Genomic DNA, 72,089 nt, shown 5'->3' on the forward strand with positions numbered 1-72,089 from the left:
AGAGTTGAAAGCGAAGAGTGTGGACAAGGTTTTTAAGAAATGAAAAAGGGATTCTAAAGACACACCTAATCACACTATTCTACCAAAAATGTTCGAGATAAACTGCTAAGAAACACACTTTCCTGCCCGTTTTATGATACAAAATTTTAGCATAATGTAAAAGAAGACCCGCTCTTTCAGACAATATGAAAATGTCAAGTTCGGCTAGGTTGACCCATTTCACTTATTTTCAGTCCTCACGCAAAATCAGTGTGTGCGACTTTAGTGTATTGTTCGTTTTGAGGTGCACGGTCACATTTAATCTTTTCACGTGTTAGCTTACACGCAAAAGGCTTTCTTTTAGATTTTTCTTTTATCTCACCTTATAGTTGTTTCAGAAAGAGCAAAGAAGTGCAAAGTGGATACAAACAGATTTATAATTTCATGTAAGAACTCGTCCGTCACCTATTCCTTGGGGTGTTTGGTTTGTTTGTATTTGTTTTTGTTACGGGTGACTTAAGACAACACTACTTCAGTTTGTATGGAATGCCTATCATCGGACGAATCTACATGAAAATAGAAAATAATCTAGAAAATAGTTGTCGTAGAAATTGAAGAAAAATTTGGTAATGAAATACTTCGATTGTTTATGCTTGTATTCTTTGTTTTATTAGTATACACGAAATCGTATACTATAACAGTCATCAGATTTATCATTTCGTCCATTCAAGAAAGATAAATATCTTATGTTTTTAATAACATACACACATTCTTTTTAATTTCCTGCCATGGTGATAAAAGACATCATGTTATACCTAGTTAAATGCAAGCTTTCTTAGTTTTACTCATGATTGTGAAAGTGTCTACTCAGAAAAGTTATCTTGCAGAAAGGTATTTTTCATTAAAATGAGGGCCTCATATGAACACTTGAAATCATACGGAATTTCGGCTATTCAAATATTGCTCCTCGTCACACAGCAACACATGACCTCTTGTCTGTTTATTACCAGCTTTCTTTATCTTCTAGATTCCACTGAGAAAGCACCTCTCCAATGTCCGTGATACTGGGTTCATCCTCTTCCATTCTTATTCCAACTTGGTCACCTTGCATCACCCGCAACTGAAATAAATCATTATTGCGTTAGTTAAAGAGTTAGGTGGAAACTAGCTTGCGATGTTGTAACACATAATTTTCAAAGGTTCAAACGGAATGAATGGTGTTGTGTTATTAATTATGTTATACGCATATGTAGAAGAACTATTAGTACTAAAAGCAGCAAGGCCGGATGTTGACAGTTAGAAGAGAGAGATATATTTGCAAGTTTTTATGTGTTATTCCGAAGTGGTGACTGTAAATGACTGATGGTATTTCAGTTCCTAGAAGTTCTTTCAACGTTATCAGAACGCATTTGTGATGTACGATAACTTCCACTTCCTCTGCTAAGTAATTCGTAAAGGCTCTTCAACTTATTAACGGCATACGCAGAGGAACCAGATTTGTTTCAAAGTTTATTACATAAGCCAGAAGTCACACAATTAGAAATAAGACTTAATCTGGTTGAAGTGAGGCGTATATACAATATGTAATTTTAGGTTCATTCATAGGGATGGCATTAGTAATAAAGGCACGAAAAATCGATTGAAGACAAAGATACTAAAACAGTTATGACAACGATAGCTGCTGCTGTGATTGTGAATACAATGAACAAATGGAATTTATCAAAAGAAACTTTTTGTATAATTATATAAAACATATTGCTTCAAGAAACGTTCTATAAGTTCGTTTTGGAACCAAAAAAATTTGACCTTTGTTGAGAAGCAGGTTTGCAGTCTGTCATTAAAGCAGGGAATATGAAATCAATAATCATTAGCTTCGAGGGATCATTTCTTCTTTTTTCAGTTCGAAGCAAAAATTTGTTATCTGATGCTTTACGGAGAAAAAATGTAATGATACAATACATAATAGAATGGAAAACATAACAAAATTACATTAAAGGCACATAAACATCACTAACTGAATGTATATCAGATGATTCAAAATTTGACAATTATTTCTGCAAATACACTGTGATTGATTTTGATCACTTTTTTTCTGTCTCACCTATATTGTATATTAGCAAATAATGGTCCTAACGTTTGATTCATGCAGGCATTTGACATTTCTCTATTGGTGTTATGATTATAATCACGATCATTTTAATATGTCTATTATTCATTTAGGGTTTTTAAGAGAGTGCGTTAAGAAGAAGTATCGTCCAATCCTCAATACATGTATTGCACAACGATAGCTGATAGGCTTGCGTGTTGTCTAGGAAAGAGGTACATACAATGACATAGATAAGGCCTAGGTGATGATTTGTATTCAGGATTGTATTTTTCCTTCTGAAATTTGAATAAAAGTTAGGTGAAAGTGACACAACCAGATAATTTCTCCTACAAGTACATCCATATTCCCAAACTCCAGTTAAGGTAATATTTGTTTTGTATAGCTTTTGTTAAAGCAATATACAGTTAAAGTGTTTGCCTAGTTTAAAGCCCTCATTTTCTACTTGTGTGTTTTTGTATATAGATTATTGTCTTACATTGTGCCGGAACAATATTGACTGACGCTAAATTCATTTAGTCAAAACATCCACGATTAATGGGCTTGTTTTTACGAAAATGACCGTTACTTAGTTTCGAAATTGATAATCAATATCAATCAGACTTTATATGATTGCATTATAATACTGCATTCTTTTTTTTCTTTTTTTTTTGTTCAACATGCTCAATACGTAAGAATTTTTGGCTAAATTGAGTGTTGAAATTGTATAGAAAGCCATGTAAGGAATGCACCGAATGTAATCTCTACAAGGCCCTTGCGTTGACAATCACTTGAAGTGCTCGGTCTGGGTCTGGGCTGGTCCTGTTTGGTGGCTTGTGAAGTTTAATGGTGAGTTCTTCCAGCCACTCTCGGAAAGATTTAACCCTTTAGAGAGGAACGAAGAACAACAGGAACCTTTGTCAACCTGAATCTATAGTGGAAAGGGGATTATAACAGTCGGTGAACAGCTTTCATCTGCATATCAAACTGCCATCCTCAAATTCTGAACATGCTCCCTCTCTAAACATAATTTCCTTTCACAGAAAAGAATATTTAGACATTAATCTATTGAAAATGCCAATTTCGTTGGAATAAAATATAAAAAAAGGAACTGTTATTCCTAAAAGTATCATATTTTCCCATTATATTATTAGTTATTCTAGTTCTGAAGTATGGAGAGACTGTAATAGATTATAATTACATTTTGATTACTGTACATTATAGTGATTATCACTGATTCAAGCGTAGCTCTCAGGGTATGTTGGCTTTAACGAATGATTTTCACTTTAATATACATAAAGATAAGGAATACCTCTACGGCGTTATACAGTATATGCGACAACACTATAAAGTAGGCGGCTTGTATACCATTAGATGGGGCTGCACACTATTAAACCCATTTCTGATTATAACTGGTCTGACCTATCCATCGGTCCAGTAGGTACTTAGTTTTTCCAATTTTCACTGTACACTAATTTCTGATACTGGGTGACCTATATCCATTGGTCCAGTAGGTACTTATATAAGTTTCCCATTTTTCACTGGTAAATTCCTGAAAAGTTACTTGTCCGACAGTGATTTTTACTGGTCAGGGACTATCAGACCAGTGCCAGTGTGCAACTTTGCATTAGAACACCAAGCAAAATATTTCTCTGATCAAAATTCTTAAGCATCACTAAGAGACATGAGTTGTGTACACTGCAGTCACAAACGCTGTTCTTATCATTTCAATGTCAGGTATTTCCTTTAAAGCCAAAACATAGTTCTGGTACGCCTGCAAAAGTTGTCAAATTTCACTTGCAAATGTGCACGTATGCCTAGGAAATGTGTGGAATAACGCTGTAATAACAAGATATTCGATGGTTAACGACGAAAATGCGAAATAATAACCAAAAAGGTTCGCCGGAGTCGCAGTCTCAGAACTCACCCGATCGGGGTCAGGCTAAATTCGGACTCGGGCATGTCGGGGACAACTCGGCCTCGCTTTAACGGCGGGACGAGTTGTCTCCCCTGGATTGCACAGCGTTATACTATGGGAGCGGCCTGTAGCGCTTCGCATTCTGGCTGGTCACAGTTAGAGTCCGAGTTGATACCAAAGACGCTTAACTAAAAAGACAGGGAAGTGCGCGCTACTCCTGTATAAAACAAATGGACAGCACGCGGTCCTCAAACGTATTAGGCCAATATAGAGACGCCCTGTCTTTGACGTTGTTATGCTGTTTATTAAGCGTCTTTGATTGTCTTTTCAGTATGGCGATCACGAACTGCGTGTAAATTGTCTGAAATAGGGCCAAGTTTTGCCTGAGATCGAGTTAGTCTGGATCATTCTGGAATAAAAGTCGGTTTAGACCTACCGACTTTTATTTTTTATCTCGAAATACTCCAAATCAACTCCTCATCCCTGCAATTAAATCGCGTCAAGCAGGTAAGTTTCTCGGTAGACTCTCTCGATATATTGCAACCAATGAAATGGTGCCAGACGGGTTCTCAAACCCTTACCAAAACTATGTTTTCACTTTAAAAAAAAAAAGAAAAAACCGCTGGATCCCTGCCCGTATCAATGTGTGCAGTATAACCTTACGTCATTACGCACTCTTGATTAGCCTTTTATCTTATTATAATGTATTGAACGGGTTATCATTGTTTATAAGACATCCTTGTCATTCATGAAATATTTCTTCATATTTTTATATGTTCTACCTCGCACATCAATATCCATCCTGAAAGTCGAAGTCGAAATATTCAGAAGCATACAAATTATGGATATATAAAATGCGTAGTTTACATAGTAAAAATATGAAATAATTAAATCACTTATCACAACTTATCAAAAAAAATATAAAAATAGGCAATCGCAAATTATTATGTGCATACGAAACTCCTACCCATCAATTTTCCCGTAGCTCTGGGCAGTCTCCCATATCCTCACTTGAGAGTTCAATTTTTTAGCCATCTTTGTCGAAGAGAGGGGGAAGAGAACTATTCAAGACAGAAGAATAAGATTCAGCACATTAAACTTTAATAGTTACATAATTTTCCATTATATTGCGGATACGCTTTACCGAACATTGTGAAGGCAATGAAGAAAAAAAAATATTTGGTTAACAGCTTATACGCTTGGCACCAACAATGTTTGTAGGGCCTATACATCTACTTGTATGCGCATGTACAATGATAATACAGGAACCAATAAATCAAATCAAGTCAAATCAAAACATTAATCCCATAATGTTGTGAAGCATTTGTGTCAGTTTGTTTTGCTTCAATTTTGGTGAAAAACAAAAAACAAATAGGGCATAAAGTGTAAAAATCATTCTAACTTTTGGCCAACATAATGACTATGATAGTTTACACGTATCATATCATAGCATTTGGCAACGGGTGGAATTGATATGCCTTGGATGCTGCTGAAGGGCTAGGGTTCGCTTAGCTCTCTAGCACTCATCACACCAACAGCAGACAGGGCAGCACACACGTGTTACTTGGAAGGAGTCCCCTGGCTAACTAACTTGTAACAGTATTCTTCACATAATTTGGCACGTGTTTTACATGTAAATCTGGATTGTAACATAAATATTATGCAAAATCAACATGACAAAACATGCAAATAAAGAAACAAATATTAAAACTAAATATTCACTATATGTAAATGATGTGTAGCCTTGGGTGATTTGGGCATGTTTTCAGTGTTACAGGGACCAATGGGTGATAATTGAAAGAGCGGGAAAATGAGTATATGAATATAAGAACGACCCAAGTCCATGGAGGATCATTTCGAGTAAACTAAAAAAAACTTCATATCTTTTTTATTTGTCCAATAATATTCTATTTATCTGTGATGGGAAGGCAACATTGTATATACAAATTAGAACATGTATTATTATGACAATTAACATTTACATTAATTGTGGAGAGGCCATTTTGTGTGGTGGACTTGGGTCGTTCTTTGATTCATATGGACTTGGGTCGTTCTTTGATTCATATACATGATATTCTGCTATAGAGATGGGAGGAGGATGAGAGAGGGCGCTATTATATGAATGTAAGAATGACCCAAGTCCTTCATTCTTACATTAATATAAGATTTAACTCGTTCATTTCAGGCACTTCCGGGGGTAATTAGGATTTATCATTTACACACAAGATGATTCCATGCATAAGCTACAATTTCCCATGAAAAACTGAATTTGGCCAAAAATTGGACTTGGGTCGTTCTTACATTCATATACTCAAATGTCAGGTGATGTGTGGAATGTCTGTGATAGGAAGGGCGTATGGATGCATGTGGATGTGAATATGTATGTGGTGTGGGTTGATGTATTGGTGTGTAGAGGGGTGGTATATGTTATGACAGAAAGGGGGAATACATTGGTAATAAATGGTTCAAAATAAATGCCTACAAATCAGTCTTCCTCTTACAAATAAAATGTCCTCATTTTCTTATACCATGAATTCGGGCCATCGAGTGTTTTCACACACAAATGCATGCACTCAGAGCAACACCCACAAACATGACAACAGAAACTGGAGGCATGAGCGAGAGAATATATATGAGGACCCAAATGAATTTAAACAAAGTGTGACTGTGGGCTTCACTTACTGTATTTCGCAAAAGGAGACTTGCGCCGAAAATTTCCCCGACTCGTCGTAGTTCATCTTGTCGTATATCAGAAATCACCAACTGACGGGTAATTGCGATGAAAAGGCAGACAAACTGATGCCAACTAGATCTAAGCGTGAGGTTTCACTAATCAACATTTTGAAATACGATCCCTCTAATCTTTATGCCAAACGTGTCAAACTCGAACAATGTATTCTAATCTTTGCGATACAAGCATGTACTTTTTAATGGAATATATTATTGTTTGGGGAAATGATCATTATCATCCTCAATGTTTGTTTGTTTTAAGCAGTTAGTGTCATAAATTCAAAATGCATGTGATATGATATAGGTCATGTGTAATATAATGTGCAATATAACCTTCCAAACCACCCCCCCCCCCCTTTTTCAGACAATCGCTGGTCTTCCCTATAGCATAACAATGTAAGCATGTGCGAAATTACGTTCATTGTAGTAAATGCGTGTTTGTTAGTTTTTTTCTCCTACAAATACCGAAGACGTTTCAGAACAGCTTGTTGCCTTGTGATGCGTCTGTGTAAGCAAATGTGCTTGCCTGTTTTTATGATTATGATACGGAGTATGTACAATAAACACATGTAATTAAAAACTTCTCTGGCAAGGAGAGAGGTTATGTTCTACCTCATTGATGTGATATGCACTGATTGACTGCTTTATTACACCATGACTACATTATTCTCCAAAATATTTTCCTCGTGTTCCTTGCTGGCCACTGGGAGTCACGGGGTGCTGGGATTATTCATTCATTCAGCTCTAACTTATGTGCGTCCATGTATTATGCTGTGATATAATACATGCATTTATTCATTTCTATATTCATGTATGTATGTATGTATGTATGTATGTATCTATTTATCTATCTATAATTTGTGTACATGTATATTATGTACCAACACGTTGAGAATTCATATATGGCTCCAATATAAACAAGACTTGAGAAATAAACTAGTAATGCATTATTTTGCCAATAGGGAATGAATTTGTTACACAAACTGAACTATTGTTCAATTTTTGTTTTGGTACCGTTATTTCCCGTCGAGACTCCTGAAAGGGTTGAGGCCACAGAAAATTTGAGTGCAATTAACTCATTCTCTATTGGCAAGATAATGCATTACTAGTTTATTTCTTGATTCTTCGTTATATATATATATATACAGGTATAGATAAATAAATGATATGCCACTTGCATTGTTGTTCCCTCGATTTCCGTCCTAAATTCAGAAATTGATTAATTAATTGCAGTAAGCCCTGTACAGTTTCCTACAAATGGCTAATAATTTTAAGTAATTTTTGATGTCACGACCGCATCAACAAAAATAACCATCTATACAATAATGTGGAAATATACTTTGTAAAATAACGAAATACACGACTAGAACGTCCTCTTTCCCCTTTATTCCTCCCCCCTTCTCTCTCTCTCTCTCCTTCTTCATATCTATATTTTCACATTGTACGTCCACAGATAAGCTAAGTATTCACACTACTAAATCGTCGGGCATCAGATGGTTCAATACCAAATGAAGAAAAAAGTATATTATAAAGTATAAGTCAAATGACATAAGTATACACACAAACACAGAAACAAGACGACTCTGCCGTCTATCAAGTGGTGTCTAACAGTGTATATAAAGCAACCGTGCGCAACTCTGTAAGTGTGTATTGAGTATGTGTCAATTACTAGTGTCTGTTTTTATGGAATTTCGTTATCGGGATTCGCCTGGATGATAAAATACTTGGTGACGAGGACACGCTGCATGCAAAGAAACACACGTTTAGAATCATGAGTAAGTATAAAGAGCTGTTATTTTATTCAAAACATGCGCTCGGTACAACTAACAAAGTGAAGCTACAATATTTACGCAGATGATAAGTGATGGCTTTAGGAAATATAAAACACAAGCAAGTATTAATTGTTACAGTCCTTGATTAGCTAATATGTAAACTACGTATATGAAACCTATCATGAAATAGCCAGCCGAAATATTTCTCTTTTGCTCAGTTGTACTGGTATACTATTAAACGTAATCACCACCTTCTTTAGGCCTATAGTAACTGTACTCTTAACACCATTCTTTTACAACAACGAATTTTCATTTAGGACAAATGAGAATTTAAGAACTTTGTACATTTAATTCTTGCTTTTCTTGTTTTCAGTCTTTCAAACTAAAGTTACGCATAAAAAGGAAACAAGATCACATATTACGACAGCATTGAACGTCACGAACTGGGTTAAATATTTAGTTATGTGTGATTACAAAGTGTGAACAAAAAAAAAAGAAAGAAAGAAGGACCAGGTCCCGGTACAGGATGGAAGAGCGAAAACTGAAGTTGAGTAAACCCTAGAAATGCTGACAAAGGCAACGAGATTCACCATTTTAAGAAAACCTATTGCTGCAAACGACAAACTGCCAAAATATCGAGTAGGCCTATTAAAGGGGCATTCCGGACGATTTTCATAATTTCACATCATGTAGTACATAAATCAACAGCTCCATGTATAGATTCGTGGAATTTGTTGTGGTCCTTGAGCAAAGAAACCAAAAAATTGAAAATCTTAAACAAATTACACTGAACAGTGTTGATGACATCAGAGCCTCATATATTTCAGAAATGTAGCAGTGCAATTCCATTACAATACCACTTGCTCAACAAGTTCACATGTGAAGAATCTATATGCATGCCTTCTTCTTTTGTTCTGCTTCCGTGAGCCCCAACTCATGCATTCTTATGGTGAGGCTGCCATGTCATCATCCTTGTTCGTGGCAATTTGTTATACATTTTGAAAACATTCTCATTGCTCATCCCAATCACTATAAATTCTGAAACTATGTACTCGGTTTAGCTGATTTATAGTTGTTCAAATGTAAAAGTCTGAAAATCATCCGGAGGTCCCCTTTAACGAAACGGCTATCATCTATGAATGTATTATAATCAAAGAGGGTTAACTATGTTTAATAAAGAGTGAAAGACAAGATAATGTGCAAAAGGATGAAAGATAAACTAAAATGCATAAAACCCCTACTTTGTGGATATACACAACAACCTTTGCATGTATTTACAGCCTTTTAACAGTGTGGACATCTAGACTTTAAGCTATGGTGCCAAATGCAACCAGTGCTTGACGTGCTCTTATTCCACAATACACACAATGTTGTTTAAGATCTCCATGTCTATGTGCTTCCTAATGCAAAGATATATGGAATGCTAATGCAAAGTTTCTTATGTACAGCAAAAAAAAAAAATGTCATTGTATAGCTTCATATGCTACATTCCTAGCCATGACATCATATTTACAAACATACAGTAAAGGCAACGAGTTTGACGTATAGCAAGCTACCAAGTGGGGAGAGCCTATCCGGATATTGCAAGTTTTTCCTCCTTGCCTTCTTTTCCACTACACCCCCCTCCACAAAAAAAAAAATAAAAATAGAACCAACATTTGATGGAGCCACTATAAATTGTCTCGACGCGATTATATTTTCTTTACAGAAAATCATGACATTAACTAAAATGCACCAAACAACAACAACCAAGAACCTTTGCATGTATTTACAGCCTTTTAACAGCGTGGACATCTAGACTTTAAGCTATGGTGCCACATGCAACCAGTGTCAAAGATGTCTAGCCTAAGTTCTACGCTTTGAAGTACTCTTATTCCATAATACACAAAATGTCGTTTAAGATCTCCATGTTCAAATGCTTTCTACAAAGATATATGGAATATTTATAAAAAAAAAAAAATTATATACAGCCAAAAAAAAAGGCATAGCCTTATATCCTAGCCATGACATCATAATCATTTACAAACATACAGTCATCATGAGTGACCGTTTTAACAACACAAGGATAGTATTATCGGTCAGATTCTACTCAATTGAAACTCAGATACAAAATCAGTCTGTAATAACTCTATGACATTATAGTGTCCTAGAGAAAGTACACTTGAAGATTAACTACACTTGTTTGAGATTTGGAAGGGTTTTGGAAGGGTTCTGGAGGTCCCATTGAGGACTCTAGTTTAGACATGGTCCCCGTCGATATAACAAGATATATTCCATCAATGTAGCAATATCAGGCTAAACTTCTGAAGTTAAATCTAACGAGCATTTTCAGGAAAGGGAGGTAAGTGAAACTCTCCCCTACTATGTCATTCCTCTTTACATTCCAGATTTTGCGATTATTTAATGACCCTCCATTCATAATCTGTTCCATTGACGATTGACGTAAATATGCCCAATCTTGTACATTATCATGAAATAAACTAGAGAGGGCTAATGATATCAAAAAATAAATCTTACAAAGTAATTACCTTGTCATACTTCACTCTTTCAAACCTGAATTTTCTTCGAATAGAGCTAATCTTAACGTTTAAGTTGCCCTGAAATTAGTTAGTACAGATGCGCATCACGGGAAAGGTTTCATGAAAACTCAGCTAAAAGAAGAACGTGATTAAATCTTAAGTTGTTGTTTTTTTTTTACAAACGCAAACACAAAACCTGAGCAGAATGAGTATTTTCTTAGTAGAAAATTGAGCAAAGAAAATGGAATTCCATCAAGTTTCATTTTATGATCGTACAAATTATGAATATAATTTGTAATACACTCATCACTCACCAAGGCCATAAGCATTATCATCAGCTAATGTCTAATATGAAAAAAAATGGAGAAAACAAAATAAAACGGATGCCACATTTGTTTAAACTTGGTCCGAGAAGAAAGAGTCAAATCATAAGAAGCACAATAGTTGTAATTCCATCAAAATCGGAAAATAATTCAAGGTTCTAAACCTCACAAAATATTTGAAAATAGATTAAAAAATCTTCAAAACAGTTCGCATGAATATGCATATGTATTAGCTGATGCTGCCTCCAACTCTGAGTATCTTCAATTGATTATTCTTTTTGAGTTGATTACGCATAAAAAATGATTGGAATTACTTTTCTGATATAAAAGTGTCAAACATACAGTTATATTCACCATGAGTGAATAACATCAGATCGATGTACAAGTGTTTGAGACTGGGGTAAAAATTCATTTGAACAACAACAACGAAATGGAAAATGGAAAATGTAAGGTTTCGCATCCAAAGCTTCACGTGGCAAGTTGCCACGGGATGACATCATCAGCTCGCACATTTACTTATTGAGATTTGGCGTTCAAAAAAAAAAGAAGAAAAATCATTATTTTTAACCCGTTCGATACTTAATTTTTTAATCCCTATTGACTTAATACACAGGCAACCAGGTTCCCGAAGGGAACCGGTTAACTTCTAATCATCTTTATTCGTTTTGATCAAAGCTCCACTGTTGTGTTTATTTCAAAAACAAAACAAACATGCATTCTTTATTATCATTCTAACTCACAAAACTCGCAGGTCTGGAACTCCTCGTCAACGAAGTAATCCTGCTTCAACATCACTGTTTTATCATGCTTCGTGTTTGAAGCTTTAAGCTCCGCATGATCATTCATCAGAAGGCAATTGAAAAAAAAAATACCAAGACATTTTTTTTTAAGTCAGGACGTAACAGGATACATTGTAATGTAAAGAATGTGTAAAGGAGTTTGTGAATCCCAGAAAGCCTAAGTTAATCCCCACCCACACCCCTCTCCCCAAAAAAAGAAAATAAATGAATAAAAGGAGTGTTCCAGAAAAAACAAAAAAAAAGATAGAAATACATGGTACTATAATTATATGTGAAAGACGTGTATGTCTATACACATTATTATAATAATTGAACACGTATTATGCGGTCAATAAATGCAAAGGGGACGAACTGATGTTCCAGAAAATGATAAAGAACTAAAAATGACTATAGGGAGAACTGTTTGAATTGAATCTTTATGTAAGACATTTTTGGCAGTATTGTGAAGTACAGTCACATATGTGAGCCTGAATTAAAAAAAAAAAAAATGAACAAAAAGTTGCCAGACATGAATTTTAGTTTAAGGGCAGATTATGAAAGAGCAGCCTCTAAGCCTCAAAACGATGTATAATCAGGGAGGTAAGAGCGCACCTCCCTGGCCTAACATATTTACAATTTGGAAAAAGAGCAAAAACTCTGGAAAGTGTAAACTGAGAAAAGCGTCTTTGAAGTACAGGGTCTATTCAAGCGCCAAATATTTACCAAGCCATGCTGCAGCGCTGGCTGTGCAATAAATGGGACCAAAAAAAAAAAAAATAATGTAAACCACTGGAGCATCAACAATGAAGAAATTATCAGATCAATCTTAAATTAATCATGCTCTATTAGCACATTTTATTTATGATAAAGGCACACTTCCAAAGCAATAGCATTATCCTTTCAATATTGAGTTGAAAGTGAAAAGTGTCCACAGGATTTTCAAGAAATGACGGGGTCATCCCACTAGACCGACACCCACGAGTTATACAGCCCACGAGTTCGACATTAAAAACAGGTCCATGAGTCATACAGCTCACGAGTCATACAGCCCATGAGTTCGGCACTAGGCAAATAAAGCCCATGAGTTCGACACTAATTAAAAAAAGCCCCCGAGTTCGACAGATACAACGTGCACGGCGCGTAATGTGTCGGTCTCGTGGGCCTTGTTGGCCTAGTATCATGGGCTGTATGACTTGTAAGCTGTATGACTCGTGGGCTGTATGACTTGTGAGCTGTATGACTCTTGGGTGTCGGTCTAGTGACGTGCACCCGAAATGACAAGGTGCCTCTAAGATAAACCTGATCTCATCGCTTTAAAAAAAAGTTGTAGAAAACTATAGAAATCACACTTTCCCATTCACGTTATGATCCGAAATGTGGGCATAATGTAGAAGAAGAATAGCTCTTTCAGAAAATAAGGAAAAACTGAAAAATGACTAGGTCGACGTGTTTCACCTTTTTTGAGTCCTCATGTAAAAAAAAAAATAAAATAAAAATAAGGGGTGCACATTTTTGTTGGTTTTGTGATGCACGATCACATTATGGTCTCATGATATCATGCACACCGACGTTAACAGATAAGTTCACTTGGCAAATCCAAAGGTACACCAAACACACCATAGCCCAAGTAGGATGTTAGCTACCACCGTTTTGCCATGTAGAGAACCGGAATCAGACGTTCTACTGAAGTAGTCTTGACCGGGCTCACCCGTGGTTACAGGGAAATTATTATTAGCATGGGTAACCTGGCGATTTTGCATTTTTGGTGCTCGTGGATGCCAAACAAAGTCCTGGCATGTGTTCAAATCAATCTCTGTGTTGTTAGCATGAGAGCAACAGTAAATGGAACTGTTCTTTAACTGGTTTAAAAACCAACCGTGAACGGAATAGCCATCATAGTATATTTCTGCTTGATGGCGGAGTTTGACTCCATTCTGATGGCAAATAAGATTGGTATTTCTGCCGGCAGCGGCTTGGCAGTATACTACTCTGCCATGCTTGTGTGTGGTGCACTCGGCTCTGCCAATTGGGGGGTACACGTCAACCTCTGTTCTGATTATCGGGGAATAGTTGTATATGCCGTTACGATATGATACTATTGTCACAGTGTACACCCCTCCATCTTCTGAGGAGACAATTGTTATCTCAATTGACACGTGCATTTCACCCTCTGTTTTCATGATACTGATGGTGAAACGGTCAAATTGAGATTTTGACCGCAAACCAGCTGGATCAAGTGATTGGTGCACCGACGTATAAAAAGGTTGATCTGGTACGAGCGCCACTGTAAAGTAAGAAGAGCTGTCATCATTAGGAGTCCAGGGAAAGGCGAGTATGAAGCTGCCTGGTGACCCTTGCTTCAGTTCAATGTTGTTGTCCACTGAAGCAGCAGAAGAGCCCGGAAGCAGAAATATCTGGATAGTCAACAGCAGCAGCATCCAAGACAGCAGATCGTGGCTCAGCTGCAATGTAGTGATTTATTGGAAGAATGACAATTTATTTTTACCACATCGAGATAACAACGTATGAAGTCTTCTTCTTCACATTTCACATTACTTGCATGTCTAAGAAAGTAGTTTAAAGCCATGTTCTTTGATGCTGTGAGATGCTCTTTATAACAAGAGACCCGGGGGTCACGCGCTCACCTGAGTATCGCAATTTCACCTTCCATGCATTCTTGCACACTCTTACCGGAGAACATTGGAAACTTAGGTCTGCATATATGGATCCCCCACCCCCCTCAACTCCAGGGTTGGGGGGGGGGCAGGCAGCCCTGGATCTGCAATGAACAAACTTGGAACTAAAGTCATCAATTTACAAACTCATGGTATTAACTTTGCTTTATCATTTCTGGTTCTAGAGTAGAAGATTTTAAATATTCCTTAATGTGGGGGGGGGGGATGTGGACCCCCTAGGGGCCCCCAAGAGGGACATGGTGCCCATTTGAAGGAATTGAGATTCTATCCCCCTAGGGACGCTACCTACCAAGTTTGGTCAAAATTCATCATGAGGTTTTCAAAAAGAAGATGAAAATGTACAATTCAAGCTCCATTAGGACCCATCCCCATACCCTCTCCTTGATGATTCCGCCAATCCCATGAACAAACTTGAAACTACAGTCATCAATGTTCAATGTACTAACTCATAGTATTATCTTAGCCCTATCACTTCTGGTTCTAGAGAAGATTTTTAAAGATTCCTTAATGTTACGAGGTTTGGCCATGGTGGGCCATGGTGCCCATTTGAACAAATTGAGATCCTATCCCCCTCGGGATGCTACCTACCAAGTTTGGTGAAAATCAGACATGGGGATCTCAAAGTGAAGATGAAAATGTACAATTTAGGCCCCATTAGGAGCCCTCCCCACCCCCCTCTCCTGGGTCCCAAGGGGGGGGGGGGGGGGCACCCCTGATTCCCCCATGAACAAACTTGAAACTGCAGTCATCAATGTACTAACTCATAGTATTAATTAAGCCCTATCACTTCTGGTTCTAGAGAAGAAGATTTTTAAAGATTCCTTAATCTTAGGGGGTTTGGGCCCCCTGGGGTCCCCAGGTGGGCCATGGTGCCCATTTGAACAAATTGAGATACTGTACCCCTAGGGACGCCACCTGCCAAGTTTGGTGAAAATCGGTCATGGGGTTCTCAAGAAGAAGATGAAAATGTAAAACGTTTACGCACGACGGACGACGCACGACGGACGACGCACGACGCTTGACGGACGCCGGACGAAGAGCGATCGCAATAGCTCACTTGAGCCTTCGGCTCAGGTGAGCTAAAAACTATAACTTACAGTAAATATCCAGAGCTTTCCTTTTCTTTTGACCTTAGGTTTTGATTATGATGTTATTGATGCATTCTAGCCTTTGATTCTACCAAGAAAGCATTACCACCTTAAGCAATGATTTTGTATCTAGCACATGAAATCCAGTGGTACTAGTTACCGCAAGAGAAATTTGCTTATTTTGTTTTAATATACAAATTATAAGTTGACTTGCCCTAAAACGTTTTTTTTTATGTTTATGAGTGTTGGTATGTTGTTGTTTTTTGTGTTATTTCTAAAAGCACGTGACTGACAGTTTTGCATAAAATACTCCAGATCTTGTCCTGTTTGTATGATGGCAGCATCTGAAATGACACGCGTTTTCCTGAGTGTAAAGGCGTTGCGACATCATCAATCATGACAATAGGAATATAGCTTCTTATACATAATTAACACTATGATTACTTCTTTACAACTGTTTGTTTACCATCGATTCTAAGTGATATTTATGGCCAGCTGCTTGTCGAGTGTTATCTTCTGTGTGCACTTCTCTTTCAGTAGTAAGGTCACCTCTCTGCGATGATTGCTCAGATAGGTTAATGGCAGGATCTCCATCTCCGGTATTCACAGTCCTGTAAAATGACATTAGGTCATTAAGTTAAGCATCAGAGATGTCGACCTTGCAAACACATTGGAATATTTTGAGGGCTAGAAATACATATATTCGGGAAAAAAAAATTTCCGGTAATAGAAATGTGTAGAAAATGATATCATGTGGGAAAAACTATTTTTTCCTGACACCTGAATTACTTTTGCCTCCCTTCCCCCCCCCCCCAAAAAAAGAGAGCAAAATATACTGCGAAAAGTAAGCATTTCTGAAACATGTAAGAACTTCCAGATGTCCATCATTGCTTCTTTCTTTTCGGGCTATAGAAGTAAGATATTTTGAAGTATATTATACGTTTGACAGTAGATATTCTTGACGGCTTGATAGCCCTATGTATGAGAGCAGTGCATCAGAAATGTGAGTATAAATGCTTACCAAATAAAGCCTGTTACATGATAGAGAGTGTAGGATGTGCTGTCTTTAACAGCACAAGGTAATATGAGAGTGAAATTTTCTTACGAAAAAAAGTCAATATCATAATCAAATTAAATTGCATCATTCACATAAATATGATATCACGACACATACCCTATTGATCAGGTAAACAAGGTATTATACCATAAGCGCAATGTCATTTACAGTTCAAATATTGTTTTACTTAGTAAGACTGCAAACAAATATCATTTGAAGATTTTAAAAATAGTTGACATCCTCAAAGAATATTGACAAATCATTACAAGTTCTCTGACGGTGTAATGCAATCTGACTTACAGTTTTTTGTTTGTTTGGGTTTTTTTCAGACGATGCTGATCATTTTCACTCCTTTGATTTTATGTATGTTATGATTAGAAAGCTACAGACTTCTTTATTTTTTTCAGCGAGAGCACACACCTGCAGTCTCTTGAAGTTTCCTCTTGATTCTTTGGAGCGTATTCAGTGTTGGAGTCAAGACACAGAGACTGTATTAAGAGCAGCAAAAGATTGTTCATTTAGTGCATGAAAACAAAAGATGTACACATTGTCATCCATGAAAATACTCTTACACAATGAATAGGTTGCAAGTGGAACTGTATGATGTTATCATTAGTCACAAGGTATCCGATACTATAGTTTTCCCACACTGACAAATACTAAGAGAAAGTGAAAATCATGAAATGCAGCAAGCCTTCCCTTCCACCTGTATTGAAACGAAAAGAAATCCCTCGTAGTTTTAGTAAAGTGGCATGTACAAGCTGGCTAATTATCCTGATATGAAGAAACGTAGGAAAATGTACGCAAGTTTCACAAAATTAGAAAAAAATTGATTATAATTATGGTAACCAATTAGGACCCCATCTAAGGTCTTTCGTCTGGATCCTCGGGTCTTTGGTAAAAAAGGTTCAAAGCTGAATTCATTTTGCAACGCGTGTCATGTCTGTGTGATACACTTTTGTATTTCATTGTAAGGCAGAGATCAGGTAAAAAAAAAATGTCAAAGCGTTAAGGGGTGTTTTGCTTTTAAATTACATAAATCTGTCCAGAATCGCATGAAAGTCTGACAAGTCATACGGTCTTGCCACAAAACTATAAGAGCTATCATTATACCCTGCAACATACAGGAAAAATTATGCCTTGTTAGGGCATTATTGACATAATTTACCGGTAGATACTTAATCACTTCCTCTCAGTCTACACAAAATGCTGGAATGCTGTGTCGGGACATGAATCAGATCTCAGATAGTTCCCCGTGATTTCACGATTTTTTTTTAAAAACAATTATGTACCTACGTAGCAAAATATAGGTTTGTAAGTGATACCGATCTTTTGTTTTAAACTTATTATTTCTGGACGTCAAAACTTAAATTCATTGGTTTGTACGGGATATTTCGATTCATTTTTTTTTTACACGTGACCAAATCTTGGACATTTCCACATCCTTGTTAAGTTATTCAGAGACATCATAATCATTAAGCAGAGCCATAATCTTTTCGATACGTTTAACATTAACTCGAAGACGAATAGTATGATCTTGGCTGCTATTTGACACCAAGGAGATATTATAATTATAATTATGATTATAATTATATAATACCTCCTTGGCGTCAAGTCGTGGACATGAACGTATTCCCACAGCCATTTAATTTTCAGAAGATAATAGTGTACATACCTCTCTTTCTAAAGGGGAAGGTATCCACTTGTGTACTTGTTCCTGGAATTGAGGTGGTTTGAAAATGATATGAATATCATTTGATTCATTACAAACCAAAACTAATACGATTTTGCCTTACGAGGATTACATGCTATGCATACATCCGTGCTGCATTTTCGTCCTAATTTCCTTTTTTTATCATTTACAATTAGAGTATCAATTTTCATACCAACCGTCCAAGCAGAACTCAAAATATCAACGCCCGCAAATAATATGCCACTCAATGAGAAAGTATATAAATCTTAGGTAAACAAAACAGAACTAGCAAACGACCAAATTAGACAATGTATGATGATATGTCAAAATACTGTCAAACTTCAGGAAACAAACGTACAATTAAAGTTTGAATTAAGGGGAATGTGGAATATATTGTTATTAATACGATTAATGAATTTAACTAAGCTTTTCTTCACTGTTATTTCTGTAAAGAATGGATAGACAATAGGAACTCCAGATAATTCTACTTTTGTATAAATTCTGCAATAGTGCACGGCATTGTACCACAAACCAACATTAAATGACGCGGACATAGTAGGTAGGTCCACTTTGCCCTACACACGCTATTACCAGAATAAAATATTGAGATCGGTATGGTAGTGGCCCATTCTATAAAGTTACCGAATACAGGGGCGGATTCAGGAATTCCGTAAAGGAGGGGGGTGCCAAAAATGTTTTTCTGTCTTTCGTACCACTTCCATGTTTCATTTTTTCTTTCAAAAATTAAAGGGGGGCTTTTATTCGCCCCTTGCATTTTTTTTTATTTCTTTTATTTAATAAAGTGGGCCGCGCGATCGGTTCGCCCCCCCCCCCCCCCCCCCGATCCGCCACTGGAATACAAAAATATTGTTGAAGCAGGAAATTAAAAACAAAAATTGTCCTCCTACATATAGCATGACTTATTGAGATGAACTTTTATAGCTTTAGCATTATGTCAAATACTCATGATATCCATCAATATGAGGTGCCAAAGCATAGCACAAACATTAGAGACGATTTCATAGTTCAAGTAAACCCCGATGTTATATTTTATACATGATATTTTTACTTTACATTAAGGGTATCGACCTCCCAGCTTTGGGTTTGTACAAAGAAGGCATGAATAACATGAAATTATTTCAAGGATCCACAATTAGCACTTCATAAACAAAATAAAAAAGCTGTAAGAAGTCCACCATGCCAAAATATGCAATGCTGTGATATAAATCGTAAAAGGGGGTTCTTTTGGTTTTCAGGCTAAGTAGGTTACAGTACCATACACACCACCACAGTACTAGGAAAAATAGCGAGTACAGGCAATTCTTATGGATTTTTTGGTTACTTTGTAATTAAAAGTCACGTAATAAATTGACGCAATATAACTACTTACCTCATCTGTCCAAGGATCGAGGATATTCCAAGGTAATTCCTGAAAGTGACACCAGAGAAGATGAAAGAAATTAAGTATGGGATGTGTCATAACTTTTATAGGAAAATCAATGTAAAGTATATTGCATCGGATATATCGGACATGCCTAATTCACATTTCAGTATTATCGTAAAGTTGTAAAGTACATGACACCTAATTGACGTTTGTATCACGTCTTGACTTTCGATATTATGCACCTTACAGTGGAGATGTCAAAAATGTTTTGACTCGTTTGTTTATTTGGTTTTTTTTAATGAATTGCTTGGGACATTACACGGTGTGTCTATAATTTAATGTCATGGTGTAAGAACAGTTATTCGTATAAGAATTGAAGATAAATACACAATACAATTTGAAATTGTGGACCATAGTAGTTTTTTTTTTGGCTGTGTTCACCGTAATAGCTGGATTAATTTGTTAGAAAAGAGATAAGTGAGTATATTATGGAATACACTCATGCAAGTTTGTTAGTTGTTTTAGTACTGCTTTAAGACGCAAATGACACCCTTGACAGAACGTTGATATCGCTGGTAAATTACATTCCCAATGTATATGTACGTTCAGTCCTTATGAAACATTCCATTTTTGGGGGTAGGCACAACTTCACTGCCATTGAGTCTATCTCGCAAGCTCACAGTGATGATATGAAGCACATTCCATATCAATTATGTCAATGTGCAAACGCAAAACGTTTATCTGACTGAATATGTTCTGAGTCTAATGGTCACTTGCCTGCTGTAGACAAAGGCTGGACGTCAAATTTCCTTGAAGTTGTCCACCACTCGCTTCCACAGTTTCAGGTTCACCCAGGCATAGATCCATAGTACCGTTGGTTTTGTCACTGGAAAGTGAAGTGAGCGCAGAGAAAACGAAATTACAGAAAGAAAAAAAAAAGCCCGCAAAATACATGTCTCACCAATATAAGATGATAACATGTCCATAATTCCGCAGTGGATAATCATACCAAAAATCACGAAAGCAACCTTACATTTATATAGTATTACGTATAGACATAACCAACAAAACAGCTTGAATTTGGAAGCCCTAAGAAAATACATCAGATTACATGTAATCAAGTCATTATACAGAGTGACTGCAGAGATCACTATATTGTATCAAAACGTGGCTTGATAAGGTGATTTCTGTTTCAAATGCATCAAGCGTGAGTTTTAAGGACTGAATGTTTTCTATAGAAATTAAGGAAACTCCTAGTCATATACTTCTTGGTGTTGTATGACTCGTTTAGTCACTGTACATCTATAAGCTGCTGCGAAAGATTCTTGTCATGAATTGATGTGTACAAAAACAAGAGAATGACATTTCAATATCCCCTGAGTTTTGCTTTCTTACAACCAATTCGTATAAATACATTACGTGTATGTCCTTTGTTTAAGAGCCTTCAAACTTACGTATTTACGTATTAAGATTATTCGTTTATTTCGGTCAACTGTTTCAATGATTATAATTATGATTATACTAAGTTTCAGCGAAAAAGCAGTGGACATAAATCTTATCTGAATTGCTGTTGTTGGTTTTTGTTTGTTTGTTTCATGAAACACACCATTATGGTCATCTCTATACAATAAACTCAACAAAGAAGAAAAATACAAAAACATTACTGTTAACAGTGCAAAGAGACTGCCACTCAAGTTGCGTAATAAACCACTCTTGAATCTGCATCTCTTATGTGTCGACGTGTATGATCGTTGCCCCCAGATTATCATGTGCTTGTAAGTGTAGTATAGCAGTACATTACATTACTGTTTTGAATTGCTTATAGTTGCAGCTTTGGGTATATAATTTTTCCATAGTGATATTTTTAATACAATTTTATTCCAAAACCTACCACGGTAACAAAGTTGAAAATGTCGGATGAAGGCAGCTGCGAAGCCATGAGATCAAGTCTGTAGTATGCAGGAGATAAAACATTTAAAGACACCCGATCCACCAAAGACGAAATATAATTAGGCGTTTTCACATCAGCCCGATAAAAATCCAAGCTCGAAATATTTCCCGCAATCGCGAATTAGAGCGCTATTTCATTTCTTATTCACATCAGCCCGAAGAGGGGGTAGCCCGAATAGTTGAAAATTTTGAAATAGCTAATTCGACAGCTGAATATGTGCAAACAGCATCAGTAATGAGTGTGCCCTCTCAAAAATTCCTCATGATTTGTGTGAAGTTTGCCTCGATCGATCGGGTCACACACGCTAGGCATGATGGGATTCATCGCGCTAATTTCTCGAGTCGTTTTCACATTATCAAATAGCGCGCTACTATCCCGCTATTTCAGAAATTTCCCGAGTTGGAGTCGAGAAATTTTCTCGATCAGAGTGATACAATTAGCGCGCTAATTTGTGTTCACATTATCAAATAGCGTGCTATTTCGCTATCGGGAAAATTTCCCAAGTCAGAAAATAGCGCGCTATTTCGAAACATCGGGCTGATGTGAAAACGCCTAATGAAACAACTACAGTTCACTCCGAATTTAAAAGTTGAAATTCATATCAGAAAAGACAATGTATTGTTTATACCAAATGTGTGTGTTTTAAAAAAGTAATCTTAATTATGGATTTAAGCAGCAAGGCTTTGTATAATTTGATATCTTCAAAATATTTAACCCTTACATGTTTCTTATATTGGGAGAACAAGTTTCATTTTCAAGCTAACTGGGGCAAGTGTATTAGATATAATTTAGATTACATAAAAGAAAACAAATTACGAGAATATAATTTGAAATTGTTGTATAATTCATTGCCAGTGAGAAGTAATCTATTCAAATGGGGTTTAAGTTATAGTGATTTGTGCCCGAACTGCAACGTAAAAGAGGACATCGTTCATGCCTTCATTGAATGCAAACTTAACGAAATGTTGTTGCTTTTTCTATACGTATGGAGTTTGTTACAAGATGTATACCATGCAACAGTAACAAATATCAACGTTTCACATTTGTTGAAAATAAAGTGCAAGAATCAGTTAGTTTATTTTTGACAATAGCATTTTGGAGTATTTATAAGCTTATTTTGAAAATGAATGAAACCAGCAATGATAAAAGAAGCTGTTCTTTAAAGTATGTGTTTATGAGAGAAATTAGAACGAGAAGAGAAATACAATGTTACATGAAACATAGAGAACACTAAGGAAAAATGAACAATTGAAGAGTTTGTTTGCAAAAACCGATGTCCATTGTTGAAGATTTTGAAGCTCTGTCATAAAGAACAAAATAATACCTTTTAAATGATATATTGGTCACTACATATAAATGTACATTTTTGAAGTTATGGTCAAAAGAAGCAAACATTTTCTTATTATTCTCTCTATTTTTCTTGACCTTTAATCGCAAATATCTCCATTTGGCAAATATGGACTTATCGGTTTTTGCGAACAAACTCTTCAATTATTAATAACGAATTGTTGAACATCTAATGCACGATTGTGTTTTTATCACTTTCATGTGACATCGTTATGATATTATTTTGATTGTGTATTTTGAATGGAATCCTGAATAAATCCTCAGATGAGGCAAAGGAGGAAAAAAAAAGTTGAAAGTATCATATCGCTTTTATGTACAGTAAAGTGGCATAGTTCATGACCACTGCTTACTGAATTTATTTATTCATTTATTTATTTATTTCTATTTATTTATTTATTCATTCAGTCTTCTTTAAAAACAGGGTAGTCTTTTTAGAGCCAAAAGGCCTGCTTTCAAAAGAGCCCTGTTAATGTAAATATACAATTACACATCGGAACATATATTTGCATAAGTGTAAACAAACAAAAAGTAATTGCATGAAAATCGAAATCTACCAAGTAAAACACGATAACATCTAAACAGGGGAAAAAACAAACAGAAACAATTAAACTATTAAAGCTCATAACAGAACGAGATACTACATAACAGTCGTGGCTTCAGTTGGTCCATGGGCAAAAGTGTGAGAAGATAAACCAGAATTTGCGTTAAATCTGCACTTAGTAGTTGATTGATTGTATTTGGGTCTTAAAAGAGATGAGTGCTGTTGCCTTTCGAATATGGTCTGGGAGTTTGTTGTAAATACTGGGTGCTATGAAAGAAAAGGATCGTTATTTTTAAATTCGGTATTGGGCTTTGGAATGAACAGTGGATTTAGAGTACAATGGGGGGTGACATAATATATAGGACGTTTTTAGGCAAGATCATTCAGGTAATACGGTGCTAAGTCTTTAAGTATCTTGAAAACAGAAATACAATACTGGTAGTTGATTCTACCGTTGACACTTTGCCACCCAAGTGTATTCAAAAGAGTTTCTTTGGCAGCTGAGTAATCCGCATTTGGAACCAGTCTTGCATATCTGTTCTGGGTTCGTTGTAATTTGACAAGGTCTGTTTCCCCAAACCACCGACATGACCGAGCAATAATCATCTCTAAGATTGCCAAGAATCAAAATGTGCTACTGGCTATCAACTGATGACCAATGATTCAGTAAGGTCTTTTCTGCTGCACATAATATGTATGCCATATTCATAAACACGAATAGAAACTGAACATGGTTTACAATATTTTGCGAGATAATTTTATCAGTACCTAATGTCCAGGAATAGACAAAATCGCAATACTGTCCTTTAAAAAAAATCACAGTCAATTTCATGTTGGTGACACACTGTCTCGTTATATCAGATTTACGAATTGTCTTCCATTCTGTAGGGGAGCTTCTCACTTTTTGTTTTCTTTGGGGAGCATTTATCGAAACTGAATGTACAAATTTCAAAAAGATATAAGCTTGACTTTTTTTTGCATCAACAGATCAATCTAGCAGCAATAATATTTATCTTGTAAGTTGTTAACGAAAGTTACTTAATATTATTTTTACAAAACACCTAGTTTTCAAAGATTAGAACATGATATTAAGACAGGATAATGAGATGCTCGTAATGCTGTGGTTATCATAATTACGGTTTCAATGTATCATCAGCAAGATGTCAGAGAACATCAGTGATGAAGATTACACTAACACTAACCATATGACTTACTGTATTTCCGTGTTTTCATTGAGTTTTCATGGTTTAAAATGCATTCACCCTCACAATGTCATCCAGTGATCAATAACTTATCATCATGCTGATAACACATATGATACGCAAAATCTGCATTTTCTTCAAACCCTTGGAATAGCATATCAACTTAATAATCTGACTAATGGCTTGTTAGCCACAGTTTTCATTACTGGTATAGTAAACCTGAGTTAACCCTATAAAGCCCAAGGGAGAGACACATTGTGGCCCCTACCGTATTTTCATTTGCCACTCCTACCCCCTTTACCCAATTTCAACCAAATTTGGTGACTTTTTCTAAAATCTTATAGTAAATATTTTGAAATATAATTTAGATATGTCTGATATTGCTGATTGCCATGGCAACCGTAAACGGACAAACAAATCCGTCAGATTTTGCAAGCTTTTACTGTTCCAATTTCTGTTAAGAATAATTATAATAATGAATTAAATGGGGGTTCTCTTGGCTGTAATTTCATGAAGGACCAAAATGCAAAGTAATATTATGGTCGCGAATTACTCTAAAATGGTCTTCTTATTATTTCCTTCATTTTTACATGACAAATAGATATGTTGAAAATATAATATTTGCTAAAGACTGCCCTTTTTATTTGTATCATTTTCAAAAGAGGTTTGTCTGTAGTATCATTACATATATTTTGTTTAACATATTATCGATCTGCAAACTCCAAATTCCAATATTATGGAAATATGAAATTTGACACATAGGTCAAATATCATGTACCTATTCCAAACCATGCATTATAGGTCTCATAAGCGTTTTTTTGATTATTGCAATGAAAAGGGCCCCCATGTAATGACCTTGTAAAATTTCAACCAAAACAAATAGTGAGGGCTGACATGGCTTTTGTTTGTGGCAAATAAAACAATGATTGATATGAAATCAAAACATAATATACTTGGGATGAAGAAATATATAGACAAAACATGAGATTAGCTTATATCCGATGTATTTCTTTTCATTTTGGTAAAAAGCGGCCTCAAAACATTATGAGTTACTCTACCCGTGTGCCAAATATGACGGTGATACATTAATCAATGTGCCCCCCTCCCTCTCCTCTCCCTTGGGCCTGGGAGGAGTCGAAATAGCTTTGATTATAACGTATGCATTGACACTATAATGCCAGAAAATATAAATAGATCAATAGACCTTATATTTGTAACAACAGTATCTCTATTAAGTCAGGAATAAAAAAGGTAACTTGCGTAAATACTACATTGCAAGTCTCGCCTTCCTACACGTTGTAAATAAAAGGTAGTAATATAGGATACTTGGATATTTAGAAATTTAATTCTATTTTCAAGGTAATGTTGGTAATGCATGGAGCTAAACCAGAAGAAATAATCGAGTTTAATCAAAATAGGACAATTACAAGAAATTTAAGGAACAGTTTTGTGAGAGAAAAAGAGAAAACAAAAATATGATTGATAAGTGACAGCAATGGTCATCAGATGCCAAGCCTTGTCCATGGCAAAGCCAAAATGTGATAGAATTCTCTCACGGTTGTCGTACCTTTGCAATGATTTTTGAAAACTGTACTTCGGCTTGGTGTCAAAACAGGTTTTAAAAATCCCCGTTTTAAGAGCGAAATAACAAAATGGCGGCTAACTGATATGATACATATCAGACAACAGCATATATAATGTGTATTGGCGAATAATGTATGCATACCATTGCGTACACAGGACAATAGCACTGTGTTCCTGTACTGTATACACCATCGCATCAACAAGTCTATAAACGCAATCATGTTCTCATATGAGTTGTATCTCTGCTCATGTAGATTAGTATAATACATGTGAATCAATTAAAATGTAAATTTGTTCAAACTTACAGCTCTGTTTCGGTAAAAAACGTCAACTTTGTCAACGAGTTGAAGTAGTTGTTCTAAACAAAGTGCGAGAGCTCCAGAAGTTGAAATTCCAGTGCAATGTTAGCTATAGATTTAATGACGTCAACATTACATTAGTCTATCGTCAGCCGTTTTCTCTACGTAGTCGCCCAGCGTGAAACAGGGTATACACCTGTAACCCAACGTGTGATAGACAACAGAATTACTTCCATAGACTGCACTGAATTCATATCCATAAAGGGGAAATCCAGTTCCAATATAACCCTTTCCACATGGGAACCTGGTGATATGTGTATTACGTCAATATAGGGATTTCAGAATTCAGTAAGGAACGGGGTAACTTAGTTTGATAAAGAATAGAGTAAAGTCTTACGAGTTCAACAGTAAAAATTTGACTGAAATAGTATGAAAAGTTATGACATTTTGAAGTTTTGCTAATTTCTGCAAGACGGTTATTTTTTGCTAATTTCTGCAAGACGGTTCTTGTACAGTAGATATGCAAAAGATCAGAGGTGAAAATATCTCCAGTATTTTTTGTTTAAGGGGGGGGGGGACAAGGTGAAATTGTCAAGAGGTAAAAAGTTTCGGGAAAAGGGCAGAGGTGAAAGGCTTTATTGAAACATGACGTTCTACAGCTTGTGTTTTGTCCTCTAGATTTTTTTCTCCGACAATATTCGCTGACATCCTATTCCCCTGACAGTTTTATGCTGCTGACTTATCAGATATTTTTTTCCTGGTATTCATATCTCTCATATTTCCTTTAGTTTAATTCTTAACATTGAAATTTTAACCATCATTTTTTCCTCGACAATTTCATCACTGATACTTTGATTCTTATTTTCCAATACATGACATATTAAACACCGACAGTTATACCTGTAATGTACTTCGGAAATCTAAATGCATTACATTGTACACTTGCAACCCTTCAGTTTCAACCACTGAAGTTTTTCACCCGAGATGTTTCGTTCAACACCTTTAACAAGTTAACTGTGGAAGAATCCCCCAGCTAAATCTTTAACTCACACCAGACATTTTTCGAAATTTGTTAAACTTTACATTTTTACCCCAGACATTTTAAAGTCTGTTATATTGACCGATGGGTTTACCCTTGACGTTTACCCTTGACGTTACCACCAATTAGGTCATTTTTCATCTGTGGCATTTATCTATGATGTAACATGATCATGAAACTGGTTCCTTGGTATCCAGGCACCAAAATCCCCAAGCATCAGATGATTGCGAAACTGCTTTCGTAATGATATTATTTTGTCTAGAAAAATCCCCGTGCCATGCCTGCTAGTGTGTTGGCTGCAGCATGGATCTGCCCTTTGTGCTAACGATTTACTTAGCTGAGCAAAGACCATGATATCCGTTGTATTGACCCAGCCTCCCCTTGACAAAGAACGTGACTGTTAGTCTACATGACAAGGACTTCAATGTGATAAAAGCTGCGGCAATGGGTACGTTATATCTGGCAAGGTGCGATACGTTTTTTTAGCTTTTGCACTACAAAGAACACGAAAGTTTCTGTATAGACAAAGACATACATAATGTTTGCAGATTAGTCTGAATGGTGCAGGAATATCCCATCGCACAATTTACAAATAATGATTAGAATACAGTGCAACAATCATCAGCGTCATGGGACAATGTCTCGTACACATGCTAACCCCCGAAAATGTATGCATGTTTCCATTATCTAATTCACATTTCTGTGCAAACCGTACATCCTTCTCATAACATAAATTATCAGAATGTAGCACATATGTTCTTTTCTCCCCCCCCCTCTCTCTCTCTCTCTCTCTCTCTCTCTCTCTCTCTCGGATCTCTCTCTTCCTCTCTGTCTATGAAAGAAATTTTTGGCTAGACATAAACTAGGACATTTATATAGGCCTAGACTATAATAAATGCGAACATAAATGCTGTTGCCAACACGCGTCATGTGTGCGTGCGTGCATATGTGTGTATGTGCATTGTTTACATCATAGGGCATATATAGATATATTATCAGCATCACATCGCTCTATGTATGATATGATTATGTACCACATTAGTATTTACCATTTGCAGATGAAACAAAAACCCAGCTTTAGCGCTTCAAAATGATTTTAAAATGCGAGTTAGGGATATATAGAAACAAATGATGTAAAAATTTTAATCATTCATAATCCATGTTAAGTTATATACAAAATGTGAACGATAGTGATGATAACATTGTTTATAGACTAAACTGTCTCCGATACAGATATGGTTTCGAATAGTTAGAAAAATTATAAAATCTCCTTATATTTGAAGCTTTACTTAGTGCTAATCATTTTTTTTTCATGGTATGGTGCTTTGTGATACAACTGATGCATCAAATGTGACAACTCGAACATTCTTTAATCACTGCTCCCAATGGTAAACAATGCCTTTAAGAACAAATGCCAAGTCCAGTTTACAACGTTAAAAGATTTTTTTCCTGACGTGTCAGTCGCAACTCAAAGTACACGTAGAAACTAGAAGACAGTTGTGTAATATACGTGAAATAGAAATGTTATCCCTACATGTGCTTTACTTTGTAAGCTTTATTATTAGTGTAGAGGCAATAACGATAATAACAATAAAATAATCATAATATTTACCCAGGATAACCACACCAGATCATGTCTATGCACTGCTCTCCAAAAGGGTCGCTCTGTTATCACTACCAAAACATTGCCAGGTATACCAATAATATCCACGATTCTACCCTAGTCATTGTATTGGCACGGACACAAAGAGGCTGTATGCACGAGTGTATGATGTATGATGTGTGTGGCACGAAAGCAGTTCGCATATTCTCGCATGTTTACATAACATGAACTTTGAACTTGATTTTGCAGGATGATGAAGTATATCCACCAACACGTGTATAACAGGAAGTGATCAGGTGGCATACACGTGCCAGTAAAAGTGCATTAAATATAATTCCGCAGAATCTTTCTCTTCTTTTTTCATTTCTATTAAATTTATGGGCCTAAGGGTTGCAAACTGCAGTGTAAAATGCAAGAAAAAGTAACAAGTACATGCACTTTGCTAAACAGGTCAGTGTCTTCAATAATAAGTCCCATCGGCGCTTGCCTGCTTTGACCAGTCCATGGAAAACGATTAGTATCCATAATGAGCACCGGTGTAGCCAAGATTTGATCTTGGGGGGGGGGGGGGGGGGGGGGAGTGGGATGTCCCCCTCCAACAGTGAGAACTTTTTGCATTTTGATGTTGTACATGATGCAATTTGAAACAGTCCCATTGGTTTAAAACAATCACTAAAAATACACTGATAATACACTGTATATACGGACGAGACTTGAACTTTTATTTGCAGGAAAACAGACCCAAACATTTATGCATTTTTTGTCGGTTTGTGGGGTTTCGACAGTTTCACATCCATGAACATGTCATTTTGTACCTATGATGTAAAAGCAAATTATTGTCAACTTATTTCTAGCCTGCATGTGCTTCTACTTCGACACATCATTAACAATTCCTGGCTGAAGTAATGGGTGAATTACTTACGAGTTCTCCAGGAAAAAAGTTATAGGAAAATAAACGTGGCTCTTTTCAGGAAAGTATCTTCTAGTATCTCAGCGCTCATTCCGCGTGTGCATCATCACTGTGTACATGTACTAGGTGCAGTGGCCTTGCACCTTTCATCACTCTATGAACGCAAAACATTTACTCTCACTCTTCCCACCACAGTGAATAAACACTGGATATTCGTAGATGAAGTAACAGCTGAGAATACCACACTGTAATTGTAACCACAATTCAATGACTTTGACCTAGAGGAATTTTGCCCCAAAATCTGTAACCAATCATCTCATGCACTCCTTATGTACAAACAGGGGCTTATTAACAAGACAATTTATTGAGCGGGTTTTATCTTTTTTAATCGCCATTTTGGGACGAGAGGACTGGCAAACAGACAACCTTAAAAATGTCTGCACATTTCTGAGTGGGGGAGTATCTTTTGAACGAACACATCAACACGCAGTGGAAGCATTTTCTGGGAAAAATAATGTCACGCACGCAGCTATAAAGGCATGCACAACTTTGCAACTACTGTATAATGCCAACCTCTCGGTCTACAGAGGAAATACAGTCATCAACATGCACATAACCAAAACATAATGGGCCACTTTCATGCATTACCACACATATGCTCGTCAGTTGGTAATACGCAACATCATGATTACCAAGCAAAAAGTAAAGATATTTATATCTAACAGAAATGTTAAGCACTGTTTATTATAGCCATAGGATACAATCATTATTGTTATTAACACATTGCACATTTTGTACAGTACAATTAAGTGATGCCAAAGGCATTTCAACTTAACTATGTATTTCTTTACTGATTGTCTTATGTCACAATGTCTAAAAATAAACAGAATCCAGAATGTTTCTTTGAGTTTCCTTCCGCTTTAATCAACACAAGTCATTGTAACCAGCAAAGAAATTTTAATGCAAGTACAGTTGAACCTCTCTTATCCGGCCTCCCTTTATCCGGATCTCTCTATTATACGGACGCAATCTCGCCGTGATTTTTTTTTATAATAATTACGGGAGGAAAGGGGGATTCCCAACTCCTTGAGAACTCCTACACTAACACACATGAATTACATATTACTTCCAACATGATTAACATACATTACATCAAATTTCCTTCCAAATTGCTTACCTTCAGACATTTTAACATCCCCAAACATCCACAAATGTAACAATGAAAAGGTTGCAGTATACACATTACTACATGTGGTACTACAATGGGTTACATCAGTACATGTGTATGTATATAAAGCATTGAGTCTCCCGTATCCGGCCAAATCCCTTATCCGGATGAGTCCCGGTCCCGACTTGTCCGGATACGAGAGGTTCAACTGTACATTAAGTGAGCCAAAATCGGGTCAGTGCTGGGATCACCCAAATCTAAAAGTTTATAATATCAAAAGTTATGATGTTCAACATTTCCTCTCTCTTTGGAGAGGAGGAGCAGAGACAGACTGACTAAATGACCATTATTTAAATTCTAGCCCTACAAGGTTACATAGCACATGGTTTCATGGATCGGATAACAATCAATGAATCCTGTAACGCACTGTCACCATGGCACTCAATACACCAATGCATGCAAAATGCTTTATGGCAAACGCTAAATCTATTCAACATGCTTCAACATTGAAACGAATAAACTGTGGGCCTAATGCGTTGTTGCTGGCTTGTAAAGATAGATAGACCCAGTCTAAATGATTGTCCTTGCAATACAGTACCTCTTGATTTTATAGAGCAGTCAAAAGTATGTGTGCCTTTTATTCTACAGACATGAAATCTAGGCATGAAATATGCACTACGTGCAGTACATCAAAAGTGAGCAACGAAATACACTGTTATTAAAAATCGAAGTACAGTTATAGTATATCACGATGGATATGAAAAGAAAATACAAATACATACAGAAGACAGCAGCTATAGCTGCACTCATAACTCCTATAACAAGGCAAACGCCAAGCAATGTCTCGCCCGCATATCGCAATTTGTGATTGAGTTTTTCAATGTAAAATCATTGACCTTTCATCTTGTGCAACTTCATCAATATTCAAACTTGAAAGGCATCTTCAGGTGATGCACATGTGGTGTGAGTTTTGAGGTCATAGCTCAAAGCTGCGAGAAGTTACTGAGAGCACAATATACTGTTCTTCTTAGGAAAAGTTCATTTACATTTTTCCTTTTGACCTTGTCAGAATTTACCAACATTCGAATGCGACCAGCACCTTCAGCTGATGCACCTATACGACGTAAATTTGGCGGACACAGCTCAAAGCTGTGGAAACTTATTGAGGGTACACCACAACACTTTTTTTAACATTTAACCGGCACCTTGATGCCCAGGTACTAATCGAGGGCAATTCCCCATTGAATGAGGTGATTGCGACACTGCATGCTTTATCAAAATTCCCCTAAGTGTAATAAGAGTTTATTAAAGACTGCTAGACAAAGTTCACTAAAATATCAATTGTATGGATCCAGCTTCGACTTGACACTGACAACGTGTATATTTAAACTACAGGAGGCAAGGACTACAACGTGATTACAGGTGCGGCCATGAGCATGTATCAAAAGGCAAACTATGGCAAAGTGGCACGTGTTCCAGCTTCCTGCACTATACTGCACATCATTATCACATTTCTGCAATTGCTACAATATGCATACAGTAATCTATGCAGACTGTAATTGAAAGTAAACACCACAATAATGTTTACAGTGTTTATCAGGGCAAGTTCATTGACCTTTCAACCTTTGACCTCGTTGGACTTCACCTATATTCGAACTTGACCGGCGTTTCAAGGTTATGTACCTGTGGTGTGAGTTTGGTAGAAAATTATGGAGAGTACACAAAAATGTTGACAATGCCGCCGCCACCACCAGAAAAGTAAAGCCTTTGTCTCTCTTCTGCTACGCGGGCAAGACAAAAATCAGGAAAAAACGACGTACACATAATTGCAGCTATATAATTTCAATGCAATTATTTCATTTACTTGTATGTACATTGAATCTGATTCAAACATTGTACACACAGTCATGCAATATATTAGATCTTTAACAATTCCACAATAAATGCAGTTATGATTGAGTACAAAATAATACAAGTGTACCTTTCAAAAAATACCAAAAACTTCCAGATATTTATACCAGAGGTTCAACATCAAGTAGCTACTCTCTTCTTGAAGAAAAGGTACAAAAGAGGAAGATATTTGGGCAAAATGATATGTCTGTATGTTATGTACAGTCCATATATTGAAAATGTATGTCATTTTCACTTGACCTTTGACCAAATGGCCCAAATCTTTTACGACAAAATCACTGAGCAGTAGTGCATAATTATACATGCATATATACAAACTGTACCTACTTTACTCGAGTGTGTAATATATTGAACAATCTCCAAGAAACGGCTATAATACAAATAAAACTATTTCCAGCGCAAGTTGAATTATAGCATCATATTTTTAACCTGACCTTTGACCCTCGACACCATGACCTCACAATTCCTAAGAAAAACATTTTAGGCAGCACATCGACATGCAATTTCCTTATTTCATGAAGATACCTTAAGCAACTTCCAAGATATGAAGAGAAAAAAAGTGAAAGTTTCGCAATTTTTACTTGACCTTTGATCTAATGGTCCAAAGACTTATCTGCAGAATTTTTATATGTTAATACATGTTTACACATACACTATAAAACCCAAAGAGAAATGTGGATTGAGTGAAAGCAGCAACAAATAGCAGAACATATTAGTGAAAGTTGGAGGAAAATCAGACAATCAAGCAAAAGGTATATTTCAAAGTTTTGGTGTTGGAACCGCTGGATGAGGACACTACTAGATGTTACGACATAGGTGTGGACAACAATATACACAAAATATAAAGGGAATTCCACAGAAATTCACTTTTCATGAAAATTACACATTTCATCAATTTGATACTGACATATGTTAGGGTATCAATTATTCCCCCTGCTTTCTGAAAGCCATTTAGAATTGATAGTCAAGTGTACCTTCACTATGCTAATAAAGTTGATTTTTGTGGAATTCCCTTTACATTTTTTGTATTGTTGTCCACACTTATGCCATAACCTCTGGTAGTGTCCTCATCCAGCAGTTCCAACATCAAAACTGTTTTAAGAACTATAACATTTGCATTGATTGTATGATTTTCTCCAAACTTTCACTGATGTGTTCTACTTATGTTGCTGCTTTCACTCAATCCACATTGCTCTTTGGGTTTGGGTTCCCTTTGAATCATGAAAATCCCTACAGGCATTGCAGAGCTATTCAATAGGGAAATAGAGAAATGTTAAGAATTTGATTGTGCCCCTTGACCTCTGACCTGGAGTGTATGCACCAAAAAGTACATGTAGATCTGCTTTGTCCACTCATACATTAAGTATACATTGTACTAACTTTCATTTGCATACCTCACAAAATCAATTACGTGCGGACAGATGGGTGGATGGGCAAGCCCCCCACCCAAAATAATAAATAAACAAATAAATAATATAACATTAATAAATAAATGAATAAAAGTAATGCCTCATGCGACCGGATATGGCAGCGGCAGAAAAACTAGAACAAGGCAAGTGTCATAATGTGTCTCGCCCATTCGCGTGCAAGAATACGCGAATGGGATATAACAGATAAAAAAAGAGATATAAAAGGGTAAAAATTTATGGCAAAAAAGAAATGTGCCATAAAAACTTAACATTGGGCCCTTAAATTTCATTGACCCCTGCTTGTGACCTTTGACCTTGTGGTGATCATCCACTCCCCAAGGGACATCTACCATCCAAGTTTAGTCACAAATGGAGTTATGGATCAAAAGTTATAACCCATAATAGAAACGCGCCATAAAAACTTAACATTGGGCTCTAAAAGTTCGTTGACCTCTGCTTGTCACCTTGTGGTGATCATCCACTCCTCAAGGGACATCTACCATCCAAGTTTAGTCACAAATGGAATTATGGATCAAAAGTTATGACCAATAATAGAAACGCGTCATAAAAACTTAACAATGGGCTCTAAAAGTTTGTTGACCTCTGCTTGTGACCTTTGACCTTGTAATAATCATCCACTCCCAATGGGACATCTACCATCCAAGTTTAGTCACAAATGGAGTTATGGATCAAAAGTTATGACCCATAATAGAAATGCACCATAAGAACTTAACATTTGGTTCTAAAAGTTCGTTGACCCCTGCTTGTGACCTTTGACCTTGCGGTGATCATCCACTCTCTAAGGGACATCTACAATCCAAGTTTAGTAACAAATGGAATTATGGATCAAAAGTTATGACCAATAATAGAAACGCGCCATAAAAACTTAACATTGGGCTCTAACAGTTCGTTGACCCCTGCTTGTGACCTTTGACCTTGAGGTGACCTTCATTTATGGTAAAATGTGAAACTCTGTATAACCCCTCTTCCCTCGAAGTTTGATTGCAATCGAAGGCCAGAGTAAAGAGTTATTGAAGTTTTTGTAGCGTTACAGACGGACGACGGACGGACGGACGGACGATGGACAGACGCCGCAGGCGATCCCCTAGTCTCCCCACACCTCCGGTGGGCTTGACAATAAAAGAAGAGGGAGTGAAACATGAAGCAAGAAAGGGGAGACAGGGACAGAGACAATAATGGGAGAGTAAGAATGAGTGTACATGAAGATAAAGCAAGAGAAAAAAAAACAAAGAGATAGAGGGAAGGGCAGCAGATCTGACTGCTATCAGAAGCCGGTCTTGTAATTATTTCTGTTGCCATAGCAACCACACGACCCACATTATGTAGACCAATCAGTATGCATAAAGTGTATAATATGTGAGTACATGTGTATGTGTGTTTCTGTGTTTCTGTGTGTGTGTGCTCTGTGTGTGTGTGTGTGCTTTGTGTGTGTGTGTGCTCTGTGTGTGTGTGTGTGTGTGTGTGTGTGTGTGTGTGTGTGTGTTTATTAGCCCTTGGCTGACTATATAGTGACCACATGGCCTAGGAATCTTGGTTGCTAGCCTACATTCACTTTATTCCAACATCCAGTTAACACACCATGAGTTAGGAGTACTGTGCAGCATGTACATGCAACATGTTATTTCTTATTGTTGGACCAAGCAGGCTACACAAGTATATCAATATAATGGCTGCATTTCTTTTAGACACGTGAACATATTTTTTCTTGATCTCTGTGATTCCAGCAGAAAATACAATTGTTCCAATTGTTCATTCTCAAGCTACATATTTCATGCAGTTCTAGGATTCAGTCTACGTACTCCAGGGTGCAATTGTTGCTTGCAATGACAGCAACAAATGTACCACACTTTTTTTGTATTAAAGACTTTACAATTTAAATTCTTCTCATTCCCAATGGATGATTTATTCATTTTTCTGTTGTTGATGAGCCAAAAAGTAGGGATGCTGCAGCAACCCAACCACCCTCCCCCAGTTCTGTGACCCCCGCTGGGTAAATGCAATATGACATATTTCAACGAAGATTTCCATTGTTTGTTGATAATATGACCATTTCTTCACTCCCAGGCACTGGTCCATCAGACTGATTGTGTGCTCTCCCGACATTCCTACGGTTTGCCAAGTAAACATACATGAAATATGCACATATGCATCCAACTATGAACAAAAGAAATGCCAAAAGCCCAATCACCCCATTTGGGTAAAAACTTAGGGTTACTTCTTCACATGACTCTGCAGGCCACTCATAGTCCTTGCATGTGGATAGGTCAAATTGTTTCCCTGGTCCCGAAGTACAGCAGTAGACGGGAGCCCCAATTACTTTTACCCAGAATGTACCGAGTACAAGATCACCCTCATGTGTGACTTCATCCTTAAAGGGAGCTTTTATGCCATTTTGATAGCACGCTACAGTGCTATTTCCAGTTCCACCAAAGCCATGACATGAAATAACATAGATGCCATGATATCCTTGTACAGTTTTGTTTGTGCATTCAGCCCTGCCAATCGGCCTAACCACCGTCATGTTTACCTGTCTTGTAATCCTATCATCTGACTCTGTTACGACTGTCAGGTTATACACATTGGAATCATCCAAGGACACATTTGATATGCTGACTGTCACATACAGCACATCATCTACAATTCGGTAGTCAATGTCAAATCTATCATACTGGTCTTGGTACTTAAAGCCCTGCCGATGTTTCTCATGACGAGTGGCAAAGGGCTGGTCTTCTGTGAGCATTGTGACAGTGAAGAATGGGTGCTCTTGGTGAGGCCAGGGAATCTTGTAGGTAAAATTACCTGGTGCCCCTTGTTGCAGATTCAGCTGGTAGACCTCCGTAGCCTGGGAGCCTTTTGCAAGGATGACTAGAGCAGCCAGCACCCCAAACATGTAAGTCAGCACATGCTTTTCCTGTAAAGGCATTTTTAGCAAATGTAAACTGTTAACTGGGCTTATGAGAATATGTGTGTTTTGAAGAAAAGGAGTACATCATTGGTAACAACATAGTGAAAGTACTGTTTACGAGTTTCATAATCATTAATTATAGATAATACCATGTAGTACAAAGCTGTTTATAAAGGTAAACTATTGGATTAAAAAGAACCATACTTCTCTTTTTCTTTGCAAACAGATCTTTGTGGAATGTGTTCTATCTTACAGTTTCATTTATAAGCCTACCAAAACTCATATATCCCCACAACTTTTCTCAGGTATTATCTTGGTAGGCATTTCAATTCACCCTGAAGTAAGATGAGAGCATACCAGTATTGTTGATGAAATATGAAGGAAAGGAGTACTCCCTGCTAAAAAGCAAGCAAGTTTTTTCACGAGGTGAATGCATCCCTAAGCTGAACCTGAATCTGAAAATGGTCAATATTGATGACTTCAAATAAGGAAGAGCTTGTTATTCATACTCAAAAAAAATATAAATATAATGTCTGCGTACTACTTGTACCTGCACAGTTGTCTTGGTTCTCTTTAAAAACTCCACAGAAATACAAAAAACAAACAAACAAACAAGCAAACAAGAAACCTAGGGGTCTCGTGCACATTTGAGTATGACAAGTTCACCTCTTAAAGGAATTTTGCATTCAACAGAATATTATGCATATGCTAGCATTTTCATCACCATAACTAATGAGGAACTGCCAGACCAATGTTAAATGTATGACACGGAAACCACTCTCCTATGACACAATGGAAATGGACTGATCATGTACTGTGGAAGGAGGCAGGTGATGAAACAGTCACTGCCTAATATTGGAACTTGGAGGCAGACAGTCGAAGCAGAATTCATAAGCCTGGGGCACACTAGGAAACCATAAAGCAGCTGGCTCAGAACAGATTTAAGAAAGCTTTTGTTGCTGCCGTACATGCTAGGAAGCATAAAGGGCAGTAAGTAATGAAAATAGCCTTTTCAGGCGGGATCCCTGTCCTACGTTTGTTTTTTAATTGTGTTAGATGTCAAATTTTAATGCAAAAATTACAATCATGGATGGTCGATTAAAATTGGATTAGGATCTAATTGCAGATATCAAAGAGAAAAATATAATTTTTGTGAATATCACTCATGAAAATAAGAGACCACTTGAGAGCTCTTGCACTTATTCAAGTATCACAGTATCCAGTACATGGTTTTTTTTAAATTGGGGGTTTTGTCATTCCCCTCCCCCCCCCCCCCCCCCCCCACAACAGCATTGTGCCCGTTGGAGCACCTACATTGGAACAGGTGCCCATTGCATTTGTAGAAATATATGTCACCTATATCTTCCAAGTTTGGTGGAACTTTGACCAAGTGGTTGCCAGATGATGCAAATGTACTATTAACCCTAAAAAGACTGGGCTATTTTGGTAGCTCGAAAGACTGGGGGGGGGGGGGGCCTACAGGGCTCCCCCCCTTAAGATCTCGGCCGTGGATCGCGCGATCGCCGCGGAAATTTGCACAATGGTAGTGTGCGATGTAATCTACAAGATCGTATATTTAAATTTTCCAAAATAGTCTTCTTTTATTTTATTTTGATTAATTATGCTAATTTATGTGAGAAATCGGACTTTTTTATCTAAATCAGTAAATAAAGCTCCAAAAGTGCTCATTTTTGGTCTAGATATTCTTTGTAGCATTCTTAGCAAATGTACTTGAAAAAAAATTCGGTATCAAAATTAATTTCTTATTTATTTCATTGTTTTATGAATTTCTTATGTATTTCTTTGTTTTTTCGATCTTTTGTTTTTGTTGTTTTTTTCAGCAAAATTTGTGGCAGACCCTTTTTGAAGCATAATACTACTAAAACAAGTTGATTTTAGCCATTGAGAGTAAAAATAAGCATATTTATATGAACCATGTGATAAAACTCAATTTGTATTGACTTTGTATACAAAATCACATTTTTGAGCCATTTTCGGTCTCACATGCATGTACAAAAAGTTATTTAACTTCAGAACCGTACCCCCGGGCGTCACAAATTTGGTGTCAAAATGTGCGGGAAACTCGAAAGAAAAAAGTCATAGAGCATCGCGGCGAGAGCATTGCGTGTTGCTGAGTAATCGCGCGAAATGTCGAGGGGGGGGGCCTTTTAGGCCCCCCCCCCCAGTCTTTTTAGGGTTAAGACCCCACTTTGGACCCCCCCCCCCCCCCATCCCAAGGGGTGGGGCATCCCTGGATCTGCCACACAAAAAAAAAAACATTGAAAATAGTCATCAATGTACTTTATAAACTCATAGTCTACTGGAAGTTGTAGAGAACAGGAATTCAGAAAAATTCCTAAATTTTTGTGGGGTTTGGTCCACCTGCCACCCCCACCCCCCTCCCAAGAGAGGCATGGTGTCCATTTGAATAGATTGAGGTTCTGTCACTAGGGATACTACCTGCTAAGTTTATGCATGATGCACTACAGACAATGACTGAACACAATAGCTCAGGACAGCTACAAACTAAATTATTCTGCAATCATTGCATGATGAATATGACACTAAAATGATATTGGTAGCTCGAGCAGAATTTCGTACAAACCCTCTTCTATTTGCACTGTCTGTACTAACCTTCACTCTGGAATTCATGAACACTGTCACTCTGGTAGGTCTCCTCAAAGAAGAAGTTAATTCCTTCTGATAAGTTGCATGGTCTCCCTTGGCGAAATTGGCAGCTCTGTGATATATGATGTTGAAATAGTGATACTAATCAAGTGAGGCTCTACTTATTGCAACTTTTGCTTTATTTTTTTTTTCTCATCATTGTCAGGGACTCCTCACTGCAGGATTTGCACCTCTTTTGATCTACAGAACTCAGTATACTGATTCACATGTATGTTTACAAGCAATCGAACAGTTCATGCAACTTACAGGACATTAACTTGATATCATTTGTCTGACTGAGTAGCATGTCAGCCATATAAAAGTATCAGCCTGCAGAAACTAATAGCAGTTGCAATATAGTGGGGACTGCAAAACAAAGCTGTCTCAGAGACTGCAATATGTGACCACCATCATACAATGTAATTCTCACAAATACAAATGAGACTAGGACCTCTAATTGGAACATCAAAGCACTATTAGGAACATACATTTGTAGTTCAAAAGGAAGGAACATAGTTCAAAAGGAAGAAAAATCCTTGCGTTTTACAACCCTATTCTAAAAGAATCATATATGATGCTTGATAAAACAAGTACACCTACATGTAACTTCTTCAGAAGATAATAATACATTGTATGTGTAAATCATGGGGTAAAAGCTTACACTGTCAGCAAAACCTACAACCTACTGCAATGTGATGTTCTTGTTTAGCCCTATTTTAATTGGGCTATTTGAGACCAAGTTTTTACTGGGGGGGGGGGGGAATCTTCAGATCTCGGCCGCCGATCACGCGATCGCCGCAAAATTTTGTCTGAACATAGAGCAGGATGTCAACTACAAGATTACATGGTCATACAATAGAAAAATGTTGATTTTATATTTTGTAATAAGTTAATTATGCAAATTTATGCATGAAATCATATTTTCACCTATAACTCCATCAAAAAGAATGAAGGATTGCTAAATTTTTGTGTCAGTTTCTCAAGACACATCAAACAATTTTCTTGTAAAAAAATAGGGCAATCAAAATCAGTCTCTTTTGTTTTTTATTGTTTTGGTAATTTCTTATGTATCTTATTGTTTTTTCGACCTTTTGTTTTCTATTGTTTTTTGCCAAAATTTGTTGCAAGCACTTTTTCAAGCTTATCTACAATAGAATTGATGAATTTCAATGTTCAAAAGTTGAAATAATCTAATTTATATCAATTATACAAAAAAAAAACACAATTTGCATTGGATTTGCACACGAAATCATGAATTTGAGCTGTTTTCGGGTTGACGTGCATATGCAAAAAATTGCGTAACTTCAGAATGGTGTACCCGGATGTCGCAAATTTGGTCTCAAAATATGTGGGAGACTTCAATGAAAAAAGTCATGAAACGACGCGGCAAAATCTTTGCGCGCTGTGGAATCGTGGCGCGAAATGTTGAGGGGGGTCAATTTGACCCCCCCCCCCAGTTAAAATAGGGTTAAAGTATTAAAGCAAAGGAGTTTCACGTACATGGTAATAATGAGTTTCAATATAAAAGATCGCAGCATACAGAATGTTGAAAGGAAGCAAATCATACAAACCTGCCAGTACATGAAGTGTCTGCATGATCCTGTTGACGCCTTTGAGGCTTCTGACGACCACAGGGGAGATATTGACACTGAGGAGAAAACGACAACAATATGGTCACTAACTACCACTGTGTTAACACTAGAGCTGTACAAGTGTATATGAAGGCCTCAATGAAATGGCATGAGGAGGTTTACTCAGAGAACCTTATAGTCCTGTATGTATTCCATCTGTTGGATTGCTCTACATACATTGTATATTAGGGTTAGATCTGTGCCTTCAACTAATTAGATATTTGTATCACGGTCAACATGAAGAAAGAACTTTTTTCTCCAGTTACTGTACCAAATTATGACTTCACAGCCAGGAAAAAAAATAGTTTACTGGCAAATGTGACCCTGCACCACAAAACAAACAAAAAGTTGCTGACATGAAATTTTAGTTAAGAGCATATTCTGAAAGAGCAGACTTTAAGCCTTAAAATTATACACTCAACTCAAATGGGCTCTTCTAACCAATCTAAATATTGGAAAGAAAACACAAACTCGGGAAAAGTGTGAATTGAGAAAAGAGGCTCTGAGGTACAGTGTCTAATCAAGCGCTAGAATAATCTTTACCAAGCCATGCTGGCTGTGCAATGAATGGGACAAAAAATAGGATGTAACCACCGGTCTAACAACAACGAAGGAATTATCAGATTAAACTGAAATTGTACATGCCTTATTAACACATTCTGTTCTTAATTAATGCCAACTTTCAAAGTAGTAGCATCATCCTTTCAAAGGTTATAGGAGGTGAAAGTGAAGAGTGTGTACAAGGTTATTAAGAAATGTAAAGGGGACTTCAAAGACACACTATTCTGCCAAAAAAAAAAAAAAAAAAAATCGAGATAAACTGCTAGAAAACATACTTTGCTGCTCAGTTTATGATCCCCAATTTTGGCATAATGTAGCAGAAGACTTGCTCCTTCAGAAAATATGAAAAATTTAAAATCGGCTTGGTTGACCAATTTCACATACTTTTAGTCCTCACACAAAATCAGTGTGTGCGACTTTTTGTTCGTTTTGTGATGCACGGTCACAAATGGTCTATCATGCCAAACTAAACTAACAATTGCCTGAATAAATGATAAATACACATACCTCTTCAAACGGGGTAAGGATGGCCCATGGTTGACTTTCCTGAAAATGGGGAAAAGTACAGAATCAATAAAGCAGGTTAGAAGTCAATAAGTAATGGCAATGTTAAATAGGCAGGGGATGGTTCCTCTAAGTTGAAGACAAAAACATTGGCTTTCATCACTTTTTACATCTAGAGAAACACAGGGGAAAACAGTGATAGAATATTAGGCTTCATTAAATTTTCATGTCAGCTATAAGTGTATTACAATGAACTTGTGAATATATATAATAATAATAATAAAGGACATTTATATTGCGCAGCTACTATAAAAATATACTCTACTGTGCATTACAAAATGACATGCATACAAGAAATTCAAACAGAAAATACATTACTTCAAAAGATGACTTATATACAAACAGCATAAAACAAAATTGTATCTTCATAAAATGCCTCATTATGCTTTACATGAATAGAAGCCTATTTTGTCTATTTGCCATATATATAATGTGAGAGATTGATCCTGACCAAATCGCATGCTGTGTCTTATTTTGGAGCCTTATGAAAACATGTTTTAGGCGGTCATTGCTCTATACTTTTCCCTGGTAATTACGCTTTCAGGCTGCAGGCAGGATCTACCAACAGAAGACACATCATAATAATGGTCTAGATGGCATACTGTGCTGTGATGTAATAAGTGCAATAAAAAAAGTGCAATATCGTATGACAACAATGATATAAATTTTCATTACCTAGTTTGCACAATCAATCATTTATACTTCAACAAAAAACTGCAATCTAATATCATCTCATCAACAGAAATGATTTGTGAATAATACAAAAAAAAAATGAAAACACAGATTCAATTCCTGAATCATACATCCAAAATATGACAATCATACTATGCCATCATCATTGACCGTTGAGAACGGTTTGATTTTGCTTCAACACGCATTTCCCATACACTTGCTCGAGTATACTCGGGACTCATTCTCAACGGGTTAACATTAAATATGCATAATGGTTTTATATATGAAGGGTTTGTTTGCAAAAACCAATAAGTCCATTTTTGAAGATTTTGAAGTATGATCTCTGTCATAAAGTACAAAATAATACCTTTTAAATGATATATTGGTCACTACATATAAAGGTATATTTTTTAAGTTATGGTCAAAAGAAGCAAACATTTTATTATTCTCTTTATTTTTCTTGACCTTTATTCGCAAATATCTCCATTTGCCAAATATGGACTTATCGGTTTTTGCAAACAAACTCTTCATATATATATATATATATATTTAACACGCTATTTTGAGGAATTTTATAATGTAACATTTTTTATGGTAATTTGGTAATTAGGGAGAATTTTTTTAAAAAGACAAAAATAAACATTTTAGTGAAACAACTGATCTCATAATTGATAAATGAAAACTAGTAGCCTATCTAAACTTTACTGTACAACCAAAGGATATTATTTCCTTTGTTGTATAATTGCATCATAGATTTTTAGTATATAACAATTGCCCTTAGTGCATTAAAATGCGCTAAGGTGAATTATTATACATACAAGCCACTTTTTCGATACAATAAAACCATGTATCAATATTCCTGCAAGGGGTTTGCTTAATGACGTACAATATTGTTAGCATAATACCTGTCCAATGCATTTTACATTACCCGTATCAATGGAGAAAAAGAGTACAATATTGTTTCCAATATTGTACTCTGCTGTCAATAACGCACTCTAATGTTTCTTTATACGCATGCGCAGTATCGCTTGCAAAGAAAGCAAAGTGCAGTGGCATTGCGCGATGAGGTTGAGAAATGCGCGATGAGGTTGAGAAATGCCATAGGAGTACACGTAAATCGTCTGTGCGGCCCGGTCTGCGGTAGTCGCTCGCAGATATGCTGTGCTGTACTGTACTGTACTGTACGTGTACTTCTGTATACAAGTTGAAAGGTTAGATTTTGTAAACAACAATGAATGGCGGCCTCCATGGTTCGCGACTCTAGACTCTGACGAGTTCGAAAACATTCTGAAAGAAAAAGACGCGTTGAACACACGAAAGGCAACAAAAAGTGCTCTAGATGTTTATAGAGCATATCTAACAGAGAAGGAATTGCCGTGGACGTTTGATCACTTTCATGTCCAATGTGAGTGAAACCCTTTTTCATTTTTTTTTAATTGAATGTGGTGTTGTCATGGAAAGTGGTTTGTATGTATAATAATAATAATATTGGATTTCTTTCGTGGTATATGAGATATATTGCATTCATCAACATGAATATTGCACTCATTTTTGACTCGTGCAATATTCATGTTGATGAATGCAATATATCTGATATACCACTCAAGTGCATCCAATATTATATAATTATATAACAAATCCATGTGGCAAAATGTAGAATGCATTCGGAGAACTCTCCCATAGTGCAATATTCTCTCCTGCCCTCTACATTTCATTTTGCGCAGTTTCAAGAGTGTAGGGGTACAGGAAAACTCATAAACAGGCATTGAAAACGCTGAGGGGAATCAAATATTTCACCCAAAGGACGGATTCCCCTTAGGATACCTGGTTTTCACATGGAAATTCCCCCTATGCCCCAAATTATATAATATATAAATATATATATATATATATATGTATACATATACATATATTAATATATATATATATATATATATATATATATATATATATGCAATGTACGCATATGCACACATACACATACATACACACATACATATCTATGTGTGTATATAAATGCATATGTGCATTTGTATACAAAGCATACATGTTAAAATATAGCACATAATGCCACCTAGACAATTATCATCATTTAATGTATTTTCTTGATGAAGACCATGACATGCAGGCCGAAAGTAGACAGCAACGTCTGCCTCAAATTTGATTTCTTTCACATATCACCGGAAACTACACTAATTGAATCTAAATTTTTCTACAATGAACTACAGTAGGTAATTAGTATCATACATACTTGCACCTTATCCTCCAAGGCAGTGCTATCCTGGGTCTGCTTTTCCTGAAAGTAAAATTGATTTGATAAATCTTTTAGAAGTTAAAGGATCAAAGGTCCACATATTAATTTGTAAGTAAGTGAAATAAACATAGCCCAGTGCTAAATTATATGTAGTGATAAGATAATGTATCGATGGAAAGATGAATGCCACATGTGCAATGTCAGACATATTAATGCAGAGAGCAGATTCAACACAAGACACAATACAAAAGACTGATTGTATGTTGTTTTTTCTTAACTGTCATTTATGTGCATTCCTCTGTTTTCATCATGTTTGCCATTATTTGCTTTTGTCGTAATTATTTATACGGCCTTAAGATGGTAAAACAACGTATGTCAAAAATTCATGAAAATTGACTTAGTCACATATTTCAGCTTATTTTAGTATATAATCTATTATAACTCTCGACCAAATCTTGAAATCAGAACCTATTCAATCACTGAGATATGACGGACCATCCTAGTGGGAATTATTCATATTTTGAGAGAAAAAGATTTGCGCGACACCATGTACAGCTGCATGTATGTAGTCCTTATCCAGATCGTTGCTTGGCAGAAGGAGAGCATAGAAAGAGGAGGATTTAAGAGGGAAGCGACATATGGGGGTCGTAAGGAGGGCAAAAAGTGAAGAGTGGGGAACAGTAATGGGCTGGAATTTGAAGTTGCACTAGTGGAGACGGTAGAGAAAGGAACACAGAGAGCGGTAAGGAAGAATAGAGTGAGAATCAAGTAAGATGTTCGGACATCATTAGGAGGAGAAAGATGAAAAAGAAGGGAAGAGGAAGAGGTACCACTAGGAGATGATGGTTGGAAAATCATGGAGATACGAGAAAGAAGTGAAAATTTGTGGTATCAAAGAGGAGAATGAAGTTGCCGGAGGGAAAGCAATTTATAAGTCATGGAGAGATGAGGGTTCGTGAGATGTTTTGCGAGTTTAATGCAAACAGTGTGGAGGGAATTTATATAAAGTAAGTCCTTGTCATTAGCTCCTAAGAGATTAGTGGTGATGTGGACAGTGTGACAGTGATGATGCATGTGCAGTCAATCTTGTTCATCTCATCAATATTGTAATCATCTAAAAACTACTAACCTAACTTTGACATGAATTAATGCTAAAAACACAAGTCTCCGAACTCTTTCGAGAGTTGAAATGGTTGATTATGTACATGAGAGGTTAATAAATCTAAACAATTTTTCATATGTATATATCGCAGGCCTTGTTTGATGTGAAAATGACTCAAATATTCAATCACAATGCTTCATGAAGTGGGGGTTAATTTGAATTCCTTAACTTCTTCGATTTTGTCCACTAACAAATGGAATAGAGTCAGCTTAATTTACTCTTCATGTTAAAGAAAACCTGCATGGAAATTCAAGCTCCTGGTAAAAGAGTACTGTGTGCACATTGGATATTACTATAAATTGACAAGAATAAAGGAAAATATAAAATACTTACCTCCTTCTCTTCATCATGCTCTACAGTAATTACTGCCATGCCGTCTACGTTCAAGAGAAAGAAAGTAAAATCAGAAGCACCAAAAATAACGGATTATGCATGTTGGGCCTAGCCTTCCAGCAAAAATATCAAATTCAGAGATAAGTTTGCAATACAGTGGTGATATACTGTAAAATGGTTGATACAGGCAATAGAGCTTCAACACTATTCTTCCCATTGTAAACTACTCAAAACGAGAATAACAGCCTCATCATTTGGTAGAAAAATCTAGTGAGTGATAGTATGACTTGCAATGGTCTTGGATTCTACCGAGAGCCTACTCACAACTGGTGCTTTGAGTTCTGGAAACAAATAAAATATAAAAAAGGCCTAATTTGCATGTGTTGACCCATATATCCATCTTGTACTGTACTAGGGTAGCTCACAATGGAACCACAACAACATCATCAACAAAGCATAGTCGAGTACTTCACATGAGAGGCCACGTCTTTTATTAGGATCTCTTTGTTTCACCCTGTTTTTGGATATCTCTGCCATTTCAGAACCGATTTTCATCAAATAAACTTTTGATACTCTTTAGAATTGCATGATCTTTGATATCAGCTCAGTGGTTCCTGAATATGTGGTAAAACGTTAAAAGCTTAATCCTCACCTCGACCAGAACAGTACACACTACTTGTGTATACATAGGCGCGTGTGAGTAGCCATCTAACGTTAGTACAGATGTATGGGCCCGTAGACCATATGGGCCTACACTTGACACCTATAGTATAGGCTGTACTACTATTACAATGTATACTGTAATCTGTAGATGTAAAGTTTATCGCTGTTTATGTATGAACGTGCATTATATGACATTTTGAGTTTCCATACTAATATTACTATGAATGATGATATTTCGAAACTATGCGAGTATGTCGTGTAAATTCATGTGTACTGGTACCAAGAAACGTACTCATCCTTGACATTGGATAGGTTATCATACTCAGAATCCGATGTAAGTCATGAAAGACCCTAAAAAAGTATCTGACTGCCTGTGTCTACTACTGACTAGTCGAGGAGGAACAACACAAAAACTGCAAACAAACACACGACACGATCTGCCCCTTGCCTATATAGGGGCTAGAGCCCTACACCGTGTACACGGGGCGCCATTACACGAGAACAGCATACACACATGCAAGTCATGGAGCTCGAGGACATGTTATGATCCATGTCAATGATAATGTAATGTAATGCCACGCCTACTACATGAAGAGATTTTTAGACTAGTGTGAGTTGGGGATATCTTTCAGCGAACTGAGGACAAAACGGGAATTTTTCAAACCCTTATATATAATTTTATGACAGATACGACATTACTTACCTTTTTTGCCGAAACTGTATCGACAGGTGTGTAGCAAGCATATAACATAGCAAAGAGTATGAGTGCGCTTGCGTGCGCTTCTATACTCTTCGGTAGCGAGATAGTGAAAGAAACGGTGATGCACTTGCATGCAAATGCACGGGGCGATGCACCGGCTGTTCCGAGCTACAGAACTGAACATGTACTAGCTTCTGCCTGTGTCAGAGTCTATCACGGAGCACGCGAACGATTTGCGAAGGACGCGAATGACAAAATCCAACATTCGGAAAAGTTTTTCTCCGAATGTTTTCCGACAATGAAGCCGAAAACTATTCTTGCGCAATTTGTGCGAAGTTTCCACGACGTATGTGCGAATGTCGTGTGTATCATTGCTAAAGTACAGCATGTTACGTACACGAAGAACACGCGACGGAAATGCGAACAACGAAAATTTTTCAATAATCATGGGAGAAAATGTACCCAAGGAGAGGTGGAAGCTGTCTTGAGTTGAATTTTTTTTCTTTCCTCTATTTCTCCTTTCTTTTTCTCTCATTTCTCTATCGTGTGCTTGCCTACATTCTTTTTCTTAATACCTATCTCCACTATAGTAAGGAGCATTTGATTTTTTTTTCAGTTCCTCCGACACATAATCTCTATAGTTCAAATGAAATTTTACATAGTTAAGATATATTCTAAGTGTATTCTGCGATTTTTTTGTATATCAAACATCTCTTTATCTTTGCTAGTCTTTAATTTCTTTTGTTACTATAGTTGTTGATAATTCTTTGATGTTTAGATGTATTCTACAATTTTTACCTGCAGAAAACGTATAAATCATGCATCACCCAAACGTGCGCTAAACGTTCGCGAGAATGTCTCAAAAGGTACGCGAACCGTTTGCGATTACGTCGTAAAATGATCGGAAAAACTTCGCAGATTTCGCGTAACATACGCGAGACATTCTCCAAAGTTTCGGAGTCTGTTTGGGGTTTCACGAACATTTTGCGAACATCGCGCGTGTCACTATGCGAAGGTCTTGCGCATATGACGAAGCTTTCAAGACAATTTCGAGAACAATTCACGAGCAAATCACGACCAAGTGTGCGGAAAAGGTTCGCAAAAAAATTCAAACTTTTTTGAAATTCTCGCCGAAGTAAAAACGACATTCGCGAACAACTGACGACGCTTCCGAACGCTCACGACCGTTTGGCGAACTTTTGCAGACTAAAATACGAATGCTGGATTTTGCCATTCGCGTCCTTCGCAAATCGTTCGCGTGCTCCGTGAAATCCCACCCTTAAAACAATGCTTAAAGGGGAAGGCTAGTAACTGATCAGTGGGAATCAGTGGAAATGCTGGGAGATGATTGTTCCAATCCCTGTGGGATTCATTCAAGAGTTCATTGTATATCTATTGTTGTGTGAAAATGATTTGCTTCAGAACGGTCTCATATTCAAGTAATGTGCAGATTAATGCTCCGTCACTGACCAGGGACGCTAACCTGGAAGCATTAAACTGCACATTACTTGAATATGAGACCATTCTGAAGCAAATCATTTTCACACAACAATAGATGAACTCTTGAATGAATCCCATAAGGATTGGAACAATCATCTCCCAGCATTTCCACTGATTCCCACTGATCAGTTACTAGCCTTCCCCTAAAGCCCAGCTCACACCTTTGCGGTTTTAGCTGCGTATAGCTGCGTCAGTCGAACGCAGCCTTAAAGCAGCCTAACGCAGCACTCCGCGGCAAAATATTTTGTAGCAGTCACATTGTTGCGTTGTAGCTCGTATATTTTGTACAAAATGGTTGCCTACGGTTGCCTTAGTTTGCTTTTCACCTCGCTCCAGCTCGCTTTTGCTCGTAACAGTACGATTCAGTACGAAGATTGCTCGCTCCGTTGCGCGTGTACCTCGTTCGCCACTCGTTCGTTGCTCGCTGGCATCTCGCACTAGCTCGTAGCAGCTCGCATGAACTCGCTTCTCCTCGTTTCACTGCTTATCCACTCGACTGTTACTCGTTCCGGCTCGATCCGCTGCGTATCAATTCGCCCTGCTGCGTATAAGCTCGTAGAGAGCTTCACTGGTATAAACATTTTGACATTTTACAGTTACGGGGGGGGGGGGGGCACAAGGACTTTTTGGTTCAAATTCTTCAAAAAGCAGTAAATTTGGTACACGTGTTGCCAAAAGCATACTAGTGTATTTCAATTTTTATGGGCGCCAAGAAGGGCGCCCTGAGGCCATATTGGCCAAATCCAATATGACCGCCATCTGAAATTCAAAAGTCACTTCCATTGTTTAAAAAAGTAAACATTTCACGATAATTTTCAAAATCTGTATTATAGGTTTTCTGGGTCAATGAAATCGATTATGAATATTGTTTTCATGGTCTGAAGTCAACTTTTCCTTATAGGGTCACCCTTAATGTCGCTTTGGGTCAGGACATTATTTTCACTACAGGTTATTTCAAAAGGGCTTGCCTACGGTCACTATAACAGGAATGACAACCTTGCTCATTACCTGCAGTTGTTGAGGACTAAACAGAGCATATTACTGTGTTAAAAAATTACTTTTCAGCCATATACATTGAGTGGTAATACAATTCTGAGAAAAAAACAGATTTTCCACAAAACCTACAATAACAGCGGGAAACTCAGTTTGAGGTGTTTTTAAAAACTGATATGTTTGAATCTGATGTTGCTGAAAGCACACAATCATTCCAAAAGCTTCATGATTTGATAAGCATATTGTGTTTCTTAGTCAACTAAGTGAATTCTAATTAAATCTAACTAGATTTTGTATGAACAGATGTATACGCAGTCATAGCGAGCTAAAGCGAGCAGCATCGAACAGGATCGAGGAGGAACGAGGTAAGGCGAGGATGAACGAGGGGGAGCGAGCGACGGACGAGCTAGATTCGCAATGAAGCGAGTTACATCCGCAACGGTCCTTGCTAATGCGAGCAGAGTACTAGGAGTAGAGTGAGGTGATGCGAGGTAAAGCGAGGTAACGCGAACGAAAGCGAGGTAAGTCGAGGTGAAGCGAGCAGGTATCGTAACCATACGCAGTGAAACGCAGTTCAAAGTAAAGCTGCGTTGGCCTGCGTTAAGCAGCTCGTTGTCGCTCGCCCTTGCTCGTCCTTGCTCGCACTAGCTGGTTGTCCCTCGTCTTAGCTCGTATGAATTTTGATCTTGCGTTCAGTTGCGGATGTTTGAAAAAATTTCAAACTAGCGAGCTAGAACGCAAAGCCTCTGCGTTAGTCTGCGTATTAACCTCGTATTAGCTCGTTTCATTGCGTAGTGCTGCGTTGGGCTGCGTTAGACTGCGTTCGGGCAATACGCAGCTGAACGCAAGCTCGAAACGCAAAGGTGTGAGCTAGGCTTTAGTCAACATATCGCGGCGATATCGAAGCACAGAGCGCGTGCGACTCGTACGTCCAAATAGCTGCAGTCGTCTTGTTGTTGTTTTCTGGTGATGTCATTATCCAAAAATAATTCCCACGCAGGGGAAGTTCTTCTCTAAGTTAGTCTGGTTTCCAGACCCTTTGCCAACTGGACTCCGCGGCGACGAAGTCGCCGCCTTTGCCGAAATCAACTTAATCTATACTAGTTTTCGACGTTGAGGGCGTCAATATCATGAATAGCGAAATAGTATGGGCAGAGGGTCTGGAAGCCAGACTACTCTAAGGCTGCGTTCACATCTAGACGTATTCGGTATTCGGTATTCGGTATTCGGTATTCGAGCACCGACTACACCATCACCCGCACCGTCAACTCACCATCCCATGCAGTGAGGATTTCTTCCTCCTACATCCCAGCAAATCTTATTAACAATTTCTAAACTGCATCAGAATGTCAGTCTGCATGTTTATTTTTGCAAAAGGGCAAATCCAGACCAAAAGTGTAATTATTTCATAAACGAGAGACGGTATACGCTGCAAGGAAATCGAACAAGCTCGATTCCCACTTTGCTCTACTTTTCGCAGCTATTCGGTACTTTCGAATAGTGCCCTCCTATGTGAACCGGTGTGAGGAAATCCTATCGTTCGATTCAAGCTATTCGCGTGCCCTCGAAAAACGAGCACGAATACCCGAATAGTATACTTCTATGACTATGTGAACGCAGCCAAAAAGTTGTCAATTTCATAACGGAAAAGGCGAAATGCTCGAGCAATAAAAATTAGTCTTATATTACTATTATAAAGCATAGAAAATTGTGATACTCATCTATACACTAATATTTACTTGTGAGAAAATTTAGTGTACAGATAGGAGCCTTGCCAATGCGTCCTCGAGTGTGCCCCGTGTATATACCACCTTACATTTTTGTATTTGTTTTATTGAAAAAATATACAAAATCACACTATTTACAACAATTTACATGATTGAAATAACACAATCACAGAACAATGTAGAGTAATTGTTAAAAAAAGGCAGAACATTGAGTTACAAGATACGATTCAGATCTTGTTCAAAGACGAAGATCCGAGAGGGGGAGGAGAATTTAAAAAAAAGCAAACAAACAAACTAAAGAATGACAAAGAGGATGGCTAGTAACTGATCAGTGGAAATCAGTGGGAATGCAGGGGTATGATTGTTCCAATCCTTGTGGGATTCACATTGCATATCTATTGTTGGGTGAAAATTGTTTGCTTCAGAATAGTCTCATATTCAAGTAACGTGCAGTTTAATGCCCCGTCACTGTATATACAGGCATGCTAATCTGGAAACATTAATCTGCACATTACTTGAATATGAGACCATTCTGAAGCAAACAATTTTCACACAACAATAGATATAATGTTCTCTTAAATGAATCCCACAAGGATTGGAACCATCATCCCCCTGCATTCCCACTGATTCCCACTGATCAGTTACTCGCCATCCTCTTTAACAGTTTCATCCTCCCCTAGCAAGTGAAAAAAGGTGTGTGCATTACAGACTAGATCAAGCAAAACCAGGGGGCATGGAGATCCACATTACCCAAACATAACTTGAACATCCACACCAACTACATTCCCCCCCCCCACACACACACACCCCAAACATCCTCATCCCAACACACATACACTGACACTCCACACACATACCCTAATTCATTCACATACAACACCCCCCCCCCAAAAAAAAAAATATATATATATATATATAATAATAATAATAATAATGATGAATAAGTAAATGAATAGATAAATAAAAGAGAAAATATCAACTCTGATATTAAGCTACACGTAAATCGCCCCGCCATCCAACCTAGCTGGCCCAAATCCAGCTACTCCGCAAGGTTATGTCCTGCAAACCCTACACCTGAAGGTAAAGGGTTAAATACAATCATTATCAGGTCAGGTCAATGCCAAAGAAGGCTATACCATCTCAGAAATTGACCCTGAAGAGCCGGAATCGACAACAGATGGCAGTGTTACCAGTACATTTGTACTACATGCACTAAATGCGACTACAGGTGAGTAATGCATTATGGCCTTCTCTATACATACAGAAAGACAAATAAAACATGGCACGATGATAAGCATTCCATGTACTTTACAATGGTCATGTCCATTCCAACGGCCTAGATGAGGATTTCATGGAGGAGTTAAATCTCAAAACGCCATTTCTTGAAATTTGTAGTTAGTTTGTGTTTCTTTTTTGCTATTATTGTAATATTCAATTTCCTTCTTTTTTTAACCAAAGATTTGAATGCTATACACAATATTGGGGAGACTATTACAACTTGCAACTGTAAATGTGATATTTCATAAAGAAATGAATATGAAGCAAATTCATCGTTACAAAATCCAAAGAGTTTTCCAAAGTTGGTTACATTAATGATAGAACTGTTACACCGTGAAATTATGACAAGGAGGTCCTGCCAAATTTGGGTAACCGTTTCACATTCACAATAACCATCTTTCCCACATCCACCAAACATTTTTACTTTTCTTATATGCTTTCTAGTAATATAAGAACAACTTTTATTGCTCGAGCAATGCGATTTAGTTTTAGCTTTAAATGAATACATCGATCTTCAGACGAATGGCAAAATGAGAGTGGCTCGCTCGCGCTGTCCGTACTCATAGTCATGTAACACGAATAGTTTGCATATTAGTTATGATCACGATAGTGATAGTAAATTCTTTTTACTATGTTTAATTCTCTAGAAATTATATTTAAATGTTTCATAAGCGCGACTTTTATACTCTATTTTTACAAAAAGTCCTTATGGGAAGGGGTATCCCCCTCCCAGACCATCCCCCACACGGTCGCTTCGCTCCCTTGCCGAGGATCCCACACCGTCACATAAAATTATGTACCCCCGTATGTATAGTCCTTAGCAATGTTGTTGTTGTTTTTTTCTTGCCTGTTTAATTCCCTAACTAATGTTCTATAAACGCGACTTTTGGACTCCGTTTTTGCAAAAAGTTGCTAGTGCTTTGAGGTCTGTACGACATCACTCAACGTCTCACCTCTATTGAGCCAACGGTTTAATACTCCCGCGAGACACAGTCATCCTGATTAAGAGGTTAGTTTATGTTAGTGTGCCAAACTCCAATGTCAAGCTTACATCACTACTGAAACCCCACCAAAATTTAAGAATGTCATCAGACTAGATTCCAACTTCCTTGGAAGACCCATGATACCCCTCCATTCTATCCCTCATCTGACGTCCGTTCCCCACCTGTTTTCCATCAACCCCTCAACCAGTGTATTAGTAACCCTCCCCCCCCCCCCCCGATTAGTCTTCAGATTCCCCCCTCCAGCTTTTTGACCCCAGTAGCCAATGTCCAATTGTAAGCCAATGGGTATTGAGACTGGTCAAGTCCTGTGAAATGCCCCTGCTGGTGTTAGACTATGTAGGTGTAACAAAACTCAAGGATGAAGCAAGCTAGCCAGTCTAGGGATATTGTTTTAAAGGGATAGTACAGTATTGGTGGAGATGAGAATTGGGCGTTTAACTTTTTGCGAGATACCAAGAAAACACTTATGACAGAGTATACCATTTTAAGAGGAATTCAATGTTTATTTGATGAAAATCGGGTTTGGAATGACTGAAACATCCAAAAACACAGTAAAACAAAGCGATCGTAATAAAGTGTGGGTCCCACACTTTATTAGAATCGCTCTTTTTTGGATATCTCAGCCATTTCAAAACCAATTTTCATCAAATAAACATTGAATTCCTCACAGAATTACATGCTTTTTCATATATATCTCACCAAAAAATGTTAGAAACCCGAAATTAGGTCTCAACCAAAACTATACGATCCCTTTAAGCACCCCTCCTTTTGTTGGTGTGTAGGCACATCAGGAGAAACGACCGAAGTTTCAAAATAGCGCGCTATCTTGCGGTTACCAAACTAGTCCGATGTCAAAATAGCGCGCTATCTGTGCAGTGAAGACGCAGATAGCGCGCTATTTGATCGGGAAAATTTCCCCCAAAATCTTGGTCTGGTTCGTCAACTAGAGCGCTAATTCGTGAAATAGCGCGCTCAGAAGAGGAAGGTCATTCTTGCTGGGACAAACCAAGGAGGTATTTATACCTCCTTAGTAGTAGTGTATTTAGAGACAGTGTCCTACCATGGGCAAAGCCTATACAGAGTGGACTGGTTCTAACTGTAGACCCACATTTTCTGTGACAATGACGTAGCGAGTGCACGTCTAGCCCAAATTCTGTCCTCTTTTTTATTCCTTTCTCTCCCATTTCTCTGTCTCTCTCCCCCCCCCCCCCAATTTCCAATAGCTCTGCGTGTGCCTTAACGGGCCTATAAAGCCCAAGGGGGGGGGGGGGGGCACATTGTGCCCCTACCATATTTTTGTTTGCCACGACTACACCCTTTACCCGATTTCAACCAAATTTAGTACTTTTCCTAAGATCTTATTACAAACATTTTGATATAATAATTTAGCTATGTCCGATATCGCTGGTTGCCATGGCAACCGTAAACTGACAACCATGTTCGTCAGATTTTGCATGATTTTCTGTTCCAATTTCATTTAACAATTATCATAATGGATGAAATGGGGGTTTTCTTGACTCTAATTTGCTGAAGGACCAAAATATGATGTAATTATGGTTGTGAATTACCCGGAAATGGTCTTCTTATTATTTCCTTTATTTTCTATATGACGTAGGCATCACACAATAGATATATAGAAATAATCGAAAATACAGCATTTTTCAAAGACTACCATTTTATTTTGTGTTATCTTCACACATGCTTTGCCTGTGATATCATTAGGTTGTCCATCATATTATCAATCTGCAAACTCAAAATTTAATGTTTTGGAAATATGAAATGTGATAAAAATATATATAGGCCTACCCATTCCAAGCAATACGTCATGGGTTTCATGGGTTTCATTATTTTTCATTATATTGTAATGATTGGCGCCCTCACATGTTAACCTTGAGAAATGTCCACCATAACTAATAGTCAAGGTTGACTTGATTTTCCTTTGTGGTGAATATGAAAATGATTCATTCATTGATTGATATAAAATAAAAACATAATATATACTGGGGATAAAGAAATAAAAAGAAAAAAACATGATTTTAGCATATTTCCTATGTATTTCTTTATATTTTGGTAAATAGCGCCCTCAGTGGATGACCTTCAGAAATTTCAAAAGTTGGGCCACGTAAAGTACGAGTTGCTCTACCTATGTGCCAAATATGACGGTCATCCCCCCCCCCCCCCCCCCCCCCTTGGGCCTTGAAGGGGTCAAAATAGCTTGGGCTTTATAGGGTCAAAGTAAGGTAAATCCACACATTACTAGATTTTCTCTGCTTGTGTCACACTGTATACTACAAAAGACATACTGTTGTGCTATATATTATCAATAGCTGTAAGCGGTATAACTGTTTGCAAGATTATTATTTGTTATGTAATATGTTTAGACAAAATGTGATCCACACACTTCAGCATAAAAGATATATATGTGTGTTGGTTACGTTTAATACATCATTAATGCAAATGAGAGGTATGTATCTACATTTTAATTGAGTGCTTTTATAACTTATGCTATGTCATTTGTCTGGTATATGTTACGTATAGATCAGTGTTTTGCATGAGCGCAAACATTGTGTTATATAGCTATGCTGGTTAGGAAGCAGCTCTAGTGACCAAGGTCACAGGAGTGCAGCTTTAAAGCCCTGTAGTGACTGGAAAGCCTGTCGCTACTGCCCTTGGTCAATGTTAAGACTTTCTGGCCAAGTGAATGGTCAGTACGTCAGTAATGTTCCTGGAAGTCGAGGGGAATGAGTGACCTCCAGCCAATAAGGCAGACTTTGAATGATGTCATAGAAATATGAACCAATGAAATTTCTTTTGGCCAGTTAACTTCCTGGAAGTTTTTGAATTTCTAGAGAAAGTTTGTAATATCAACATTTCACATAAAGACGGAAAAGTATAAAAGCCCATGGCTCTAGAGCAAATAGGTATATCTGCTTCCTGCCAGCGCTTTGAGGCCTGCATCCACTTTGCTTGTTACATCGACTGCGTGATCCAGAAAGTTTTCTCACACATTTATCTGCTGAGAGGTTACCACAAAATACTGGTAAACCCTTACAAGCATCATCAATATTATTATATGTGCCTGTGATACAACTGGTTGTGGCACGTACATCCATTGACTGCCGTGTGGAACAACCTGTTGTGAAAACGAGTGTTGGCTCTTTTAAATAGGTAAGTCATTGTACTTCTCATGTTGTGTATTGCACTGGAGAATGTTTGTAATTATATATTGTGCCAAAAGTATTGACGATCAATGATTGATGCTTGTGTATTATTTGAAGATGTGATATTACAATGCACTACAAGGTATTTGTGGGTTGAATGTTTTATGAATGGACACGGTTATGCATACACTCCAGTTCATTACTAGACATACAAAATTGGGAAGCTGACAATTGGAATTAGAAGTCAGATATTTGTTTGCATACATGTATATCGAGATGCCCTGTAGATCCTCACACTCAGAGAAAGTGAGGCTATGCTCATAAACATTGAGGTCTACAGTGAGCAACCCCCCCCCCCCCCCCCCGTTTGGACTGACAGATTTATGTTCACTAACGTTCCCTGTGAGTGGCAGTCTGGCAGAGGTCACTGTACTATTGAATTGTGGAATGTTTACTCTAGAGGGGAGGACTAAAGAACCTTGCAAAGAATTATGTGAGGAATAGTTGTGCGATTGTGAATATAAAAAAGTTATATATTCATTTTCTTCGTAATGTGTACATGTTAACTGTACATGCATGGTAAAGTATACAACTGCTCAGTGTAATTACTGTGTGTGCGCGCAGCATCATTTCCACTCAAACTATGAGATTTGAATGGGAGTCACAAATATTTGACCCCAAATGAAGCAATTGTACTGCCAGGTCGATCAGATAGATCAAAGCTTTATTCAATTGTGGCAGCAGTGTTGCATATAATTCAGAACGTTGGAAGTGTTAAATTGAAGTTTGAGAAGCTACACTGACGTAAGCACTTGTGTGTCAAAATGGATTGACAAACATTTGAATGTATACGATTGGAGATTTTTGTACTGTCTAATGCGCTCATATGTTATGAGGCAAGAATGTAAAGATAATGTATCAGATCAGATTTTTGAGTGGACTTCCTTACTCCCGAAGAAATGTTATTGATCGGAAAGACACTATATTATTAAGTCCTGTGTCTTGTAAACTCTTTTAAATAGATATATATTTTGATGAGAGCTTTGGCCAGCCTTTGCTTGGTTCAGCGTGACTGACGACTATTGAGCATTGCATCATCTACCGTGTACGACTGGTTTGTGACTACTCTGGGCTCGTCGACAGGATAACCGGCGAGAGAGACAAAGAGACAGCAACGAGTCGAATTATCGTCATACACTGGCAAATATTTTGTTATAAATGCTAATGTAACAAAGGTTACAATTGAGTCTGTGAACAAATTGAATTGAATGATGTACTTTGTTGAACAACAAACAAGCTAATAAAGTTTTTCATTGGATTATTTTGTCAAAACTTAATCCCAGGTGTGATATTCTTTATTTATGAACTCGGGAGTGTAACATTTGGGTTACATATAAACTACAAGATAATGTAATCAGGAGCCTATTTTTGTTGTTTGATAAGACACACAAGCACATGCATAAGCACACACAAAGGAAAACGCAAAATGAATGAGTGAAATAAAAAGTTAGACACAAAATGATATTTGTCGGTTTAGGAATAGGCCTACACCCTAAAGGGATGGTATGGTATTGGTTGAAATGAGAATTGAGATGAGGATTTAACTTTCAACATTTTGTGAGATTTCATTTCATTCCTTTTATTTATGCACGACACATGCAGTCCGGAGACTGTTCTTCCTCACAGGTCCGTGCGGATAAAACACAAAATAAATATATCTGAAATAAAATACTTATGGAAAAAACACTTCAAGAAATGTTAAAGAGCATATAATTCTAAGAATAGTTCGAAATTCAATTCATGAAAATCGATTTTGAAATGGTTGAGTTATCCAAAAAGAAGTAAAACAAAGCGATCCTAAAAAAGAAGATGGGTCCCGCTTTTATAGATCACTTTTTGGATATCTTAGTCATTTCAAAACCAATTTCCGACAAATAAACTTTACATTTCTCCTAGAAAAATATACTCTTTCATATCCCATAAGAGATTTCTCATTATCTTAAAAAGAAAAGTAACCATTATCAAAAAAAGTTAGAAACCTTAATTAAGCCGCATCTCGACCGAAACCATACCAACCATTTAAGCTGCAGGGATTACAGGCAGAGAGAGGGGGGGGGGGGGGTGTCGTTGTACTCCACCAACCCTGCCTCCCTTTCCACGTTATTTCTTCTCTAGTTTTCATTCTTTCCCTTTCTTAATGGGGCGCTTACATCATGCACGGCACGACTTGCCTTACACTCGCCACTTTCTGCTATATAAAGGGTTAGGAGCAGCCCCTATTAAATGAAAGTAGATCACCGTGAGGATCTTTAGGTTTCAACTTTATGCTTACAAGGAAAGGCCAATGATATGTTAACATTTGTCAGAAGGAAATTTCCTTCAACAGAAATGACAAATGTTTGGAAACATCCTTCTCGACTGCATGACAATAGTTTGAAAACACCCACATAGAAACTGAAAATAGGTGAATCGTTAAGACTGTCATCATTTAAGCAGAGCGCTTTTCACAGTCCAGAACCTCGATTGAGATAATGTGTATAAGTGGCGAAACTCTTCTCATTATCATCGTGCCAAGCCATACATGGCAGCCTCAGACTCTCATTATTCGCACCATGCTTACAGAGTGTTGAAACTTCCCCACGAACGCTACACAGAATTAGTTTGCAGTGCTTCCGTGAAGGGTAAACCTACATTTTATCAATACGCAGTGCTATCGAAATCGTTTGTTCAAGCACCGTTCTAAGACACATCCTCCATCTCTGCTATTGAAACTAAGGGCGTATCTCCAAACAATAATTGTGCATTGACTGACCTACTAATAATCAAACTGAATCTTATGCTTTTAACCTAATCTATCATTTCGACGATATTTTTCACGTCTAGGATAATACAATGGGATTTTCCGAACAAATATTGGCTTTTGTGTTTACTGCAATCTGCCTGAGAGGTAACAACAGCTTTGAATTCACACTGCAGCCTGTCAGCGTGACGGCGAAAGAAGGCGATTCCGCTAGCTTCAGCTGCACTTTGCTTCTTGACAGTCAGTTTACTTCTGAATCAGTGTCTTGGGAGAATGGGCAAACTCGAAGGATTGTTAATTCGAATACGGTGACGATCACGCACGGTATTTCTGACGGTGTAATAACATCTACACTTCAGTTTGGAGTTGTCAACCGGGCACTGGACAATAAGTACAGATGTGTATTTCGCGTTACAGACCCCAGTGCACCTTTTGCCATATCTGGGTTTGGTAGACTAGAAGTGCAATTCTTCATGAGTGAGGAAGAACTCATATGTTCCGGACCACATAGTCTCCGTCTTCGGCAAAGTGAGACAATCACCGTTGAATGCCGAGGGCCATCATGCAAGCCCGAGGTTGATTACGAATGGATTGAACGTGCGGCACATTCGGCAGTCATTCCTACCACAGAACTAGAAACAAATAGCTACTTGGAAGCTCAGCAGGTTGTTCAGCGTTCCCTACATGGAAAATCATTCGTTTGTGTGGCAACGAGCTCGGCATTTCCAGGCCGAAGTGTCAATTGCTCGATAGGTCCATTTCAGGTCTTTCATTCACCTGTGGTGGAAATCATTCCGAATCAAATTGAGCTTGCTCCACCACTGACAGCTGAGGTCACCCTATTTTGTCGTGCTGAAGGATTTCCAGAAGTTGATAGGGTCTCGTGGTCATGCGGACCAAATTATGGTCTCATCTGCAACTCTGACTCTTCCATCCTCACCATTATCCTGACCAATTCAACGACTGATTTTACAATAAGCGTCACTTGCGAAGCGTCCAACATCGCCGGGTCATCAACAAACATGTCAGTAATTTTTATCAATCACGCCAACAGGTCTACTGTTTCTGACTGCAAATACAGTACAGCTATCATGTCAGACACTAACAGAAACCTGAGGCTTCAATTAGAAAACAATCAGCAAACCAGAGTCCTCAAATGTTACATCATAATCGATGCTCTCAAGGACGCCGTTTTTCGTTGGTACCACAATGGTCGTATAATCAGAGAAAATCGAGGGGAGCATGAATTTTTGCAGCTGCAGGATGGACCAAAGCTACTGGTTGCTCAAGATGTTATGGAAATAATAGATAATGGTATTTTGACTTGCGAAATCATCACTCCATTGTATGAAAGAGTTTCGTGCAGGTTTCTAAATAATCTAGGGCCAGCTGGTGATCCATGTGCAAATGCGTCCACAGAATGCACTACCGATGAGTACAAAGAAAGAGCGCCATCACCGATAGACTCTACTGTGATAACCACACTAATTTCTACCAGGGGAGTCACTGGCGGGAATTCAATAGGCTCATGGGACCTGTACTGGATGATTATTATATCTGTCTTAGTAGGATTTGCGTTAGTAGTCTGCGCTGTAATTGTCTGTTTTGTCTCACGAAGGCTTGCCCGTCGTTCCGATGGTCAACAACGTTCAGGAGAAATGACACAAGTCTTACCAATGTCGCCTCTTCGCATGATTAGCAATGGTTCCCAAGGCGACGCGGGGACCGATCCTGTTTACGAGATTCCGCAACAAAGTACTGCTGATTTTAGTAGTGGACCTGGACTGGCTTCGTGCAGTCTCCCTCAGATTCCCTTCGATCACAGAGCGGGGAAGATGGGCACCCATTCCTTTCAGGAACATGCTTATGATACGTCCAGCATCCTTTTCCAGAATTATGAGAATGGAAAAAATACATCCGAGGACTCCAGGCAGTATGCAAATCATCGAGTTATTCAGTCTACCAAAGGAAACAAGAGCAGTTCATACGTCATGTCCAAGATAGCAAAGGCGAATACGTTCGATACTGTGCATGATGACGCCATCGAGTCTTCACCTGCCTCCTCGTGCGGCGGGCTTCAGCATACATATTATATCTAAAATTGTGTAATTAAGCAACGACAGAAGTATTATGTGGTTGAAAACACACACACACACATACTCACTCACAAACGGATAAACTAATCAAGGGCAGTGTGATCTCGTCATAACGAACATGGTTCTTCCGAAATTCCGGTTGCAACGAAATAAAAATTCAGGCCGCAACCTTATCTGCGTTGTATTTTTCTATTCTTTATTTGTTATGTAATGACGAAATTTCGACATAACGCAATAGAGCTGCAGGTCCCGAGGACTTCGTTATATCGAGAGTCCATTGTACTCAACACTCATGAAATGAATCAACACATTCTTATTCCTGCGTCGTCGACTACATATAAACCAGTGCATATCGTATAGGAAATTTATGATAGCAATGACAAAGAGGGAGGAGAGATTGGATGTTTCATTTTCCTGCTCCTTATCTTACCCTGTAGTAAAGAGGAAAGGGATTGTGTTGCTCTTGATGGAGTCTGCATTAAAAGTGTTTTGGTTATGTAGTTAGATATCAACTGTTTTACATGTTTTGGTTATTTTGTACATTAGATAGTTGATATTGTTACATTCAATGATTTATGTAAATATCAATTTCAAGAGAGAAAATTAGTATATGTATATTATGTATGTGTAAATCTTATAGCAGATTGTACTTACAAATGTTCAATTTCTGCACTTTTGAAAGTGCTTTGAGCTATATGTGAAGAGCGTATCAATAATCACTTGACATGACGTGCATTACATTGTACAAGTTATACATACACGCTTTATAAATCTAATTTTAAACTTCCCCATTGAGGAAGTGAAAGGCAGATTTCATGGGAAAGCATGACAATGGAGAAGAAAGCATTGTGTATGCGAAAGTCTCCTCATCAAAGAAAGCGAAAGCGATTTTATGAGGATGATTTTTACATCTGGATGAGAATAGGACCTAAGTGCATATCTTAGAACTGTAAAGAGAAGAGGAGCACTTAAGATTATTGTCATGACCTTTAGACAAAATTGAAGTTCATATCGATGGGACATTAATTAGACAGGTTTTCGTAGTTTAGGAAACATAGTTTCAAAACAAATACCATGAATATAGGGAAAGCACCTGTTATGAACAAGGCATAATTTATCATCTGCAAATAGCAAGTAAATTGTCGAGCAGCCAGGTTAAGCAGCAGTGATTTTGTTACAAGCAATGAAAATCACATTGGATCGTGTAACTAATAGGTATAATTATATAGTGCAAGTGCCATGAATTCTTTCCGTTCATCCTTCCTTCTCCTTCTCCTTCCGAAGGAAGTCACTTCAAACCCGCAAACTTAATTGCATTGCTACAAGTGCCAGAGCAAGTTTTGACCCTCTGTTTGCGTAATACATCGCGTTGCCTTATTTCTCATCATCGCTGCACTAAAAAATGAAATAAATACACAAAAAAAAATGTACTCCTTGCAATCACATAATATTTTCAATAAGTTCTTTGTATGCGTGATTGTGCAGAAATGTACATCGAATCGATCTAACTATTTACATTAAAGAGATAAATATCACCTTTAATGAGATAGTTCCGAATGAAAACGTAATCGAATTTTCATGCTATTTTAAAAAGAAATTGCAATTCGTATCTCATATTCGTTTGGACATCATAAACTGTCCTTTTTCAAGTCCATGTGAATTTAAAGGAAAGTGTTGTTATTGTCATAATTATGACTGATGGCACATGATCTTTTTTTATTAAGATGATAGGCGTAGTGTAAGTTTTCACAGTCAAGTTATACCTTAAGATGTGGATGCAGTTTTGAGTTTACACGAAAATGGCAGTACGGAAACTTTTATAATATATTATGCATTCGTATCTTTTATGTTCCTAAACAAAGCTATCTACCGAGATATCGCATCTTACGAGGTTTGTCTTTGTTCTTCTTTTATATCTTGTGCTTTCATTGGTGGTTCGTTTTATACCCTTCGAAAATGTCATTTTGCATCAACGTACACTATGCCAGTGTTTGCAGATATAATATGGACAGCTATAACTGCACGTCGTGTTGGCGTATGTTCAAGGATGGTACGCAAGGAAACAGTTTGTTGTATACTTAAAAACTCTGCCCGGTACTTATGAAGATACTCTGACTGAATAAAATTTTAAAGGGATCGTATAATTTTGGTTGAGACCTAGTTTCAGCTTTCTACTTTTTTTGTGAGAAAATGAGGAACCTCTTATGAAATACGAAAGAGCTTGTATAATTCAACGTTTATTTAATGAAAATTTGTTTTGAAATGGCTGAGATATCCATAACAGGGCGATTGTATGGGACCCTCACTTTTTCACGATCGCTTGTTTTACTTTGTTTTTGGATGTTTCAGTCATTCCAAACCCAATTTTCCTCAAATAAACTTTGAATTCCTCTTAGAATGGTATGCTTTGTACTATTTTCATAAGTGGTTTTTTGGTATCTCGCAAGAAGTTTCAAGCCCAATTCTCATCTTCACCAATACTGTGCCATCCCTTTAGACCTTTCTGTGCCAATGAGGCAAATGTGCACAAGTTTTGCAGACAAAGTTATGGACAGCAAATCAAAGTGGCATGCAGAGGGTTAAGAGAGCTAAAAATTATCAGTCTGTTATGTGCGTTCCAGGAATCGTATCATTTACTTTAATGCCGATGATTTTGGGATCTGATTTCACTTCGTTTAATCGAAATTTCGTTGTAACGGGAGTGCACTGTACTTCTTGTCGAACAGAAAGTGTCATGGTAGTTTGTGCTAACCACACACTGAGCTTCCCTGCTGAAAAAAAAAAAAAACAGTGTCCACAGTGTGAGAAACACAGTGTGAACCCAATGTGAACACACTGTGGAAGATTTTCACACTGTTAAATTCGAGCTTTTTAACAGGTTGAACACATTGTGAATCATCAATTCACAGTGTGACACGTACTGAACATTACCATGTGAACACTATCTGAAAACCAAATCACAGTGTGAAATTATCTCCACATTGTTAAATTCGAGCGTTTTCACATAGTCGACTATGTGAACACACTGTGGGACACTGTGTTCATTCCAGTAGGGTTGTGACAACAACATTTCGCAATCTTGAAAGGCAACACATGTCGTTGAAAGCGGAGTATGACAGGAAATAAGTATGCATCTGAAGTGGACTTCTCCTTTCTTGGTTAGTTTTGTCTTTGGTTGATTGTTTTGCAATAATGGTAGTACGAGATTATGTTATCAATACAATGCACTTCCGTTAAAATGAACATGGTAATAAAGAAATGTTGGATAATACGAAGTAAATTCGGGTACCAAAATTATCATCTTCACTTTAATTTTTTCGGCTATAACGAAATTTCGATTTAATTAACCAACGGATAGTATTTCATTAGACGTTTAAGTAAAAAGCAGCTACAACACTGTAAGGACATCATTCTATCCCGACAGACAACCCACCAATCGAGTCCCTATAGGATATGCACATGATCTGACATAAGAATGGGTATGCATGTATCATTTTAAAAATTAACTTGAAGTTTTGATAATAAGTAGATATTTAGGTGTGTATTGAAGAAAATCGTTCTCCATTTCATTTCATTTCATTTTTATTTCATTTCCTGCCAAAGCATATAATATGACAATTGCATATAAACAAACTAAGTACAATGTAACTTTTACATATCCAAATGAAATTTAAATTGTTTAATTTGTTTACATGAATCAATTCTTCTTGTCATCGACTTCGAGAAATTCCGAAGATGTCAAAATATCTTTGTGATAAATACAGACAGCGCATAAATTAGACCCTATATTTTATACAAATCTTTATGATGACCAAACCACGAGCACGATGAGATTATTATTATCAATAATTATGATGGGGAGATATTTCTAAATCTTATTTTCTTACTTATTTAATAATCATCACAATCACATCACTGATATGTGCTCTTTGTAAATTTATAGATAGGTACAATGTATATACATACACACATACATGCATAACACACACACACGCACACACACATTTTCAAAGGGAGAAAAGTTCATGTTGGATAGCCTGCAGTTACACCAATCTGCGAAAAGTTGAATTCCTTTGAATGTTGCAACCGAAAAACATAGCAAGACATACCGTCAAAAAGCCAACTTCATGGAGGTAGGATTATTGGACCATTAAAAACGTGAAAAACAGCGCAATAATGCGATTATTGCATTGGGCAGTCATCAAGCAGTGGACAAGATGATTTGACACCGAAAAAATACATAAGTAGCGCATAAGAGCTCACGATCTTTAATGTTTGTACATTGACAAAGACATCATTCACGTATTGCATTCACATCCTACCCAACACCTCCCCCCCCCCCACCCCCACCCCCCCCCCAAAAAAAAAGAACAACCAAAAAACAAAAAACAAAAAAAAATTAAAAAACGAGCTACCTCCCAAGAAATGTATGACTGGACTTAGGTATATCAGTATAGGCCCTATATTCAGAATTAATTCAACCAGAGTCAGACAAAGGGATGATTCTGCATAACCCTTCATTACAGAGTGTCAGGCGGCTATAAAGTCAAGCTGAATACAGAAGAGCGACACCTCTGTATGTCATTCTGCTAACTGAGTGTGTGGTTGCGATAACGACTGCGAAATAACTGATGATGGCGAGAGAGTGTATGAAATGAGGATTCCATACCACAACAGAGCACTAAGAAAATGATTGTCGCATGAAACAAGTCTACGCGGATGTGGTTTGTATTCATTGTGGTTAATAACGACAACTTTTGGATATATTTATCAAGCTTCAGTCGTTCAAGCTTATAATGGTACAATAGATAAAAGGAAGACCTGAAACGTACCAGTTCAAGTTAACAAAAATTGAGAAAATAAAGCTGATTTTTCTCTCCGACATCGCGATGGGAGAATTACACTTCATGCATTTATTTCTACTGACGGTAATGACTATCATCGCATATTCAAATGGTAAGTGAGATATGTTTTTCGTGATTGATGTTTTATTGTCATTGTATATCTGTCTCGAACTAAAGGCGACCTGTTATTTAATTGCGATTAAAGTGACTGTAATTCGCTTCTCGCTATGGCATAATGTTATGTCGACCGTAAAATTATAGTTATCTCCTCAAATTCTAATCCTTAACGCTTTTTATAAGTATAAAGTATGGATACTATACCTCTTGTTATGACACATTTATAACTACATAATGTTCATTTTTATATGACAATATAAATACGTGTAAATATATGTTACATAATGCATGTGTATACGTGTATATGTAATGCATATTGTGTATCATGAATTATACACACCACCTGTTCTAAACCTTCTTCTTACTATAAAAGCATATTGGATTTGGTATGAACATGCGATGGCTTTATGAAATGGCTAAGTTTTCACTTTTCTAGCATCGATTGCTCACATTTTAGAAGTTCACCTGAGGTTTTGTCCTTTTTCTTCCTTTTTTATATTAGTTTTTATATAATGTGTGTTGTACTACACATGTATTTTGTAACTGTTTTATTATTGGAAAAATTATTGTAAAGTTATTGTAATGCGCTACATAAGCAGAACATACTTATTATTATTTTGCGGTATTTTCATTCGAAATTTCTAATAACTATGTTGGCCTAATGTCTTTTGATTCGCTTTGCTCTCCAGCAGAAAAAGTGGTTGTTCTCTGTCATAATGTCTCGGTAGATAGATCCTGTGTCCAGTGCCTTTTGAAAATCGTTCTCAATAAACGTGCCTTATACACTCAGTAAAAGTGTGATAGGGCCTGCAAATCTTCAACAAATGTTCAGATATACATGAAATGGAAGGAATAAGCATGCACACACGCACACACACACACACACACACACACTTTCTCTCTCTCTCTCTCTCTCTCTCTCTCTCTTCAAGAATATGAATAGAGAAAAAAAGACAAGAGTATCCAGTAAAGCTATGATTTGAATATTCAACCTTCAAAGCTGAGGTGGCTCAAGTTAATACTTCATAAAAATCCTGATCCAAGATGATTATGCGTGATTCGTCATCACTATATACGAATTGGGAAATTAAGCTGCAAAATAAATGTGGCCTTGGCAAAAAAGAATGATAAACAAAAAATATAAATATATCAATTTTTGAATAAATAAGTAAACAAAGTCTTGTTTTTGTTAAGAATGGAAAGTATATATCTTCACTCCCTTAATTCTGAATGGTCTGTTATAGGTCTTCTTTGACCACGTTACTAACAGCATAGTTGAAGTTGAAATTGTGCTTTTCAAAAATACTTTTGATAACTCCTTTAATCTTGATTATCTGATAACTCTGTTGAAATAATGTTGGATTTTATATATGTATACACACACACACACACACACACACACACACATATATATATATATATATTTATATATTTATTTATTTATTTATCCATTCGACGTGTCAGGGGATAAAAGACGTTATCGGTGTATTTCTCTCCATTGCTGTGCGTGTCAATGTATAGGATAGATGTGTGTAATTAGGCTCTATGCATAATGCAGTTGACGCATATTTTGATAGCCGATGATTTTTTGCGTGATTATTCTCGCGACGCCGAGATGAAATCGTTACTGGGTGAATTCCGCCCAAACAACTGACAGACTGCAAACAAATCTAATGCAAAAGGCACGTCCCATGTCACGCATCAACCCTGAATCCAATACTGGTGGGACACGCATGCTTAAATCCCCTGATAAGCATAATGTCGACTTAATAATAACCAGTCCTTTTTAGAATCGCATTTAGAAAAGTCCTAGAGCAATATTTATTTGTTTTTAAATGACAGCAAGCAACTCGTACTCGAATTTTGAATATTTTGAATATCAAATCGAGGGGGACAGTTGTGTTCAATAGTATGTAACTGGCCTGTTTCCATTCCTTGGGGAATTACTGTCTATCAATCATCGCACTTCGTCAGATTCACTTTATATTGTGGTTGCACCGAACATAATCATTATCATTTTGCCAGTCTAATCCAGATAGATGGTTCCAAGGAAGCGCGCGCGCACACACACACAGACACACACAAACAAACACACCAGTCTATGCACTTGTTCCTATTGACAGGATTTATAATAGAAGAAGTGCTGTCATCCAAGGTCAGGTACTATAGGGATTGATATTGATAATAATAGTTTGAAACCTTTTCCAATCTATCATCAATCACGAAGATCGCACTGTTGTCTCCTTATGCTGAGGCCGTCTTTATGAATGCATTTCTCCGCCTTTTTCCCGTGCCGATGTCATCAGCGTAAAGGGCGGTGAGTTGGCTCAGTCGGTAGCGCGTCTGCCTCACGATCACGCGGCCCGGGTTCGAACCCGAGTCTGGACTGAGCAATGTTGTGTGTAAACATACCGTCCCCTCTAGCAAGAGGCAAAACACTCTGTCCCTCGGATAGGACATAAAATGGAGGTCCCGTGTATGAGAGAGTCACAGCTCATGCACGTAAAAGATCCCGCTTCATTCATTCATCGCAAAGAGCAGGGTGTCTAACCCGGTGAAGTGGTCCTACCCCACATCCAACTGGACCCCATGGAAGACCAGCTTAGTGTAGCTGAATATGGGCTATCCAGCCATCTTTACAGATGGAAAATGAACAACAACAACAACAACAACAAGGTTGTCTGTTGTTTTTAGTGTCTACCTCTAGATGGGCGATTGCCACAACGCTGAACATTGCCTGTAGACTCAGTCCATTACCTCTCTTCTCCTAAAAACCGTTTGCTTTGTACTTACGATGCAAATTTAGATGTAAATCAGCTCCTCGAATGTTGCGGAACAGCAAATGCTGTTAGAGTTGAAGAATGCTTGCATCACTCCGTTTCAATTACTATACGGTCTGATTCTGAAAACAAAAACAAAAACAACGGACATTATAGAATTACATATTGGAAAATTGATTCCATTAAAATTCATATGTGGTTATTGGAAAGAATAGTCTCATGTTTACGGGTAGTGTTTGTTATTCCGGAGATTCGTTATTCCGAAACACGCAAATTCCATATCCCTCATGTCCCTATAGATACTCGTTAATTTGAAAATGAAGTAACCTTCGTTAATCCAAACATTTTTCCTTTTTTATTGTTCCGAAGGTTCGTTAATCAGAGGGTTTAATCGTCTTGAAATGAAATAAGTATTCGGGGATTTGTTTCTCATTTTCGGATGAACAATCTTCGGATTTAAAAACGAACCTTTTTTTCATTACCGAATTAACGCACCTGCGATGATAAACCTAATTTCTTTTTCTGATTGACGCATCTTAGGAAAAGGAACTTTCGAAATAACGAACTGCGACCAATTTTACACACAAAGGTCCCATCTTCCATTGGCATCTGTCTACAGATAAAACACAACACTACCCACCTGCCCAACTTGCCCGAAGCATGCTTTGGAA

The 72,089-nt window shown here is 37.4% G+C and overlaps 2 protein-coding genes across 2 annotated transcripts; both read right to left on the minus strand.

Annotated features, from left to right (window-relative positions):
• Positions 1-8,457: 8,457 nt before the first annotated feature.
• On the minus strand, positions 8,458-29,733 carry LOC139719787 (uncharacterized). Its single transcript, XM_071631171.1, has 8 exons — positions 29,597-29,733; positions 21,913-21,970; positions 20,799-20,907; positions 20,028-20,066; positions 18,620-18,661; positions 17,365-17,432; positions 16,354-16,498; positions 8,458-14,565 (listed from the first exon to the last, which is right to left on the minus strand). Exons 3-8 carry the CDS (start codon positions 20,886-20,888, stop codon positions 13,687-13,689), a joined length of 1,263 nt encoding a protein of 420 aa, XP_071487272.1. The 5' UTR covers positions 20,889-20,907; positions 21,913-21,970; positions 29,597-29,733; the 3' UTR covers positions 8,458-13,686.
• A 7,348-nt stretch (positions 29,734-37,081) lies between these two features.
• LOC139719757 (uncharacterized) lies at positions 37,082-49,190 on the minus strand. The gene is made up of 8 exons (XM_071631147.1): positions 49,122-49,190; positions 47,756-47,799; positions 46,258-46,302; positions 43,278-43,316; positions 42,150-42,226; positions 40,546-40,651; positions 37,534-37,917; positions 37,082-37,111 (listed from the first exon to the last, which is right to left on the minus strand). Exons 2-8 carry the CDS (start codon positions 47,792-47,794, stop codon positions 37,082-37,084), a joined length of 720 nt encoding a protein of 239 aa, XP_071487248.1. The 5' UTR covers positions 47,795-47,799; positions 49,122-49,190.
• Positions 49,191-72,089: the final 22,899 nt, after the last annotated feature.

The sequence above is a fragment of the Diadema antillarum genome, unplaced genomic scaffold (genome assembly GCF_040938485.1).
Source record: "Diadema antillarum isolate AM-2024a unplaced genomic scaffold, OU_Dant_1.0 scf00000114, whole genome shotgun sequence".
Lineage (NCBI taxonomy): Eukaryota > Metazoa > Echinodermata > Echinoidea > Diadematoida > Diadematidae > Diadema > Diadema antillarum.

What these genes read in the sequence shown, in the direction of transcription:
- LOC139719787 (XM_071631171.1), bottom strand. Translation starts at nt 20,888, where the DNA reads ATGGATCTATGCCTGGGTGAACCTGAAACTGTGGAAGCGAGTGGTGGA. An exon ending in CCAGCCTTTGTCTACAGCAG is followed by an intron (nt 20,067 to 20,798) that starts GCAAGTGACCAT and finishes TGTCACTTTCAG; the next exon opens with GAATTACCTTGGAATATCCT. An exon ending in GAAACTTCAAGAGACTGCAG is followed by an intron (nt 16,499 to 17,364) that starts GTGTGTGCTCTC and finishes GTCATTTTACAG; the next exon opens with GACTGTGAATACCGGAGATG.
- LOC139719757 (XM_071631147.1), bottom strand. Translation starts at nt 47,794, where the DNA reads ATGGCAGTAATTACTGTAGAGCATGATGAAGAGAAGGAG. An exon ending in CCTTGGAGGATAAGGTGCAA is followed by an intron (nt 43,317 to 46,257) that starts GTATGTATGATA and finishes CCCCATTTTCAG; the next exon opens with GAAAGTCAACCATGGGCCAT. An exon ending in TCATGAATTCCAGAGTGAAG is followed by an intron (nt 37,918 to 40,545) that starts GTTAGTACAGAC and finishes ATGCCTTTACAG; the next exon opens with GAAAAGCATGTGCTGACTTA.